At 51.5% G+C, this 52891-nt stretch overlaps 2 protein-coding genes across 2 annotated transcripts; both read right to left on the bottom strand.

Moving 5' to 3' along the window:
* Positions 1-14210: 14210 nt before the first annotated feature.
* Positions 14211-26722, bottom strand: LOC128077179 (aryl hydrocarbon receptor-like). Its single transcript, XM_052675964.1, has 11 exons — positions 26611-26722; positions 26248-26429; positions 21692-21798; positions 19467-19556; positions 18901-19024; positions 18537-18667; positions 17687-17889; positions 17459-17568; positions 17014-17155; positions 15232-16837; positions 14211-14459 (listed from the first exon to the last, which is right to left on the bottom strand). Exons 1-11 carry the CDS (start codon positions 26649-26651, stop codon positions 14310-14312), a joined length of 2886 nt encoding a protein of 961 aa, XP_052531924.1. The 5' UTR covers positions 26652-26722; the 3' UTR covers positions 14211-14309.
* A 665-nt stretch (positions 26723-27387) lies between these two features.
* On the bottom strand, positions 27388-50665 carry LOC128077050 (circadian locomoter output cycles protein kaput-like). Its single transcript, XM_052675689.1, is given in 11 exon segments — positions 27388-28118; positions 28121-29622; positions 29771-29912; positions 30215-30324; positions 30428-30630; positions 30787-30911; positions 31099-31177; positions 32711-32800; positions 35430-35548; positions 46627-46814; positions 50550-50665. Coding segments are annotated over 11 exon segments (2631 nt in total). The 5' UTR covers positions 50591-50665; the 3' UTR covers positions 27388-28086.
* Positions 50666-52891: the final 2226 nt, after the last annotated feature.

The raw sequence follows: 52891 nt of genomic DNA, 5'->3' as shown, positions 1-52891 counted from the left end.
AGTGCGCTGCACCTGAGCTGTGCAAAAGCAATACGTGGCAGCCCCGAGCCCAACCCCCAGGCTGCCATTGTGCATGGGGCTTTTGAGGCTGCAGGAGGCAGTGGGCCTGGATGGTGCTTGGGAAACCTTGAAAACTTCAGCTGATTCGAGTGACTGGGGCAGGCTGAAGCCCACCATCACCCTTTGGCTGCCTTCCTCCCTCCCCATGCTGCCAGTAGGTCACCGTCCCCCCCGCACGGCCCTCCTCGCACCATCCTGGCTGCCACCGGGGAAGTTTCCCACCATAAAATGTCCTCCTGCTGCGCTTTCAAGTTGGAGAGCCGCAGAGGACAGATAATGAGGCTCATCTTTTCCCAAGCAAACAAGCGCTGCCCACCAGGGGGGAAGCTGCCAGGGAGGCAGCTCTTTCAAAAGCCAACCAAATGGAAACCAGCAGTGCTTCCATGGTGGTGGTGCCCCAGCCCAAAGGGCCTCCTGCCCCGCAGGCTTCAGGCTCCAGCAAAGTTTTGGCATTTCTTCTCTCCACACGGCTCCTCCAGGGCCCTGCTGTCCCCTCGCACCCCGTGCCTCTGGGTGGCCTCCGCATGGGCACCCCAGTGCCATCGTCTGGACGGAGGGGCTGTGCTGGATCCCGGCGCACCGCTCTCAGCAGCTCTGCGGCTGGGATAGCACAGCAGCCAACAAGTGTCACCCTGGCAACCCTGCGGGATGACGAGGCTGTTTCCCCCTCCTTTCAGTGGAGAAGGGGGGTTTGGAAATGCCGATGTCTCCAGCAGAGCTCCGACACGCTTGGCCTGCCTCCGCCTCCTCCTCCTGCGCGGCGGCTGTGAGCGGCAGCGTGTCCCAGGCTGCCAATGTCCCCAGCAGCCATGGCCCGTGTGCTGGCGCCTGCAGACCCCGTGAACCGTGGCTGCCAGCACTGCTGAGAGCCGGCTGCTTGAGCAGCGCTGCTGTGCAACGCAGCTTGTGTGGTGGAAGCAGGCGGGTGTCCTGGTCCTGGTGCCGCCAGGCTCCTCCTGGGGGGCTGTGTTTGGAGGCTGGGGAGCAGCAGGGGCTGTCGGGCAGTGAGGAGCAAGGAGGCAAAGCGCGATATTTGGCAAGCGGCCTTGCAGGAAAACAAAGGCTGAAGCAATGCAAAGAGAGCAGAATACCACGAGTAGCAGGATGTCCTGCCTGTGCCCGCCTGCAGCCCTTTCCTGTGCTGTTTGCTGGGGTTCAATCCCCGGTGCTGGGTTGCGGCCTGAGGATGAGGCAGCTTGGGAACATCCACCACGGCGAACCCTGCTGGAGGCTTTGCATTCTTCCCATGGGAAGAAGCAGGGGTCATAAACTCCCCCATAGGAACCCCGGGGTCTGTACCTGTGTGGGATGTAGGGAGGGTTTCCTGGCTTGTTCTCCATGGGGCAGTCTGAGCAGCGAGCATCCAGTAACACACAAGGTATCAGCATCTCACCCCTGTCTGCAAAAGGCATTCCCACTTCCAGAGCTGAAACACACAGAGCCATGAAGGTGGGCGTTTGGGTAGGACCCAAGGAGCTGAGACAGGGAGTGGGGATAATTGGAAACCCAGATATCCCAGCAAAGAGGATATCTGGCAAACGCGAGAGCTTGGCCGAGCATGTTACCCTTCCATGTGCATGGGGGTGAGCTGATCCTGGGGAGAGGGAGCATCAGGAGCCCACCCACACCCTTCCTGTTGGTGCAGAGAGGCAGGATAGTGCCGATGGCTGTGGCTCAGCAGGGCTGTGAAAGCCATGCGATCAGCATGGCTCACATTGAGAAGGGCTCAGGCTAGATAGAAGGAGGTGGGTGAAGGGGCAAGGACCCCAGGGGTGGAGATCTCCATGCAGTGTCAGAAGGGCCCAGCCACGTGTCCCCCCTGCTCCCTGCTGTGGGGTGGTGCCCGCTGCACCCCGTGTGGCTGCCTCCAGGCATGGGCACCCAGTGTGTGTCCCACAGCCTCACCCCTTCCTTTCAGCTCCTCCGTGAGTCATCCACTCAACGGGGAAACCAATACTTGTGCACACATCAGCTGAAGCACACAGAAAAGCATTTCATGGGAACTGGGCCGAGGCAGATGCTTCTTGCATGCCTCATCCATGTGGCTCGCCCTTAGGTCTCTTCGCCTCTCAGCTGGGTGTGGGAAATGGCACTTGTCTGCCTTCCTGCCGTGCCTGTGTGATGCCCGGGGGAGCTGGGGAGGGCAGATTTTCACAGCTGTGCAAAGCCCTGGTGCAAAGACATCCTAGAACAACATGTGGGTCTGGTCCCCAGTCTTAAAGAGGTGCCTTGCAGCTGCGGGCAGCCCACAGAGTAACCCCTATGAGGATTTGGGGCATGGAGCTGTTGGATGGGAAAGAGCATACTGGAAGGGGCTCAGGTGAGGGGCGAGAGAGCAGGAAGGGCCACATGCCCCCAGAGTTGGTGGGTGAGGGGATGCAGAGATGTCAGCACCACGTGCCGTGACACCGTCGTCAGATGAAGGCTGGGAGCAGACCCAAGTAGGTATTTTTGTCCCTGTAGTGCATCCCTGGAGCTTGCTGCTGGGATGGGATGTGGAGGTGGGTAGGACCTGCAGGTCTGGCAAGCAAGAAGGGAAATGCATGGCCAGGCAGTCAATGAACAGGTCTCTTCTACCTCAAAAACCACAACCCAGCATCAGACCTGCTACCCTTTCCCAGCCCTTCCGGAGACCTCTTTAAAAGCAGTTTATTTTTAACACAAGAGCATGTTCCTCCCGCTTCCTGCATTGACGGACAGGTGCTTGATTGAGCAGGGGGAGAGCCTTGAACGTGGGGCCATACAAGATGAGATTGGCAGGAGGGAGCAGGCTCTGGCACGGCGACAGCACTGAGCCCGTGCTGCAGTTTGGGAGATGCCCATGAGCAGCACTGTTGGCTTGCTGGACTTGATGCTAACAAGCTGCTGTTAGCACAGTGGCATGCGGTGGGAGGACATATGGGTCACAGTGCACAGCAGTGCCTGGCAGAGCAGCCAGCAGAGAGCTGGAGGCAGTGCATGGTGTGCACAGCCCCTGTGCTGGGAGCAGAGCCACAGCTACGTTTTCCTTCTGTGCAGGCAACAGCAAGAGCAGACAGCGCTACAACCCGGGGTCCCGGCAGTGCTGCTGTCTTGGTGCCTTTCCAGAATATATGTGGCATCTCCCCCGAAACAATCAAATAAGCCTCAGAAAAAAAGAAAAAAAATTGAAATCCCTGCTCCAGCAAGACTCAAAATAGGAGCTGTTTCCTCCCTGGGAAGAGGAAATGCCTCACTCCCCACGGAGCATCTCGTGATGGCTGGTGCTGTGGGACCATCCTGGCCACACTCCTACTGACCATCAGCATTTCCCATCCCTTTCTGGCCCAGCGGGTGCTGCTGGAGGTGCTCCTCCAGCCTGCCCACAACCATGTTGCTCTCCCTCTTTTTCCCAGTTTGCTTTCCCTTTGATGAACCTTCTGCTCTCCAGTACCAACCCTGGCTCTGTGCTCCCTGTTCTTTCCCAGCTGCTGCGTGAGGTCTTCACGGCCCTATTTGCTCTTTGGTACACGTTGCGCTGTGGCTCTGAGTGCAGCATTTCCCTTCAGCCCCTTGGCAGCGCGGAGGCCTCTGGCTTTGTGGACCACAGTGTTGGGAAATCTGGGATGGGCCTCTTTCTTTTTTCTTTTTTTGACACATATTCTTACACAGTCTCTCGCCTTGCTATTGAATAGCCGCGTGATGGATTTCTTCTGCCTGCTCTTCCTTACCACAAAATTAAAACCAAGTGGTTTCCCAGCTGTCCCAGAGCTGTGTCCCATGTGCTGTGTGGGAGCTGGTTTGGGAGGGCATCTTCCCCCTGGCCATTCCCAGACCGCTTCTGGATGAATGACAGCGTTTATTGCATTAAAAGGTTTTATCCTTACCTTCTGTGTCCTGCGCATCCCAAAAGGTGCCAAGGAGCCAGGACACACAGCTTACACTTTGTCACTCACTACCCTACATGGAGTGGTACCTCTGGCTTCTCTGCTGGGGTCCGAGCATTCCCCTGGCAGCAGGCAAGGGCAGTGAGCATCAGGGCATCCTACTGCAGTTGCTGATGGCATGCAAACAACTGCCACAGGGCACCGCTTCCCCAAAGGGCCTGAAGTGCTGCCTGAACTGCTGCCCACCCCCAGAGAAGAAAAGACAGCCCCTTTTCTCCCAGCACTTGCGAGCTGCCTCTGGCTCGTCTTCACTTGCTCAGCAAACACCCCTGAACAGGTCAGCACTTTCTTTACAACAAAACTATGTCAAGAATTTCTCCTGAGGCAGCCGGACCCTTTCCAAAGAGAGTGAGCTGCCAAATTTTGCTTCCCCCACCACCCCCCACAACCCTCCTTCCCTCAGCAGAGAAACAAGGTGCAGGCTTGGCCTCTGAAGGCTCACTGTGCCCTTGTGGCCCCCAGAAGGGGCTCCTCTGCCCTCTCTCAAGTCGTGTCTGCCACTCCTGGCTGGTGGGCTGTGGGTCTCTCCAATGTGCAGACTAAATGGGGGTGGGGGATTCCTGGTCCTGTAATTGGTTTTCCCTGGAGCTGCTTGAGTTTGAAGAGGCCTCTCAAAACTCCATCTCCTGGCTTCTCATGCTCAGACAAGATGTTATGCTTTCCAATAAAAGCCCATTCCTAGCCCTTGCTGCATGGAGAGGCAGTTGCACAGGTGTCCTAACAGGCACACGTTTCGCTCTGGGTTCTCTAGAGTTTTTAGAACCTTGTCATAGTCCTCTCTGAAGTATGGTAAGCACCAAACGGTGGCCACGCTCTGCAGAATACCTCCCTCCACCTGCTGACAGCCATCCACCCTGGCTCCATGCTGTGGAGAACAGCCAAGTCTGGCAAGCTGCAGGAGCGTGCCCTCCGGGCACAAACAAACATCCCCTGCGTGGCAAAACCAGCTGTAGCTGAAACTGCTTTTCTCAGTACCTGCAACTTCCTCCCCTGTAGGAGCATGCTGCTGGCTGCAGGAATGAGGCTGCTTATCCACATTGTGTTCTGGGTTCGTGGCTTCTCTGTCCCAACACCTCGTCCCTCGTGAGAGCACAGCCAGCCCTGCCTGGCCCCCAACCCCTGAAGTTGGCTTTTTGGCACATCACCCCAGCAACACAGCTGACAATCATCTGCATCATTCCTCTGGTGATGATTCATCGTAGGAAAGTTGGGTTTCTTCTCCTGCCCATCTGCTGTGAAGGCAAAAGAGCATCTTAATGGGATGTGGCCCTTTGAAAGGGGCTCTTGAAAGCCCACCATCCTTTCAAGGCTTGGTGACTCAAATGCACTTGTGATTTCACTGAAGCCAAGACACCAAGTGTTGGAGCTGCTGCGGGCTCTGATGGAGTGAGTGTCTCTGTAAACGTGGCATCAGGTCCTTCCTGAGCCTGGAGATTGACCGTGTCAAACAGCCACAAACTCATGGGATAGTTGTGGGTCATCAGCCACGATCACAAGTGGGAATGGACAGCATCACCACGCAGCTCCCTCAAGCCCATCATGATAAGTAGCTCCATCCAAAGCTTCTGGCACAGAGGGTGGCCCAGGCCCCCTGCTCAAACTTTGGGCTGTTTGAACTGTTGGACTCCTGAGCACACTAATGGGTCTCGATGGCCGTGCACAGCATTGCTGGGGATCACCCCATCCGTGGGCAGTGTGCTCCTTCAGCTCAGCCCGGGCCACGCTGTGGCCTGATCTCTGATGAAGGTGTCCTTACGGATGTGACCCTGGATGGTGGCCAGCTGGCCACACATTTGTTGGGCAGAGGTGTGATGGATGCTGTGGCCTAGGTCACCTTCAGTGGCATTATTTCTGCAGTAGCAAGCTGAAGGGAGCTGAAGAAGAGGCCAGGAACCAAGGATACATTCTGCAATGAGATGTGTGTGAAAGCAGCTGACAGCCAGTCAGCCCTTCTCCAATGGGGTCTCATTTGCTGATGGAATATCAGGTGGTTTCGTTGTTCCAGTTTGTGCCCGTTGCTCCTTGTCCTTTTGCTGGGCACTACAGAAAACAGCCTGGCTCCATCCACTTGACTCCCTCCCTTTAGGTATTTGTAAGTGTTGATAAGATCCCTCCTCAGTCTTCTCCAGGATGCACAGCACCAGCTCCCACAGCCTGTCCTCATGCAGGTGCTCCAAACCCCGACCATCTTTGTGGCCCACCGCTGGATTCTCTCCAGCTGTTCCCTGTCTGCCTTGAACTGGGGAGCCCAGACCTGGACACAGCCTTCTAAATGTGGCCTCACCAGGGCACAGCAGAGAGGAGGATCACCTCCCTTGACCTGCTGGCCATGCTCTCTGTAAAGCACCCCGTGGCACCATTGGCCTTCCTACCAGCAAGGGCACGCTGCTGGTTCATGGCCAACCTGTTGTCCACCAGGACACCCAGGTTGCTCTCTGCAGAGCTCCTCTCCAGCAGGACAGCCCCTAACCTGTACAGATGCAAGCAGTTATTCCTCCACAGGTGCATGACCTTACTCTTGCTCTACACTAAACCTCATCAGGTTCCTCTCCACTCAACTCTCCAACTTGTTCAGGTCTCGTTGAATGGTAGCACAGCCTTCAGGTGTGTCAGCCTCTCCTCCCAGCTTCTTATCATCTGCAAACTTGCTGAGGGTGGGTTCTCTTCCTTCATCCAGGTCATTGATGAAGACACTGAGCAAGACTGAATCCAACACCAACCCCTGGGGAGCACCACTAGTTGCAGGCCTCCATCTAGACTCTGTGTCATTGATCACAATCCTCTGAGCTCTTCCAGTCTGCCAATTTTCCATTCATCCCATTGTCCACTCATCTTCCCACACTTACTAAGCTTACCTATGAGTATATTATGGGAGACAATGTCAAAAGACTTCCTGAAGTCAAGGTATACAACATCCATTCCTCTCTTCCCATCTACTTAGCCAGTCATGACATGGTAGATGGTGAGCAGAGGGTGGGTCTCTGCATGATTTCCCCTTGGTGAATCTGTGTTGAATCCTGGTAATCTTCTCCTTTACCTCCAAGCTCTAGGGTTCCTGAGGACCAGTCTTATCAGTAAAACAAAGAAGGCATTCAGTAACTCAGCATTCTCAGTGTCCTACTTACCAGGGCACCCAACCCATTCAGCACCTTAACCCCCTTTTTATATTGTTTAGCCCAGAACTGCACATAATAGTCAAAGCGAGACTAAATACAGTGGGAGAATCAGACACAGACCATGTGCTGATGCAGATGCACCCCAAGATACAGTTCATCTTCGTGGTTACCAGGGCACGCAGCTCCAAGCTGCTGTCACCAGCCCCCCAGGCTCCTCCTGCACAGCTGCTCCCCAGCCACTCGTTTCCCAGCTGTGCCTGTGTCCAGCATCGCCCCAGCCCTGCTGCTCCAGTCCCTGCTTCTGGTGCTGTTGCACAGTCTTGGCTTGCCATCGTGTGGCAGAGACACACACTGGCTCCTGGCAGGGGAAAGCAGCCCTGCGAGGAGCATGTCAGCCAAGGATGGGCAAAACTGTGACAGCACACAAGGAAGGAAGCGTGGTAGGTGTTCCTGCAGTGGGGTACAGAGCTGCTCCCAGCCGGCAAGGTGGGCACAGAGCTGCATCGAGTTTGCTCAGAGGGGAACGGGACTGACCCGAGGCTGCGTGTGGGGGCACAGGGCTGGTGTGGGTCTGCTCTGCGTCTGCTGGGACGGTGATGGAGCAGACCTGAGGACACTCGGAGTGGCTTTGGGATGGAGCCACTGGAGGGGGTAACTGGGCTCGAGGCTGTCTTACAGGCACTCACTGGCATTCTGTGTCTGCCGTGTCTCTGCCAGGCTCCTCAGCTGCATCTTTCTCAGGGACTTGGCAGCAACTATGGATGTTACTAGAGTGGCCTGCAGAACAGCAGAGATTGCAAGTGGTATCCACTGCACAGAGACAAGGCGTGTGTCCACCATACCTTGGCAAGACTCAGGTCCTTTGCCTGCACATGGTTGGAAGCAGCTGGAAAATGGAAAGTCAGTGGATTCAATGCATGGGGCAGAGCTGTGGGTCAAGGACCACCTCACATAGCTGGTGCTGCAGGGGCAGCAGGACAGAGGGTCCCCAGAGCTGGAGCCAGGGCTGAAAGGCAGCTGAAAGCTCTGCAGCCCTTGCGGAGCCAATTCTCGAGGCAGCCAGGGCATCTGCCAAGGAGACCCCAGCAGGATGCTTGGCTCCCTGTCCTGCACAGTGGCTGCTGCTCCCAGAGGACCAGGCTCTAGAACCCATCAGCTTGCATGCAGGGCCAACCCAGTGCCCTGGCCATGGCCACAGATCTGTCCCTGTGACTTCACTCCATCCAGGCTGACAGTGCCAGGGGATGCACTATCTCCTGCAGCCCCTGCAGGGCAAGCACAGGAGAGGCATAAGCAGCCTATTTCCCATATGAGGCCCCCGACTAATAGCTCCCATGCCTCATGGAACACCATGTTTTTTTTGCAGATCTGTCAAAACATTCAAGGCTCTTCCAGAGTAACAGCAGGAAGGGCATGGCTACTTTCTAACAGATTGCTAGATAGGGCTCATGGGTTTGGTGAGATTTTAAGACCTAGCCAGGTGTCTGGCATCTAGCTCTGGAGGTTTGACTATGACCCCTGGAAGATGGCTGCTTTGTGACCTGAAAGAGCCCAGAGACAAAGCATTTCATTCAGCTCACAGGGAAAAGAAAGGATCTAGAAGACATCAAGAGAAAAGTGTTACAAATAAGAATGCTCTCTGCTAACCAAGTAAGAAAAAGAGACTGCGAGTGTCCATCTGGCTCTGCTTGGGATGCATCAACCTTCTTTTTCACAGAATGGATGAGGTTGGAAAGACCAGAGGCTGTCTGGTCTAACCCTCTGCTTGAGCAGGCCCACCCAAAGCAGGGTGACCAGGACTATGTTCCAGATATTTGCAATGCAATAAATGTGTTTTGACAGATATTTGCCGTGTTCATTTTACTGGTAGGCTGCAGCTCTACTACAGCTTCATCTCTCTTTACCAAGCTGTGTGGCTTTCTCTGCCTTCCCACTGAACTCTGCAAAGCTGGGCTCTACCACCAGAAGGCAGAAGCTGAACCTCATGCTTGTCTTGCATCATTTTGGCCCGCTTCATCATCTCTAAGAACATCTTGGACCGCAGAGGAGCTGGTAATAAGGAAGCTGGCCAGCATGTCCTCCTGGTTGTGGTGCTTGGGCTAGAACTGAGCCAGAAGCATTGCACAGAGAGGTATGTAGTGTGGGTACAAAGAAGAGACTCCTCACAGCATCCCCATGTACCTGGCCAGACGAGGAACTTGATAGCTGGAGGCGTCCTGCACCGTATGATTGCACTCTGGGACTGAGCTGCAGCCTCTATGGGGCTGTCAGCTGTGTGGTCTCTGTGTGGTACAGCAACATCCCCTTTTCTAAACCTCCTGGCCAGCCTCTGTGTGCTCACCAGGGCAGGTGAGAGATTGAGAATAACCTCCTTTGACCTGCTGGCCGTGCTCTTTTTAACGTGCCCCAGGGTACCAGTGGGCTTCTCGTGGGATAGTATGAGCCTCAGCAGGTTGTGCTGCTTTACTCCCTCACCACCACCACCCTTTTTGTTTCACCACTATTGAATGCCCAGCAGCAACCAGTGCCTTCTCCATGCTTGCTCTTGCAGTTAGTGCTGGATTCATCTGTTGCTGAGTTTAAACTGCCCTGACCAAACGCAACCAGGAATGGCAGCAGAGCCATTATTCCACATTACTGGAGGTTCCACCTTCTGGCAGGCCTATATATCCCATTAAATTCCAAAATCTGGGCTTTTGACGCTCAGGTGGAGTGGGCTATGAGGTCCAGTTGGACTTCTGACCTAGATTTCCAGTTCTCAGACCACGCTGTGGAAAATTCTAAGCACAGATGTAAAAGTGAGATTAAATAAATAAGAATTACATCGACAGGTATGCCACCAAGGAAAGGTCTCTATCAAGGAAGAACAACTTCTTTTGCTGGTATTTGTGTCCAAAGGATTTGTAAAGCTATATTTAAACAGGAAAATCTCAGCTGCTGTGTATTTCTGGGTAGGTATAGACAAAGATAATAAATACATTATATATACACACAGACACTGCAGGATGAACTACTGCATGCTAAAACCATATGGTCTTCTCTCCTTAGAATAGCATAAATGTGTATCTTTATTCATAAATACATAAATGCATTTGCAGTGCATTTGATCAGCTCAAGCAGTCCCAGGCTGAGCAGCAGCATTCCTGGCACACATACACGCGCAGCTCCTGGGCTCTGCAGCCCAGAGAACCAGCATCTCCAAGAGGAAGAGCAGAGCCAAGGGGATCCCCAGCACCCATGGATGGGTGCCATCACCACACTTCGGTCAGCAAGTCTCCGTGTGCGTGTCAGGATTCCCCAAACCACAGCATCCTGGCATTCTGCAGCCTTGTTCCTGCACTTCCTCTGCCAGAGAGGAGACGGACGGCCTGGAAGCCAGGCAGGATGCAGCCACCTCCTCTGTGTTTTGCCCTTTTGCAAATTGAGCTGCTCTATGGCCTCTGCTCTGCTTAATTGATCCAATGTCCATCTCCAGCAGAAATAAAATAAAACAAAATCGTTCTCCTGTCTCGTTCATAATTTGCTTCAAAGAAAATGCGCTTCTGCCTGAGTGAATGCCCTTCAGGGATACTTTAAATTGTCACGATGCATAAGGCTTTCCCTGAAATCTGCATTTTTACAGTGCTGAGCTTCCACCATAGCCCCTGGAGCCACGCTTAATGTATTTCAAGGGATGTAAAGACTTGCCTAAGCAACTTGGCTAGAAAAACTGAGATTGCTTTGATCTAATTTCTTTCCATCTTTTCTCTCAGAAAAAAAAAAACACAAAAAACCCACAACATAACAGGCGAGTGTTGTTTTTTTCATTCTGGAAACAAAGAAGAAAGGCAAATGCCAGCAAGAACTTCTTGACCCAGCTCTGAGAACCCACTAAATCAAACCCAAAAACTCCAACTGCAGCAGGACGAGAGGTGTAAAGATCCAAGTCCCTGTGGGATCAGAGCCGCTGCAGCTGATTCAAACTGGTCTTGATGCTTAAGGAACACACTGAGAAAACAGCAAGGTTGATCCCACCATCAAACCATGCTTCAAGAAAGTAGCTAGGGTGCTCAGTGGGTGCAATCTGCAAACATGAAGCCCCACTAGAGGTCTGTAATTAACTCCAGACCTAATGGCAGAACAGAATACTGCCAATGGAGCAGCCATCACTGCTGATGCATGCAGAAGATCTCAGACCTGAGCACCTTTCCTATGGATTTGCAGGACATGAGCCAAAAGCAAGCAGAAAGTCACCAAATGCCCTTCAGCTGCATTGCTTTAGTGATGCTAGACTGCCTCCACAGGTGCACAGCCAGCACCTACAATGATTGCCCCTTTCTTTTCCCAGCTGGCCTTGCCTGGCTTTCTTTCCCCCTTTCTTCAAAGCCGCTTTCACTGCAGAATTCTCCAGGGAAAAAGTGCTGAGCTCAGCCTGCTGCCCTCCTCCTCCTCTCTGTGGGTGCTGCTGGAGAGCCCCAGAGGCTGCCCAGTCCCACCACACCAGGCTCCCTTTTCTGCCAGCACTGGCAAGAACAGCATCCAGTTCTGCTGCTGGTGAGCATGCAGGCTCCTTGGGAGAACAAGTCCCAAATTAACTGCAAGTAAACACCTGAAGGACAGCATCTAATCTATGAGCCTCATGGTCAGATTGGTAAACTCTCTCCTGCCACTGGAGAAGGAGGAAAAGCCTCTTTTTGCAGAGGTTCCTATTCATGTCCTAAAACGTTTCAGTGAGGGGTAAACTCAGGGTGGTGTTTTGTCTGTAGCTTGATTTCTGAAATCCATCAAGAAAATTCAAGCACATCTCAGTCTGAAATAATTAATCGGGGGATCTGAAAACATTTCCTATAGAAACGTTTCTCATTAGCTGGCAGATTATTTTGGTGGCACACACAGTTATCGTAAAGAGCATGAAAACTTTCAGCCCATCCAAATTAGACTTTCCGATGTTCAGAAATAATAAAAGAAGTAATACAAATAATAAGGCAGCAGGGAGGACACGGGCCAGGCGTGATGAATGGTGCATTCCCACGCCAGCCTTCCTCTCTATTTCATGTGCAAACCGTAAGAAAGCCTTCTGCTCTACTGCCCACAGCCCCATGTATAGTGGATGTGCACATAGATGGTGTGGGCAAACACCAAGATCACTTTTATAGGAGTGTTTACCTTACTGCCCAGTGCTTTGGGGCCCTGGGAGATGCCTGCTCCCAGCATCCATGGTGCCACCATGGGATATGGGAATATCACTGAGGGATAGGGGAATATCACCGTGGGACCAGGGCCTGCATGTGGCAGTGGGCTCCTGTTGCTGCATTTGCTGTGCCATGAGGAGAAAGAGGCAGAGGGAAAATCTCCTTTGCTTTCCTCCTCTCCTGCTTGCACGAAGTTAGAAGTGTTAAGCTGGACTTTCAGCAGACCTTCAGTCCCGCAGTACCGATGGAGCAGGGCCAGCTGAACACTTGAGGAGATCTGGAGCCATAGGTCACTAAGGCTATTTTCCCCTTCTCCAGACAGAGCCAGACCCACAGGCATCCTCATCAGCTTTGCAGGGTGAAAGCACCCCACCAAGCAAAGCTCACCCACCTGATGCTCCTTTCTACAGCTCAAGGCAGGCCGTAGATGCTCAGATATCAGACAGCATCTTCTCCTTTGGCACAGCTCCAGCTGGGGTCCCAGGGCTGGCCTGGTGCATTGCAAATAGGTGTTATAAGGCCAAGGAGACAAGCAGCAGCTGGTGTGAGGCTGGGAATGAATTATGGATGTGCCAGCCTCCCTGGAGAGCTTGTGGTGGGGAGCAGAGGGGCTGCAGGGCACCTCCTGCTGCTGAGATGATGGCTTTTGCTTAGCAGACCTTGCAGAAACACCTCGTGGGACAACATCCAGCAGTGCACAGCTTGATGGCATGGCCAAGTCACAGGCCATGGTCCTACGCATTGCAAGTCCAAAACCACATGCTCACCCTTCTCCATTGAGTTTTGAAGTCCACTTCAAAATTGTTTCTGACTTTAATACTTCTTGAGACAGGCACACAACCAGCAAGAGAGACGCCAAGGGCTGAAATCCAAAACCATTTATTGAAAGAAAAATATTGACAGTTAACACAGAACCAAAGCTGGACACGTAGGAAGAGGGATGATGTTTTGTCAGGTTTCTTACAGGGTCGTCATATTTCTGATCTTACACATAGTCTGTTTGTCCCATTCCACAGACCATTCCTTCAGTGCTTTGTGAAACAAAGAGATTTTTTTTCTCTCCCCTGGAGTGGCATAAAAATATACCTGTCAACTCATGCTCTGTACATACTATAGGCTGCGTTTCTACTCAGTGGGAAAATATCACCATACCATATGTAAAATTAAGAATCATTCCACTATTTTATTTATCTTACTGAAGACTTTTTTGTGTGTGTGTGTGCACTAAATCTGAAGTCTCCTTAGATTAGACAGCTCCACTATTTACCTGTGATCTTTTTAGGCACAGATACAAGTTACGGCTTATCTGCCATCCTGCTCCCAATACTTGAGCAGGAGCAGGCAGAGAGGGTCAGACCCAGCCAGCCTGATGCTGTCAGGGAGAACTGAACCATGGTGGCCAGGTGAGAGCCACAGAAGCAGCCTGGATTTCTAGAGGCCCAGCAGAAATGCACTTGGTTCATGGCAGAACTGCAAAGGCTGGTGTGGAGGAGAGCACACTCCCTGAGGATTTGCCACATGAACACCACTTCTTCCTGGTCACTGTTGGAGAGCAAATTTTTCTCTTTCTAAAGCAACAGCTAGGCTCTGAATGCCACTTAAAGCCAGAACATTTCAAATTTGACTCTCATTAAGGTACATAGACAACACGGGCAGAGTTCACAGTGGGGAAATAGGAGCAAGGAGGTTGGAATGAGAGACAGCATGGGAGCAAGGTGCTCCAAAGTCGGAGGTACTCCAAATGTCCAAAGTGACACAGCTCTCAGATGATGCAAGATAAGGATAATGCTACACAGGCCAGCTGATCTTCCTCACCGTGCCCTGGAGAAAACTGCCATGCCATGGCTGTCACTTCCTTGTCCAAACCAGGGACCAGCATGTGCAGCCTCTGCCAAGGCAGGATGGTGAAAGTTGAAAAACCACAGAAATCAGCCAAGCCAAATCACCAGGAGCAAAGACAGGACGCACATGGCAGGGGGAAGGTCTGTTGTCTGCAGCTGGAGGGAAGCTCCTTTCCCAGTGAATAATCCCACTTTGCCCACTCTGATCTTGTTCTCCTAGAGATAGAAGTCACCACTGAAAGTGTGGGGGTGATCCGGCAGCACTTCTGCGTGGGGATGCAGCTTGCAGGGGGGAGCAGGGCTGCCCTTTGGCACATCTGTAGGGAGTCCCGTGTGAGAGCCAGGCAAAACACAGCTGCTGTCAGGCTAGGAGAAGAGAGAGGAAAGAGAGTGGTGAAGTATTCTGTAGTGTTTTACTGACACTGACGGACTGGGTGCCCAGAGGATGCTGCTGGGAGGGGACGATCCTGCATTGCTTCCCCTGGAGGTGCAGGGGCTCAGCAGAATCCCTGTACTTGTTGCACACCTTTCCCCAGCTCACCTCTCACTGGCCCTCCAATTCATTGACAAGGTTGAAAGCAGTGCAAGTCCATCCATACTCCCCAGTGGACACCAATTTTCACCCACTGACTTCATAATCAACCTTTGCAGAGCTGACCGTGTATTGCAGCCCCACAGTTCACTCATGAACCGTATCTGTAAATTACAGGCTCCCGCTCTGCATTTGGAACAGGGCAGTGGTCATGACACTGGTCATGGCACCAAACCTGCTGGAATTTGAGAAGCATTTAGACAACACTGTCTGTACTGTAAAATAGCAGATCTTCATCTCATATGGACCACCCATCAAAGCTTAACATCGCATGGCTGGAATATGCCATAGAAAGGACAAGGCATACGGAAACCATACCATACCCCAGACAGCCAAGGTCTAAAGGGAAAAATCCACATTCTGACCTTCCGTTCTGCAATGCTTGGTGCAAAGAAAAGCCCCTGAAGTCCTTCTTTCTGACCGCAAAGTGGCAGAGCAAGGTGATTCCTGCCTACCAAAAAGGCAGTGCATGCCTTCCTGTGCTAAGACCCCCCAGGAAATCCCAGCACAGAAAATATGAGCTCAAGTGCAAAGAGAAACCTTCACCTTGTGGCTGTTCTCCTGGCTCAGTATGGAGGTGAACAATCCATAGGAGTTTGCTGGAGCCTCCAGCACACCGCCAGTGCTTCCAAAGTGCTCTGCAGATGAGCTCAGGAAAGGGTACATGCAGGGAATAGAGCTTGGATGCGTCTCAGGAATAAGCTGGTATGAGGAAGATGGGAAAAGCCCGGAGTAGGGAACCATCTCCTCCTGGGACCTCTCACTGTCTACAGCGTCCATGCTGCATAATCCATTCAGACTGGAGCCTAGTGCTGGCACGGCAGGCCCAGGCACTGGACCCACGTAGTCCTGACGCTGGCAGATCAAGTCTTGGCTGATGCCATAGAAATCAGGCTGAGCTGAGGATGTCAGGAGAGGGGAGACGTAGTCCTGCCAGGGGCTGCTGCTGCTGCTGGTGGGGAGGAAGCGTGGAGCAGAGGGATGATGGTGGGCACACAGCCTGTTCATCAGCAAGCGCCGGCCGGCTTTGTGTTTCGGCTGGCTTGGTGCTGCCCCACGCCCTCGGCCCGGGCCAGGCAGGGAAAAAGTCTGGAGAACATCCTCTGGGGTGGGATGCACAGCTGGGAAGTCACCGTCCAGCTGCTGAGCCTGCGGCGGGGCTCCCAGGTGTGAGCTGGGAGCTACGGTCCACGGAGCGACCTGAGAGAGATGCAGGAAGCGGAGCAGGTCCTCCTCCCCAGCGCCTCTGCTCTGCAGGCCTGCAGGCAGCTCGGCCTCCGTCGGCTTCAATGGCAGCGGGGACTGCTGTGCCAGCGCATCATAGAGAGGATGCTCCCATAGCAGAGCAGCAGCTTGGCCTGCGACAGTGCCAGGCTGCTGTGTTTGCTGGGATGGGTACTGCAAGTCCTTGGCCTCTGCGTGGGCCTGGTATGCAGCAGAGCATCCCAGTGGGCTCGAGGTCGTGCCTGGCGGGGGACGAGCCTGTAGGTCTTCCTTGTGCTTGTTCCCCGGCGTGGTGTGGATGCAGGAGAGGATCTCGTTGTTGGTGAGGAAGTCACTCAGGGACAGAGTGTGATCGGGGTCTGTATTGACCATCACCATTTTCTCATCCAGGAGCAGGAGCTCCAGGTCTTCAGCGTTCAGCCCCAGGCTCTCCAGTGCACTGAAGAGCTCGTTGTTGGAGCAGCTCTCGTCGCTGTTAATTGTCAAGGAGTTCAAGGTGGCCAAGAGAGGGTCCTCCTGCTGCAAATGCACCCACTCCTCTTTGAGGCTGTCCTTCCTTGAGGAAACTGGAGCGGTGCTTGTGCTCCAGGCCCGTCCTGCACCCAGTGAGGAAGTGTCCTCGAGGTGGGCCAAGAAACTGCTGTTGAAGGTGTGGCTGGGTGAAGGAGCTGGCTGGGGGGCATATGCTGCCTTGTCCTGCTGCAGTACAGCACTCAGCAGAGAACCAGGGGCAATGCTGTCCTTCTGGGAGCATCCTCCATTGCTGTGTGAGGTCTTCTTGGACTTGCTGATTTTCCCTTTGCTCTGAAAAGCATCACAGAAGCCCGGGAGAGGGAAAGCACTTTGGTATAAGAGTGCTTCTCCTGTAGCAAAGGTGAAGGGAAGATGCATGGATCGTTTCCGAAGGTGCTCTCCTCCTTCTTCATCTCTGCAGGGGAGGAAGAGGAGACTGCTGTTTGCACGTGTACAAGCACCTGCTGTAAACTGCTTCTGCAATGCAGAATTGCAATTTGTGTCATCCCAGGCCCCTTTACTACAACCAGCCCATGCGCACCGATGCATGCACACACACAGGTGTGCTTATGTACAAACAAATGCACTCACACAAGGGGTCTCTGTGTGACGATGATGTACTCAGGCTTGCTGTTCTTGTAGACAAGCCGTGCATTGGCCTGCACCCACTTCCAGTGCTTGTCCTTTGTCAGCAGGCGGAAGACAGTCAGGCCACTCTCCCCTGTCTTCATCACTGCCGGGAGGAAACACAGATGCTGGTGCCCATCAGCACATCACCTGAGGCAGGACTGCCTCAAGCAATGCTGCTGTTGCCAGCAGGGATAAGCAGGTAGAGTCACAACAGAAGGATGCCCTGGCTGGCTCCATGAGCAGGGAACATGCCTCCCTAGCTAGATGCACCTCCCTACTTGTTACCAAGAGCACTGCAGCAAGGCATAAAGCAAAGCGTCTTATGGACAAAGAGCTACCTGGCTCAAAACAGCTACCAAGGGAGCTTTGGCCTCAGAGGTGAGCATAAAGGGAAAAGGACTCTTACTTCTGATGTGGTTCTCGGCACAGTAGAGCATGTCAGCAGCATGGACGAACTGGTAGCCGGTGCCACACATCCGCAGCTCTGCCTCGGTGTAGCCCAAAACAATCTTCCCCCTGCAGGAGAATGCACCCAGCTCAGTGGCAGGTCCAGGTGGGACATCACCCGGGCTCAGCACGAACCAGCACAGTGGAGGCACACAGCATCACCCCACAGATCAGCTCTGCCACCTACTTGGCATCACATGCCAAGGGAGTGAAGTCCAGTTTGTGCTTTGTCCTGAAGATCATGTTCTTGGTTCTGATCTCCAGGATGGATGGGGGCTGCAGAGGGGTGGAGATAGCAAAAAGAGCCAGCTGCGGGGGCAGCGCAGACCCATCTTCAGACCTTTTGTTCTGCCCGTGAAGGAATCTCAGCCTGCCTTGAAGGTTTAAAGCCTAGAAAGAGAAGATAAGGCCAGTGTCACACACATTGCTGAGTGGAGGGAAAGAGAGGGAGGAGAGCTCCATGGGAAACAAGCCATCTTGCTGCAGAATTGATGCAAAGAACCAAGCCCCAGGAGAAAGAGGCTGCCCAGCAGGAGCGGTGAACCTCCATACAAAGGAGATACACACCCATTCTGTATGGGTCTGACACTGCCCAGGCCAGGGTAACACCACAGGTCCAGGAGTATTGCTCCTTGTGTCCTCCTTGTTCCCTGATGGGTGCAGAGGGAAGCTTAAAAGAAGGCTGTGCTGGTCTCCCCACAGCAGCAGCTCATCACTGATAACCCAGATGCTGCAATTGCATCAACGCATCACATCATGCATAGGCTGCTCTTTGTTCGACGTGAGCTACACCTCAACCCCACCGAGAAGCATTGCTTATTAGTGACGGATAATCAGAACATCTGTTCAAGGTTCAGTGCCACTGAGAGGACAGGAATAAAATCCACAGGAAGAGGTGCAGGCCAAACACAAACACACACAAAAAAAGCAGAAAAATCCCCTTCTTGAGGCAGGCAGAAAAGAGTTTCAACCCTTTCAATGTCAACTTTCACGCTCCATCATCCCTTAGCATGAGCCTGCTACAGACCTGCACTCACCAGGAAGCCAGAGGAATTATCCAGGAGGCAGCGAAACCTGCACACAAAGCTCCTTTCCAGAAAGGAAGAGTTTTCCAAAGGCAGTTGATCAGGCTTGTAGGCAACAGCAGGAAAGCTGAGACTCTTCCTCCCTGTAGGAGAGAGGGGTTGAGGAAGCAGTAAAGGTTGGTGGTCCCAGTCCTCAGCAAAGGGTGGTGTTCCCCAGCAAGGGCAGCATCGTGGACCACAGCTTCTGTGGAACATATCGGCAGAAGCTATGCTTTGTGTTTTGGATGAATCTGTGGCCACAAGGATGCAAACTGGGAGCATCTGGGAGCTGTTTCCCCAGTGCCTGTGGGGAATGGAGCATCTCGTGCCTACGTACCTTCAGGAGAGGGCTCACCCTCAGCACTTTGGGGTGGGTTGAAGGCCCAGTGGAGGTTGCGCCTGAATTCCTGGTGGTCCTCAGTGTGGATCAGCTTGAAGATGCTCTGGTGCATAACATCTGTCTAGAGAAAAAAACATCTGAGTGAGCTACATGGCCTGCCCCAGCCCCTGCTGTTGGCCATATCCCACCACGTCTCCCTGTGCTCAGGCCTCTAGCTGAATGGGGTTGGACACTCCCCATCAGAGTTGATGTTGGACTGGTTTAGGGCACAAAAAGCACAGCACTTTTTAGACGCTTCAATCCCTCTGCTTTGAGCTCGGTACAGCAGGGGCACTTCACATCTCAAATTCCCAAGCCACTGAACCCATAGGGAGGGCGAAAGGCTTCCCCTATTGTAGGTCTCATTCCTGCTCCCTTTGGGATTTTTGAGCCTGCAGAAAGAAGGGATGGTAGCAGGGCCAGGACACCCAGCAGCACAGACTTCTTCTTGCCTTCTTCCCTGTATGTGAAACCCCACATGGCCCTGCAAACCCATCACTGCAATTCAGGGGTGTCCCACGAACCTGATGAAATCCCAGGTAGTCCTGGATGGTGTGTGAGGAATAGAAGATCAGCCCTTCCGATGTCACCACCAGCACAAAGCCATTGAGTGCCTAGGAGAGAGAGCAGGTCAGCAGCTGAGCTCTACCCACATCACCCTGTCCTAGCAGCTCAGATTCAGATTCAGACATTTATGCACATCCTATGCAAAGAGCAAGCACAAATCTCACAAGGACTTGCAGAATGAAACCAGATACATTAAGGACCCCATCCATTCTGGAATCCTGGTGGAAAAGTGCCTTTCTGACAACAGGGGATCAAACTGGCATTTCACATTGGCCGCATTAAATTTGACCTGTGTCTGCCTCTGTGGCTCTGCCTGCATAGTTCCCATCCTTCCTACAGACCAGGGAGGATCCTGGCAGCTGGGGGAATGAAGACAGGGGATGTGCAGTGAGGAACAAACACGCTGCATATCCCAGCGTGCTGGCAGTGCCTGCTGCTTTCACACCCCTCCCACGTCCCCCAGGGGCCAAGGACCCACATGGGCTCTGCCCACTCTGCTTACATGGAATCACCCCGCGGCAGTACTGCGTGACAGCAGCAGGACCAAACTTTGGCGTTGTTAATGCCAAAGTTAATTTGTATTTTTAAATATTTATTTATTTATGCATACTCTACAGTTCAGTGGCCCTTCTGTCCACTCCACTAGCTGCAGGACTGCAAAACCAACATCTAAGGGAACACTGCTTTCCCAGGCCGAGCTGCTCAGAGCCTCTGTTCTCCCCAAGAAGGGCTCTTTCCTACCAGCTTAATACATTTGGGTGGTAATTTGGGTGTTCTCTCTGAGACAGCAGCCTCAGGGCTGGCAGGAGGAGGGACCAGGGCCAGTGTCCCTTGCCCCTGGAGATCTGTGAGGATCACAAGGTGCAGAGGAGTTGCCTCACAGGTTTGACCGCGCAGTTGCTGTCCTGGACGGCTTTAGCATCCAGAAGTCAGAGCGCCCTCACAGAGCTCTCAGGAGCTGATACCATCACCCAGCCACCTGTCCCTAAGGACACCAGGTCCTCCTCGATCCCAAAACCTGGCTGCAGGCAGGGCAGCCAGCCCTGTCCCACTTCCCCCACTTGGCCATCCACAGACATCAGGATCAATTAGAGTCTAGCGCGTTGTCTCAGCCAAGTCTGGCTATTGTTGCTGCCAATTCCCATTTCATTGTCCAGGTCCGTGTTTCTCCCCCCTCTCCTTCCCTTTATCCCAGGCACAAATGCTCTCTCTATTTACTGGGTTGACCTCAGTGTGTGGGAATCTGCTGCAGAGGTTAATTAGTGCTGCCAAACACTTTTTAACCCTTTGAGCAGCCCCGGAGGCATGGCCTCCTCCATGTGCTGGTGAGCACAGTCTGGCAGCATTCTGTCCTTGTTCAATGATGCTGGAGAGAGGCAGACTGGAGGCAATATGCACCTGCATGGCTGCACACCCGAGGATGCTGCACCCAGTCCTCAGTCCTAAAGCCCAGCCGCATCCCTCAGCCCTGGATGAGACTAAAATGGAGCTGTTCACACCCTGCTTGGTGCCTCTACAAAGGCAGCATCCAACCTGAGGAAGAGCCTGATGAGCAGGGCATCAACCCTTCTGAGCGCAGCTCTGTGCTTTGACAGCGGAAAGCCCTCGAGGTTTTCATGATTAACCAGCTTGGCTTTAGCATTTCTCTCCCCAGACACCAAGGTCCTGGCTCCGCAGCAATCAGGCAGGACAGTAATTATAATTACTGCTGAGTGAGCTTCTGGGTAGGTGCCAGATGACAGCCAGGCTGGGAACCAGGTAGAGAGGAACAGGGGGACTGTGTCCTCGTGGGACCTCGTGGTGCTGGAGCGTGACTCTTTATGCACCCCATGCATAAAGGCATGTGAGTATCCTCATCTGAGTGTAAGGGCCACAGCGACTTGCTCCAGGAAAAGAAAAGGAGAGGCAACACTCCCTTTCTGCCCCAGGGATCCAAAGAGTTATAAACTCTGCTCAAACACAACCACTGTGAGTGAAATTACTGCAGTAAGTCCTGTAACCACTGTACTGACCAACAACCACACCAATGGGACAGCAGACGGGCGTCCTCCCTTCATCACAGCATTCACCAAAATGTTTTGCAACTGAGAACACAACAGCCTGTTCTTTGGGCAAATCTCAAAGGAAAGAGGACCCAAGGAAAAAGTTCTTGAAGGCATCTGCCATGGAGAGGACCACTGACCTGCAGGAGCAGCTCGCCCTCCGGTACTGCTGACATGCCCAGAGCTGGGCTGCTCTCATGGTCTCCATCCCTCTCTGCTCCTTCAGCACCGTGGTTCTTCAGAGCAACTGCAGCAAGGCACAGTGAAAGGACATCAGTGCTGCAGTAACACCTCCAAGTCATCACCACAAGCAGCCAGAACAAAGACGTTTCCCCTGCCTTTCCAGAACTCCAGAATTCCTCTTTTATCCTCTTTTTCTCCTTTTCATTTCCATACCTTTAACAAACCCAAAGCAAAGAGCAGTTAAAGCCAAAGATCATTAAAAGAAGTAGGTATAATTGCTGGAACAGCTGCCCAGAAAGGCTGTGATGCCCCGTCCATCCCTGGAGGTATTCAAGGCCACATTGGATGGCGCCCTGGGCAGCCTGGGCTGCTATGAAATGTGGAGGTTGGTGGCCCTGCCTGTGGCAGGGGTGTTGGAGCTTCATCATCCTTGAGGTCCCTTCCAACCCTGGCCATTCTGTGATTCTGTGATCTGTGGAGTAACCATGAGATCCTGCACTCCATCCTGCAAAAAAATCCACATGTTTAGTGAGCTCTTCAGTTGGAAGTGTTCCCTCGTCATTTAGTAATGGCCACAGAGGTCCTTTGTCCCAGGGGGTTCAATGCCTCTGTCCACCCCTTGCAAGGAGCCCTTAGAGCCGTGCTATGCAGCCTGAACAAGCTGGGCATTGCAGGCACAGCAGAAACTCCCAGCAAGGAGAATGGATCGACTCTTCTCGTCTCTGTGAATAAAATGCAGGGGCTATAAATTATTGAAGGTCTCCTCTCCTCCTCTGGCAGCTTCCAGATGGCTACGCTGGAGGTGCAAGACAAATATAAACCTGGTGGAGAACAGAGTCAAGGGTTGCTGAGGTCTGGTTTAATGGTTTTGTGTTTGCCAGCAGAAAGAAAACTTGCAAGTAATGGTCTTGAATCACAAACACTGCCTAAATATAGACTTCACTAATGGCATCTGGGCTGCTCCTAGCTATGGGGCCAGAGGACACATCAGTTAAAATCAGATGGTACATTTTCCTCTGTACCAACACCTGCCACTGAACCCAGCCACCACCCTGCATTCCCCATGAGGGTTTTCCTGACCTTCCAGACCATCCCCAGAGCCCTAGAGATGTTCTGCTCTTGGCCAGGACATCAGCCTCACTGCACATCAGCCTCCCGAGGAAGGTGAGGAGAGATTGCCACCTGAAAGCAGTGGTCCTTGGGCACAGGAGGGAGGGCTGGGGGTCCTCCTGCATGCTCAGCCTGGGGAAATGATTCACGGGAGGCCAAAGGACACCTCACTGGTGAACTCCTGAACCTGCAGGGGCTTTGCAGACCTGAGAAATCTCTGCACCAGCAAGCTGGTATTAACATTTTTGAGAGGATATATCCCAGCCCCCTTCCCTTTCTTCCATGCAGGCAAAACCTTCGAGTGGGAACAAGATTTTGCATCGGTCACAGCTTAAAAACAAGAAGACTCAGACCGAAACCCAGCCCTGGGGTTGATACAGGAGAAGCAGAGGAGAACTCAACCACCTCATGGCTCTTCAGGAGCAGCAACAGTTCATGCCCAGCCTCCTGGCTGGCATCACTTAAGGCAAAAAGCCACACTTATTCTTAATGGATACAACAGTTTTACTTATAATACCTACCACAGATCCCCGTTGGCACAAATTTCATTAAATAGATTAATTATTTATCCCTTTTCTGAATGGTGCAGAGGCAGCAAGTTCTGTAACCAGGCGTGGTGAATAATGAATGTCCTGCTAAAAGATCTAATTGCACATCTAAAAGCAAGGAAGGCCTCATCTACACATCCCTGTTGCACCACTGAAGGCACACTGGTCTCAAAGGAAGAGCACGTGCACAGGTTTAAACAAGGACAAAGAGGACAGTGGTGTGTCAGGCTGTCACTTCTTTTTGCAGCTCTTCTAACCCTTGTAATGCTTATAAATCACAGTCCTTCAAGTAATGACAATCCTTCACACTCAAACAGTGGCAGGACAAGGGGCAATGGTTTTAAACCAAAAGAGGGCAGGTTTGGAGTGGATATATAAGAAATTCTTTACTCAGAGCGCTGGCACAGGCTGTCCAGAGGAGCTGTGGATGCCATATCCCTGACAGTGCTCAAGGCCAGGTGGGGTGGGATTTGGGGTCCCTTCTGACCCATCCTATTGTATGGCTGGGCTTTGGGGTCCCTTCTGACCCATCCCACTCTATGGTTCTCTAAGCTCCAGGAAACAAGGAAGCACCATTTCAGGCTTGGGAACACGGCCCGCAGCTGAAGTGCTGGAAGACTGCTCATGCTGGTTGATCTTAGGCATTGCAACAGAGGGTAAAGACTCCCTCCATCCTGATTGTAACACGCAGAGAGAAAGCTGCGCTTCCTGCTGTTTGGAAATAGCTTTGCAGACCCTCTCAGTGCCCCCTCCATGACAAACCTCTTGTCCCAGGGGTTGACGCGAGCCACCTGCCTGCACCCAGGGCTTGGCTCCTCAGGAGCTGGGCCCATGGGGAGGGATTAGGGGAGCCAGGCACCACCAGCTAAGCTGACACATCATGTGCTGCCCCTCGGGTGTCCCCGAGGTGAAGCTGGGGTCTGGCACGTGATGGTGGCAGCCAACTGCAGCTCCGTCCCACCCTCCTGGGCCTGGCCAGCGGTGCTGGGTTTAGTGCAGTACCACCTGGATGGGATGTGGGATGAAGCAGGGCTGGGCTGGATGGCTTTCCTCAAAGGGTCTGCATGTCTGGAAACACCATGCGAGTTCACAAAGCCCCAGGTGTGATTCCTGGCAACAGGACATGGATCTGAAGGGATGAGCGCAGCGTGATGGTGACCATCTATGTATAGATCAAGATACTCAAATAAAATTAAAAGTAATTGATTTTCAAATAGGTTGGGATAAACAACAGCCTGGAGACGACAGCATTCCTGGCTTGCAGTGAATTATTTAAGAAGGGGGCTGGAGAAATGGCAGCTGGCAGAAACCTGCTGGTGCACTGATTGATCCACTTGTGGGACAGGCTGCCTGCTATCAGTAAACCAAACAATAGAAGTCGAGGAGGGAATAGGCTGTGTATTTTGAAGAGGAGCACTGCAGAAGCTGCTCTAAGGTGAGCTTCATCTCACACGGCTTCTTAGAGTGGCATCACTCTGCATTCACATCAAAAGGGACTGAAGACACTCTGAAATCACCCAATTTTGTAGGCTGCTTTTCTCAGAGCTCCTGTTAGATAAACTGCTTAAATCAGGAGTTTTATTTATTTGTTTTTTAAGCAGCAGGAGAGCTTCAGCTGGATCCACAGGCACTATGTGCATCCCAAAGGATGGGGGTTTCCCCTCTCACACCTGAATTGCTGTGACCTGGCTTAAAGCAGGGCAGCCGGTCCTACAGCTTCAGGCACACGGGTGGCTTGGCTGCTGGGAAGATGAAATCAAACAGCATGGAATGACCAAGGCAAATAAAGAGAGAAGCTCAAAGCAGGGGATTTCCCAGTTTCTCACTCTGCTCACCAAGGTACCCATCTTACCAACGCCATCAGGATGTTGGGCTGCAGGCAGGGAGCTGGGATGGCTGCTCATGGCCCCAGGGTCAGCCCCTGCTTCCCTTCCCCAGCACAGCGCCCCATCACACCGCACAGGAGGCCAACTCCACACACCCCAACCTCTGCCGCCGTGCTTCACGACAAGAGCAGCCATTTCAGAACTGTTCTAAGGAAGAACCGACCACCCTTTCGGTCTATAAATCCTACAAGCCTTTAAATGATTCATGTTTCAGGAGAGCAGTGAGCCTGCACTGCACCACACACCGTTACTCCTGAGAGAGCAGCGGTGCTCCCACAGCCCCCAGCATCACCACGATGGCTCTGAGGCTCCACGCTGGGCTCTGTGGAGGTGGATGTGGGCAGTGTGGAGCAGCGTGGGCTGCCCCAGCATGGCTCCTTAGCAGGGCAAAGCAGCACGGAGGCTGTGGGCGATACGGTCAAACAAACAAATCGACCCGGAGCTGCCAAGCAAACAACTGCTCTCTCAGGCCATTAATTTTTCATTCCATCCGCCTGCCAGTTCCACCGTGCTCGAAAGAGAATGGGAAAAAAAAAGAAAAAGGAAAAAAAAAAAGACTTCCCATTCATTCAGTGATTTGGAGTTGGAAAAATATCCTTTGTGAGGTCACCGATAGCTGCTGCTGTTTGGCCAGCATAGTGCAGGGCTGCCCGAACACTCCTCCTATGGGCTATTAACTACAGCGGCAGAACGCAGGAAGGTATTTAGTGTGGTGTGTTTTAAAAGGCTCCCAAATAAACTCTAACCACACCGCGGTAATTATCCACTGTCAAACACCGAGCATTTCTCAGGTCCGTTACAACGGGAAAAGCCGCTCTCACGGTGCCTCCTCTCAGCCGTGCCCTCCAGCCCAAGCGTCAGTTTTCTACTTCAGTGCAACCCACAGACAGAACCAACTTCATCTCCGCACATCGCCCTGATTACGCCGCGCCCGAAGCCCGCTTCGCCCCGAGCCGCAGCGGCACTCACCGCGGAAGAAGCTCTTAGCGCGGAGAAAAGCGGCGCTGAGCCGCAGGATGGACAGCTTGTCCAGACCGGCCGCCACCTCCTCGGGAAAGGGCAGCAGCGCGGCCAGCCGCTCCAGCTCCCGGTTCAGCCGCTCCCGGTGCCGCTTGGAAGGGTTGGAGCGCCCGGTGTCTGCAGCGTGCAGCCTGCGGGGCGCAGCCACGCGTTACCGCGGAGCCGGCGAGGAACCGGCACCGTCCATCCCCCGTCCCGAACCCAGCCCCGCTCTCATCCCTGATCCCAATCCCGCTCCCAGCCCCGCTCCTATCTCTCACCCTGATCCCGCTCCCGGTCCCGTTCCCATCGCTGACCCCGCTCCGCACTTACGCTCGGGCCGCCGGCTTCCTCCGCTTGCGCCCCGCGTACATGGCTCAGCGAGAGCCGGCGGCAGCCGCAGGAGAGGAGCGGGGCAGCGCGGAGCAGCCCGGAGAGACCCCCGCAGGAGCGGCTCCGCCTCCGGCTGGGAAGGAGGGAGGGACGCGGGGACGCTGCGGGTGGGGAGGAGGTGGGCACCGGGACCTGGCGGCAGCGTGGGTACGGCGTGTGTGCGTGGAACGAAGCTGGGAGCTGGGCTCGGTCAGTCTGGGGAAGGCTGCGGGCAGAGCAAGCCGTGGCTCTTCTGTACCGGCAAGGGCTATGGGAAAGCTGGGTTCAGATCGGACAGAAGGAAGAAATTCTTTACTACGAGGTAGGTGAGGCCGTGGCAGAGGCTGCCCTGAGAAGCTGTGGATGCCCCTTCCCTGGTAGCGCTCAGGGCCAGGCGGGATGGGGCTTTGGGCAGTCTGTTGGGCTGGGTGGATTTTGGGGTCCCTGCCAACCCAAACCAGTCTGCAGTTCTGTATAGAAAACGCAGGGGATGGGCCAGGACCCTCCTCCTCCAGCCTTAACCCAGGGAAAAACTGAGCAGCTTCCGCAAGTACTTGCTCAGCTGAGAGGGAAATGGAGAGATGCTGTTCGAGGTCACAGGTCACAGAGTGGCCCGGGTTGGAAGGGACTCCAAGGTCCTCCAACCCCCCCACCACAGGCAGGGCCACCAACCTGCCCATTTAATACCAGACCAGGTTGCCCAGAGCCCCATCAAACAAACTGTCACACCACTTTTTAATACAAACCACATTTTAATACACAACAAAGTGCAGTGAGTGAGTTGCAGTCCATCTTTTCTTCCGCCCTGATGCTGGTGAATGACATACAAAGAAATCACAGAGTGGAAAATGAGACACTGACACAAAAACAATCCACGGATGCACAGACATAACGCACACAGTCGACATGCAAGCAATGGAGCAGCAGGGGTCTGCTGCAGCCCCCAGTGGCAGAGCACTGCAAGGTTTGAGGCTGGTCAGTGTGTCAGGCTCACATCAGGTGCTTCTCCAGGCTGCTGCAGAAGGGTCCAGCATCGCTCTGCTGCCTGCACCCTACAGCTCAGCATCATCCCACCCAGTGCTGATGACTTGCCAAGGCCACAGGGCATCCTGCAGCATCCCTGCCTGGATCTGGTTTATTAAGGATAGATGGAGGGCTGATGGAGCTCTGTCTCAGAAACAAATTTTAAAGCCACAGAATCGGTCCTAAGCACAGAGGCAGGCAGCAAGCGCTGCCTCCCTTGATGCCTTTCTCATTGCTTTGGCAAAAACACACCATCCTCCACCTGATGGCATGGGTAAAAGTAGGGAGAAAACCAGGGGAAGGAGCCATCCCTGTGGTCTGAAGCACCTCTTTCCCTCCCTGGGTTCACTCACTGTGCACACAGCTGCAGTTACCTCACCCCACTGTCTCTCCAAAGATGCCCCCCACTGGCCCTCAGGTCCTGCAGTCCCCACCACACACCTTCACTGGACATTGCATGCACAGAGGGGCTGCCTGCCTGCCAAGGAGGACAGTGGAAAGACAGCAGCTGGCTCACAGGAGGATGTCCTCACTCCCACCTCTGCAAAGTGAGATGCTGAGCAACTCAAACTCAATCCTGTCAGTGTTCCAGGGTGGTTTGTGCAAGGTAAAGCACTTGTAGGTATTTTAATGGCATCCCCAAGAAAGGAGTTCCCGTGCCTGAAGACACCCTGCCTCGTTCTGTACTCACAGTGACGCAGCATGATGTTGTCTGTCTGATGTGTGCCAGGGCCCTCACTGACCCCTAGCACGAGTCCCTGAGGCTGGGGCCATGCGTCCCTGCTGAGCACCTGCTTCCCATTGCAATGGGACTCTCTGGGGAAGCTCCCCCAGCTCTGGGAGCTGCTGGTCAGTGCAGTCTGTGATTCCAAGGACGCTCCTGTTGTTCCCAGCTGTTTTGGAGCTGCCATCCAAGCATCCAGTGGGCAATCTCCTGGGGAAGTGCTCTGGCCCAAAGTGCTGCCCAGGTTTGCCCATACTGGGACATCATCATGCCGTTGGGACACTAGAGTGCTGGAGTCCAAGGGAGGTGGGCAGCTCAAGCCCATCAGAGTGCACTCAGACTGGCTCTGGCAATCAGGAATGATGGTGTCTATGGGAATAGAGGAGGGAAGTCCTACTTGAAACTCCAGTCCTGAGTTGACCAACTGATCCTCTGCACAGGGCTTGGTGCTGGAGCCCAAGGCATCCAGAAGCATCCTCTCCTCCAGACTGGCTGGGTCAATCAGGGTCTGCTGTTCTTCTGGAGCAGAGCTGCCCTCTGACATAACGGAGTCCAGAGAGGGCACAACATTCTGGCCTTGTGCACCAGCTGCTTGGGGCTGCTGTGGGGCTTCTGGATTAAATCCCCAGTGCTGGAATTGAGCCACATAACACCCTTCCTCACTGCAGTGCATGAACTCTGTGCTCTTTCCATCACGCTCCCTGAACAGCATCTGCTCCATGTAAGAGGGCAACTCACTGCTCAGCATCTCACCAAAGTCCTCAGGTGGCAGGTCCTCCACGAACAAGCTAAGCAGAGCGTCCTCCCACTGCTGTAGCTCTGTACTGTCCATGCTGAGGCTCTGGGATACGTTTCCATCCACCTCACTCTTCTCAAAGAGGGTTTCAATATCCACCAGGAAGGAACTGCTGTCCTTGTCATGACCAGCTTTTCCATCTTGGCTTGGTCCCTCAAGCTCAGCATCGAGATCTCGCAAGGTGAACTGAGGGACATCAGCATGGGAGAGAGAGATGGATGCATCCTGTTCCATCGTGGTCCCCAGAATAGAGTTGGGATCTACAGCATGCTGCTTTGTATGGGTGTCTGTCTTTGTCTGAAATTCCTCCTTAGCCTGAAAGGAGCCTAGGAAATTGGACTTTTTCCTATATATGATCGCTTCCCCTGTGGCAAAGCTGAAAGGCAGCTGAAGGCTTCGCTTTCGCAAACACTCCTCCCCTTCTTCATTTCTTCAGAGTGGAGGAAAAAGAGAGGGAAACACAATGAGTATATTCTGCAGGCCAGGCAGGACCAGCCTCCAAGCAGCAAGATGGGAGCTCGCAGACTTGTCCAAGACCCTGGGCGAGGGGACGCAGCTGGAAACCCAGCCATACTCACGACAGGACTCGCTGCTGGGCGACGATGCAGTCAGGCTCACCCCCTTTGTACACCAGCCAGGCATTGGACTGCAACCACACCCAGGTGCCCCTCTTGCTCAGCACCCGGAAGACTGATATCTCACTCTTCCCTGTCTTTATCACTGGGGCAGGGAGAAAAGAGAGGTGGCACAGAGACTCAGCTGGGCACCGCAGGGGCGTGGGCAAGTTGTGCCTAGGCACAGAAGCAAAAACTGCAGCCGGCACACCGTGCTGCATGTCAGGGTGTCCCTGCACAGGATGGCACTTTACCAGCTTCCTGTGCGGGTATCAAGCAGGACACCTCATCACAGCTCCTGCAGACCTCAGGAACACAAGGGAGCAAGGCCAGGGCTGCACAGCTGCCAGCCCACAGACTTGCCACGGCCCCAGTGTCCCTCCCTAGGTTGCTCCCCTCAGCACTCACCTCTCACATGGCTCTCTGCACAGTATATCATGTCGGCTGCGTGCAAAAACTGGTACCCAGACCCTGTACTGCACAGCTCCTCCTCTGTGTAGCCCAGGATGACCTCTCCCCTGAGGGCAGAGCACAAGGCATGGGCACCCTGTGGCACTCTGGCTTTCTGTTCTGCACTTGTGGCCACGGGTTTTGTCATGATGAAGGTGGGAGATGCCATACCAGGAATCACAGGCAATGGGAGTAAAGTCCAGCTTGTGCTTTGACTGGAAGAACAGCGCCTTGCTCTGAAGCTCCAGGATGGAGAAAGGCTGAAGGGGAGTCACGATGGCAAAGAGAGCGAGTGGAAGAGGCCCCAGGGACGTGTCTGATGCCCTCTTCTGCTGCCCAAGAAGAAGTTTCAAGCGTCCTTGGAAATTCAAGGTCTTGCAAAGGATGAGAAAACAAGGCAGGCAAGGTGAGGAAATAGGAGCTGGAAACCAGACTGCCCCAGTTCACGTCTGCATGGGACACGAGTGAACACAGGCATGCAGGGATGTGTCCAGGGGCGATGCCAGTGCTTAGAGGCATCCTGGCATTACCAGAAATCCCAAGGAGTTAGCCAGCAAGCAGCGCAGGCGGCAGGTGAAGTTCCTCTCCATGCAGCCAGAGCGCTCAGGGCACTGGTGATTGGGGCTTCCTGCAACGCTGCATCCATCAGGAACGGCTGGAAAAAACAAGTGGAAAATGAAGCCACACCTTACAGATCTGCTAGGACACTGCAGAGCTGGAGGAAACCACACAGCTGCTGGTCACAAGTGGTTCCCATGGATGGACGGCAGGTCCTGAGGTGGGGGTTGGACCTCTCTGGGGGTGACTAAGGCTGAGCCCACACTTCCCAGCCCAGCACTCACCGCTGTGCAGCTGGCAGTCGAAAGCAGCTCGGTCATCCTTGTGGATCAGCTCGTAGATGCTCTGGTAGATGAGATCTGACTGGAATGAGACAACGTGGAGAGCAGGTAGCACCTAACAGGTACTGACCCCTGGCTTTTCTTTGCGGGTGGTAAAAGTACAGTTATTGAGGATAAAGAAATGGGAAGAAAGGGTTTTGAGCACAGCACGGAGATGTACCAGATAAACCTCCACTAGGAATGGCAGGGATCGAACAGGCTCTGTCATAGATTGTGCTGCCGACCCACAGCCCACACACAGACTTTCCATTCCATCCTAAAGCAATGGCACGTTTTCCAACTGATGAGGCAGCAGAGAGAGGTTTAAGTTTAGAGAACAACAGAAGAGTGGTGAGGTCTGAAAAATACTTTTGTAAACAGAGCAAAACCTACAACTTCCTATTGTGTGAAAAAACATGTGCCAGAGCATGCCACAGGTACCAAAGGTGTGCCAAGAAGGCGGAGTGAGCCTGGGCAGCTGCACTATTAGTTGTCCCAGGTGCAAGTACAACCAGTGGGTATATGCTGGAAGAAACTGTACAGATATTAGTGACCTGAAACACACTGCTACCAGGAGAAATCCCCTTGGAAGGTATCAACCGTTACCACACGCATGCTTGGTGCAACCTGGAGGTGTTTCTGCCTCAATTCTTTTCATCATGTTAGAAATACCCATCCTTGTCCTGAACAGAAACTATCATTTGACTAAGCCTGTGGGAGTGTTCTGGTGCAAACCATCTTCCTAGGAAACACCAGCAAGTCCTCACACCTTCTACCTCCCAACACACACCCCTTCTTCTATAGCCATGTCTTGGAGCAGCCTTTCTCAGCCTGGTCCTGCAAAGTCGTGGCCCTGCTGAGCACACAGGCAGCTCAAGCCATCCTCTGCCATGTCCCTGTCCTCAGAAATGTGCCAAAACAGAACTTCCTGCTTAGCCAGACGTACAGGAGAAGAAGACCACCCCTGCCTCAGACAGCTGGTTTGACTTGGCCCACCTGCACACGAGGATCCTCCTACAGTGAGCTGGGAAAGGGTGCAAAGAGAACAAAGAGAGGAAAACATCAGTCTGCTGTTGAACCAAGAATCAGCACTGCCCACCTCACAGCTTTGTCTACAAAAACTGAGTTTGGTAGCCTCATCGTGTTCCTGTTGACTCGGTCCTTTGAGCTTTAGAGGAATCAGAAATAATGGGGTGAATGGGGAAATAGACCTTCTTTTTCTATGGCACCTCACATAAACCTCCAGGCACTGATGATGCTCACCACCGTGATAACCCCTCCCACCCTCTCAGTGAAGGTGGACGACACCACGGGATGAAAAGTTTACACCCCTCTCACAAAGAGGAAAGGATGTAATGCCTACCATTGCTCAGTTTGCATCTGTGGCTACTAAGCTCACAAGCACATTTGCTGGCTTTCACAAGCCCTGAAGAACACAACTCATTTGAAAATATCCATCAGAAGTGACCAAATTCTGGGCAGGGAGAGAAAAAGCACTGACATTGGCTGGCCAGCATCTCCTTCCCAGGCCTGTGCTGCATCCATGTGTGCACACTCAGGAGAAAATAGCACCCACCTGATGAAAGCCCAGATAGTTCTGCACGGTAGGGGAGACGTAGAAGATGTAGCCGTCTTCAGACACAGTGATGACAAACCCATTAAGTGCCTGAAAGTATAAATTGAGCCCAGAGTTACTCTCCTTAGCTTCAGTTTAGCAGCTGGCTGGCTGGACTATCTTAAAGTGTTGGTGTTATTTGGTGGGGAGGTCTCACAGTCAGCATGAGCAATGATCAGAGATAGCCTAGATGTTTTGGTAAACCACTGTATTTTGTAAAACATCACCTGTGTTCACATACAGGCAGGGCAAATACTGTATTAAAAGGCATCAGCTAAGGAGTACACGAAGTAAAGACCAAATTCAGCCGCTGTTATTGTTCAAATATCATAAAGCATCTGGAAATAGCAGCCACTCTGTACTTTGAAAGTCCAGAGGTGACAATATCTGGAAAACCAAAGCCCAGATGAGGCCCTGGCAACTGTATTTGCAATGTCTGACATGACATCCCCCATGCCCTGGACATGCAAACTGATGTGTCTTCGAGGAGCTAACGCCATCCCATCTAATCAGCCTCTGGTTACTCAGGACAACAGTCCCTTCCCGTTTGATTTTAGTCTTGTTTCTGACTAATGTCTCAGGAGTCTCCATACTTTCAAAGGCCTCCGAACACATCCTGGCATTGAAGTGCCACTGTGAGACACCAATCTGCAAAAATTCCTCTGTTCCGGCCTATGTTGCAGATGACAGAAAACAAGGCTTCACATGCAAGAAATGAAAACAAAAATCAACTCCGTAAAACATCTTTGTGCTCACACCAACTGCCAGCTTCACTTTTTGCCTTCCACTCTACAATTGCATGTACATGGCCTGCAGTTAAATACATACCAACCAGTAGCTATTTGCTTAAAAACAGCCTTTGTAGTCATTTGTGTCACATCCTTGGAGGTCAGGAAAACAAATCACAGAACCACACACAGTTTATGAACCTCTATGAAGAATGTTGAGGCTCAAAAGTTCTTTCCCCCAGCCTTGCAATCCTGACATGAGTGCAACCTTCAGAGAGCTGGCAGGATTCCTGTGCGCTCAGGTAACTCCCTCTACCCCAATTTGCAATTCAGGGCAACTTCAAGTTGCTACAGTGGTAGAAGCATGATTTCTTAGTATGACAACAAACAAAGCAGACCACAGGTTGACCAGCTGCTAACACCAGAAGCTAGCAGGGATGAACAACTCGTGGTCCACCCTGCAGCTCATCCTAGGTGCACTGTGATGGATGGGATGCTCCAGAACAAAGAGAACCAGCTGGTCAATGGAATAAAAAGACAGAAAAATAAAAATCATTTTAATTATCTTGGATTATTTTAAAACCTGTTGGTTTAAGCATTTTGCTTGATACACATCAAGCTTGATGCACATCCAGCAGGCAGGGAGACTGGTGCTTTCCCTTCATGTGCTGCAGCCCCCACCAATGAGCCCTGAGTCAAAGCTTTTGGCAAATTATAACATGTGAATAAAATACTTTTTAAGGAAAAAAAATGGGCAGCTCAGCTGTAGGGATCTTGGTCCTATTAACATCCCACATGCTATCCAGATGCCTTCAATCATCCACAGCTGCCAATGCTCTGATAGCTCAGCAAATTGCCAGCCATCATGTGGCCTGGCTCAAACTCCTGGAGAGCACTTGGGAGAAGCCTCATAGAGAGAGTTGGGCAATTGCTGGCTCCCTTCTGGCTATTGTGTTATTCCTCCAATTCATCTGTGACTATCATACTTGCAGACATCTGAGATGAAGAATCATAGAGACATTAACATTGGAAAAGACCACTAAGATCATCAAGCCCAATCACCAAAGATGGGAGAAGAGAATTCAAGATGCAAAAAGCACAGGCACAGGATGCCATGGTATCAGGATTAAAGCCACAAAGATCGAATGCCTTCTGCAGGCCTGCCCTGCATCCACAAGGAGCATCATATATTTTCGCTTGAGATGCCTAAGTGTTTATTCAGCAAACAGCCTTTCTAAGGAACTTTTCTGAGCCATTTCCTTCTGGCTTGCATTCACAGATTGCAGTCTGAGCTAGCAGCATTCCTGCCAGGTGAATCCCTCTCTCTTTGTTCTCTGACACTTGGTGAGGGCTGTTTCACTTGACATACACTGGCCTTTTCATAAGGCAAACTTGCACTGTCCATTGATTTTGTCCACAATAGCTTCCCAGATCCATCTTTCTTCATTTTGCTCTCAACTTTCAGACTGAGCCTGGGTTTCTTCCATTCCAGACAGGGAGTACGTGTAGGGAAACCAATTCCTAGTGGACACGGTACTACACAGCTATCTCCTGTCTTCTCTTGGCATCCACTGGAGCATTAGGAACACACCACCCTGGAAATTCATTGGGATCATTCCCTACACTGCTGTATGTGATGCCTCTGCACCCTTCTGGACAGAATGGACGAGCTTGCATATTGGTACCTGCCACACTGTAAGCTAAGCCATAGCAAACTGAATGAGAGAAAATGAGCCAGGCAGTGCCTCCAGTGCCCTTCCTGAGGTGCTCAGTGCCTGCTCAGGATGCAAAGATCACAGTGAAGCACCTCCTGGCAAAAAAGGGTCTCCTCTTGCTCTACAGCTGGGACCACGCATCCCACTGCTGCTGGTGCAGTCTGATGGGCAGGGCCCAGACACTGTGTCTGGCAGGAGCTAACGGACAACCCCATCGACCAAACCAGGGCACGGTACCTGGAGCAGCAGGTCCCCCTCTGGAAATGGCTCCCTGTTGATCTGCAGATGTGTCTGTCCATTCCATGCTGAGGCTCTGGGCTGATCCAGCATGCAGCTGCCAACATCCGTACCTACAGCTGCAAGTAAGGCAGCAAGAAATCAGTGTAGATAGGCAAACCGGGAGCCTCTTCCTCCTCCCCTCCATCTCAGTTTTGCTTGTGAATGGGTGCATCATGCGTGTGCAGGCAGCTCAGAGGAAAGAGAAGGAAGTTCAGAATGGGTGGGAACTGGAGCAGAGCCCCTTTACAAAGGCATCCTCACTTGCTCAGCACTTCCTCTAAGATGGTGTCTTCCCTGCTCAGTCCCATTTCTGGGAAATCTCGCTTCTGCCAAGGTCTGAGTCAGGAACAACAGAGGGGAGTAGAGTGTGACAGGTTGGGAAATGCAATCACCACAGTAAGAAATCTTTAGCTCAGGGCCTGGTAGAGCTGGAGCTCACCACTGTGGGCCAAGTGCTACCCCATTCTTAGCTTCAAGCTGCCCCAGTGCTGTGAGAACTGCAGCGGAGAAAGGCCCTCCTGCCCTCGGCACTGATGAACCTGTGGCTGTGAGCTCCCCATGCTGATTTACAGGCTGCTTCAAGCTTCCTTGATCAAAGCCTTCAAGGCAACACCCACAGGTGCAGCTGATACTGGAGGAAAAGTAGGAAATGAGGAAAAACCCTAAACCACCCTAGGTCTGACCACACGTTTAATCCATCCCATGGCAACAGATTACCTCAGGACCACTTCAGACCCCTTCAGGCCTTGGGTAATGATGGATGATGCACAAGCAGCAGCCAGGTCCCCTGTCATCCCTGTATCGCATGCTCAGTCTCTCAAGGGCATGGCATGGTCTCCTCAACCCCAGCATCCCCTGGGTGAGTCAGGTCAGCCCATTCCCCAGATCAGCATTTCCCCATGTGTAAGCTCACATTTTTTCCTGCAGGGGAAAACCGTCCTGTGCAGACGCTTCCCAAACAAGCAAGAGGTTGATCAGCTTGGATGAGGGATGCGAGCCCTCTGGGAAGGGTTTAGAAAGAAAAGGTTCAACATCTAAAGGTGTTTCAAAAAACAGATGCAAGGCAGCCATGAGACAGAAGCCCTCACCAGGCAGTGGAGGATCACAATCCCATCTTGCAAAGGCTTTCAAAAAGTCAACGTCCTTACAAATCAGGACAAAAGCAAACCAAGAGGAGAGCTTCTCTCATGGTTGCCAAGTGATCCACAAGGAAAAATATCCAAAGCCCATTTTGTACCATTGGTATGACTTCAATTTGCACATGATGGGGTGGAATAGTTTCAAAGCAAAACTTTTTTTTTTTTAATTTGTTTTTCTTCTTTTGAAGTGCTGACTCCTCTCTGAAGCGTTGAACTAGGGCAGGAGAATTCAAAAAGAAACCAAGCTCTTCCAAAACAAAGCTCCCAAAGGGTGGAGAGGATGCACATGGTCCCCAGCTTTTTCCCAGCAGCATTCAGCATGGAGAGCTGCAGCAAGCCAGAGGGAGCAGCATCCAACACAAAACACCTGCTTGCTCATTTCACTGTTTCCAGCAAAATGATTTCACCCTCCCCTCCCCACTAGCAGCACAATATCCATCTTCTCAAGGGTTTTCTTGATTTCTCCTTGGTGATGCTCACTTCCCCCTACATTCTCAGTGGCAGAATGGTTCATTTCTGCACAGCTGTGCTGGAAAACTGCAGATTCTGCCTCCTATGGGGCGTTTAGGATGGCCTGGCTTGGGTAGAAGGCTTAGGGGTACAGAGAGCCAGTGGCAGGCCCCAGGAGCTGCTATTGAGCTGTCTATTTCCATCGGTCTGATACTTTTAGTGAGGTCTTGGAACTGCAGAGGAATTTGCTGCTGGGCTGAGGCTGTCCTCAGGAACCACAACCATTCCTCAGTGGTCTGCAGACTCTGGAGAGCTTCTGTAGGGGAAGAGCCTGCCCACCTCCAGGTGATGACCCCCTTAACATGTCGTAACTGACTACTTTGTTTCCCCAAGTTCTCCATAACTTTCCCCAAGCACCTGCAGTGACGAGCCTGGAACAAAGCATCCCTACGGCTTTTGCCCCTCCAGGATGATTTCCAAACTCATTCACGCTCAAACTGCCAAGAACCACAGGGGCTAAAAGTGATCCCACAAGAGATGGGAGATGAGAACAGCCACACAGAGGACTCCAGGCCTACACAACAATCAAGGGATACAGAGGCTATTTTCAATCATTTTAGTTTGGAAGGGAAACAAATCCTTTTAATCAAAGAGCAGAAAAACCACCCCATTTGCACCCATGAGAGAGAGGGAGCACTTGTGAAACATCTGCTCAAGGCACATTACCTCCTGGGGGATTTCACCAGCACATAAATCCACTCCCATCAGAGACAGCTGGCAGAATTGCTGCCCCACAAAAGGCAGTGCTCCCACTGCACGTGCTGGCTGGCTCTGCTCACTGATGACACAAGCTGATGGCTTCAAGCCCCCTGCCCTCCTGCAGCTGCGAGGCATTGCTGGGTGACAGAGCTGACAGGCAGTGCTGTGCGCTGGGTAAGTCACCCCCAGTTTAAGACACACATTATAGAATAACATTGAGACTCCCACAAGAAACAGTCGAGATCAAAAAGTTCATCCCATTAAAAGAAACCCCAAGCCTGCCTGAAAACCATTTAAAAGAAGTGGTTTTAGATCTTTGCTGTACTTCATTCCCTTGTATATCCCCCAAGCCCAGCATGGGAGCACAGAAGTCACCGCTGATTCTTTTTGCCCTTTCTTCCTTTCCTTTACTAGACACCCTGCTTCCATATCCACTGAAAAATGAGCATAAAATAAGCTTTTGTTAGTTTTTAAGGCTAATGCCAGAAAATCTCAGCACCCTGGTGAATCACATAGCAAGGATTTCCAGGAAAACCAGCAATTAATGCAAGACAGGAGATAGCATGACACACAAGTGATCTGCAGTTACTACACAAATCCCTGGCACTTGCTGAAGTAATTTAGGGACCATTCATGTCTTCATTGGGCTGGGAAAGAGGCTTTTGGTGTACAGTGTTAAAGAAGAGGGGAGGAAGTACAGCCAGACACAGCAGATCCTGGTGCCCATGAACTGCACATACATCCCCAACAGCACTTTGCTGGGTTGGTGATCCTTGCCTTCAACAGGAAGTTTCTAAGCTTTGCAGTGTGGAGAAAGAATGAGAAGAAGGAGCAAAGAGATCAAAACTCTTCACCTTTTGCCCATTGTATTATTGAGACAAATTATAGCAGTGTGACCACAGAAGCTGACACATCCCTTGCAAACTGGCATAGCTTTGTCAACGGGAAAAAAAATATTATCAGTAAAAGATCCTGGGGTCAGTCCTGGTCCCATAGGTTGAGTTACAACAGTCGGAGATGAGAGACTTCACCTGCAGCAGAAATTCCCCTTTGAACAGATTCTGGGGATGTTTGGTACCACAAAACTAGGAGCTCCCAGATCTTCCAGTAACACCATGCTGCTTGTAACTGTTTTCCTCTTGGACCCAATCCTAAACCCAACAAATTAGCACCAACTTTCTCCTCCATTGTTCAACCGTTGCACAGTGCCAAGCAGAGCAGGTACACATCATCCAAGGAAAACATCCTTCTGCAGGTAAATGCCAAACCCACAGATCAGAAACTGTTGCAAGAAGTCATCCAGTATTCCCCCAAACAGTGCATGAGTCCCTGAGGGAGCCCACGCCATCGCCTCCAACCTGCTGCTACGATCCTGCAGGACCTTGCCCACAGACTTGACTTCTTTCATTGAATTAGATACTTTAAGACTAGATGCCTGCAACTCTGCGTTATGGGAATAACAAGCAATAAGGAGGTGAATAGAAAAGCTGTTTTTATGCTGGCTGCAGTGGTGCCCCACAGCAGAGCATTACAAAGTCAGACAACAGCAGAGGTTAGAGAGACCTCCTGAGATCTCTTAGGCCAACCCTCTGCTCTAACAGAGTAAGTCCCCAGCACAGACAGGGGCCTGGCATCTATCCCTCCTAACTGCACAGTGCAGGGACAGTGAGTGTCCCATACTGCTGGTGGGAAATGTGGACATAGGAGAACACATCCTGCAACTCTTTGTCAGATTAATGGTGTTCCAGTGGGGCATCAGCTCCCTCTGATGACAGAACCATACTGCTCAGCTCATCCTCAAGGGATCACAGAATTGTAGGGTCTGGAAGGGACCTCCAGAGATCATTGAGTTCAGCTCCCCTGCAAAGCAAGCCCCCTACAGCAGGCTGCACAGTTGGGGGTTTTGAATATCTCCAGAGAAGGAAAATCCACAGCCCTCCCAGGCAGCCTGTTCCAGTGGATGCATTTTTGCACCAGCACCTACTGGTGCTCAATTGCTTGTCTGCAAAGGGCAGCTGACCTTCCCCAGGCTGACAGCGGGCTGTGTGTGGGCCAATGGGTCACTATTGGTTTTATGAGCTCCAGAGCGTGGTCTTGTACTGGGAGAGGGCTCTCTATTGCAGATGCTGCCACTTGCATGACCTTAACCTGGGACAGTGGTACAGCAGCACATACCCTGAGCATGCCCCCTCCACCTGGCAGAACATTTTAAGCTCTGGGTTCTGTTTTTGTTTTGTTTTTGCTGCTCTTGTCTTTAGCACAGCCAGAACTTTGCCACATCAGCAATTACTCCAAGATGTTTCTCCACAATCCTCAGCATCTGCTTCTTTTGTTATGCGAACTCTAGAAAACAAACCCCAGCACAGATCTCCAGCTAACTGGAGGCTTTCCAAGCCACTCAGCACTAGACAAATCCATCCAAGCTTTGAGGTCTCACTGTTTGCAGCAAGTGGGGGTCCCACCACATCAGGAGTCCAGGGCACCCAGCAGCACTGCAAACTCAGCGCCAAGCTTTCCTCCTTTGGCATACTCTCACAAAGATGAGGTCCATAGTCCTTCCATATTTATCCAGAACACTGTTGGATCCAAGTCCAAGGAGCAACCACTGCAAATTGCTGTTTGTGGACAGAAATGCAGTGAGGTTCATCTGTCTTTTACGGAAGTAACAAAAGTGACTTGAAGTGACTTTTTCTTTTGATGGTTTGACTGCTAAGAAGCCAGAATGGGCCAACTGTAGGGAGAAGTAAATGAAAAACTGGACAGTGGTTCACCTTGTTCTCACAGCACCTGAGAAGAGTTCCCAGACATAGAGCAGCATTGGCATCACAGAGCTGTTCAGAACAAAGCCATCCTCCAAACTGAAATGTGGGCTGTCATCAAGTTGTCTCCCAGAGGTAGAACACTAGTTGCTCCTACTGCTAAAACACATCTATGCTTGAAAACATGTCACGGCCTATGATGGTAAAGCACAGTCTAGCTTACTCATTGAAATAAATCCTAGTAGGCAGGTTTCAATAGCACCAGAGTTGTCCTTGCTATCCACCAGCACTCAAAGGCTGTATTCAAGGAACAAAGCTTGGAAGAGATCAAGCCCTGAACCTTGCCATGTTTTTCCCATATAACCTAGGGAAGGACTCAAGCTTTCCTACTTATAGCAGGCTCTAACAATGGGAGTCTCGTGGTGTTCAGAAGAAGAGTGAACACAGGACTCCTCCACTGTTACAGGTTCCTGCTTGCCCCAGATGCATGAAGCAAGCTGTTTGTTTACTTGCTGGCACTTGACATGCACCAACTGGGGACCACCAGAACTCAACACATACACCTCTCATATGCTGAGACTGAGATGGTGCTGCACCACACTATTCCTTGGAGAATGAGGAGATCAATCCAAGCCCATTGAATCCAAGCTGGGAGCTGGGCTAGGCTAGCCTGGGGAAGGCTGTAGGCAGAGCTCCCCATGGCTCTTATGCACCTACAGGAGTAAAACAGGCAAAGCAGATTCAAAGCTAAGTCAGTCCAAAGAGTTATTACCCTGCAATAACGTCTGATTTCCAAACAGCACCATACACCAGAACAAAGTTCAAGTAAAAAATCAAAACAAAATGACAACAACAAAAAACCCCACTGTTTCTTTCAACTTTCAAAAATGAAATCCTTGTGAGTTTCCAGCTGCAACTGTGCTGACCAGGATCCTAAGCAGAAATCATGATAACAGTGACCCTTCTCCAATCCAGTAGAGGACTCAGAAGCATCTACCCGTCTGCTGCCCATGCACTCACCTTGGCTGTCCTCTTGCTGTGCACGCTGATGACCTCTTCCTCATGTCCCAAGAAAGACAAGGATGAGCCAAAAGCAATGTTATGCAGGAATAATGCAGGGATATCTCAGGAGGGACATGCAAGCTTCATACCAGGTAAGAACAGAAAAGCCACGGCGATGCCAGAGGTTTGGAAAATCATTTCCCAGAAAGTCTAGTCATTTATTCCTTTTCTGCTTTGAGTTTGTTGATATGAATGGGCAGGAGGGGTTACCCTATCCCATGCTAAGCATGCTGGCTGGGTATGCAGAGCTCTGATGCAGAGCAAAACTCGCCTCTAGGTCACTGAGCCTGCATGCACCTGACATGCAAAGCATGCACCTGGCTTGCTCTGTCCAGCAGATAATGAAGTCTTGCACAAGTCATGATGCATACACTTACAGTGGGCACAAAAATCTGTACAACAAACCCAGCTCTAAATCCAACACATATAAGGGCATCTAGGCTTGTTCCCTCAAATGACAGCCTTGCTTGGAACAAGATATAACCTGGTGAGAACACCAGGAAATGGTCACTTCTTCCGTGAACTGTAGTCAACCCCCAAGAGGGCACAGATCAATCATTTACTAGACAGAAGCTGCAGAGCTTGTCAGAAAACATTAACCATCCTTGCCAAGCTTTCAGCCCATCTATACACGTCAGTACCATTTCTGTCAGGCTTAGAAGAGGTCTTACAAAACATTTCTGAAACTTTCTTCTCTGCTTGTTTATGGCACTTTGCAGGGCAGATGATTTATGGTGATTTGGGGCAGCGTCACAACTGCCACGTGCATTTTCATGAGTGTGCTGGTAAATGCACTAGATTTCCTGCTTCAAACGTCCAGGTAACAGCTCTCACTGGTTTAAGAATAGAACAACCTGCTCTGATAAAGAGCTTCTGTCAGACAAGCTTAGCCCATGAGCTGCAGTAGGACAGAGGCCAGGGATGTGACCTTACAAGGCACAGCTACTGGATGCCACTTGCATTCTGGTGTTGGACATGCAAACCTGTCACAGCCAAAGCATGTTTCTGAACACTCACACAAAGCCTGACCAGCTCAGTAGAAGCCAGCCTCCAGGAAGGCTTCCCTAGTAATTCAAGCAGGTGTTGTATGCTCTTCAGGTCAGCTTGCCCTTCTCCATCTGTGGAGCAAGGTACATGGATCCCTCCATCAACACTAAAAAGAAATCAGATGAAGGTCTGTCACCTCTGCAGGGTCTTCCTGAGAAAGTTTCCAAACCAAAAAAAAGCTGTATTGGGATGAAATATGAAGAAGAAATATGGCCAATGAATGCATGCAAGTAGGACGAGAGGATTGTTCCATCCATCTCTCACCAGTTTCTCCCTAAACATTTAAATTGAAAAGAAGAAGGTGAAGAAATACACCACCAGCACCAAAAAGCCAGACCCGAGAGCTCTGTAACGTATAAGACCTGGGATCTCAGGCAGTCCAAGACTATGCTTTCTATGGATGTCTGTTTATTGCAGTCACGAGTAGAGAAAGAGTGTAACTGATCTGGAATTACCTCAAGATCAGGTGGACCACACCCTGAGCAACTTGACCTATCTTGGACTAGATGACCTTTAAAGGTCCTTCCAACTCAAACAGCTTTATGGTTCTGTGAAAGGCTGCAGGTGAAATATGCAGGTGATATACAAAGCAGAAAGTAGCAAAGAGAGATTAGATAGTGAGCACGAGCCCATTCCTCGTATCTGTTCACACCTGCTTTCACATGCAAACTCCTGCTCCAAAGCGCTGAATATCTGCTGCTTTGGCTTCAGGTCTGTGCAGGGATCTCAGTCTCAGATGGACTTTCCGGTACGTTGCAAGAACCACCTCTAGCAGTGGGATTTTTACTTCTAACCTACAACACAGCCTGCGTGGGCACACAGCCAGGATTGCCAGCACCCGCCTCCCTGCCAAACCGGTTATAACCACGTACTTTGGCTCCACACAGAATACACAGACATTTCTCCTAGGAGAAGGGGCATGTGCCTGGACTCACTAAAAACATTTGGAAAGAAGAGCTCTATCAATATAACACAAATTAGAATGCCTGACTGGGTGCTGAAGGGGACAGCAAGGGATGGAGATGCTCGCCAAGGCGATGCCATGCTCTCCTGCTGCTTCTGCAGGAGGGAAGGCTGCATGAAATGGAACCCAGCAGCAAAGCTGAACCAGAGAGAGCAATAGGAATGATTTTGTTGTCTTCTCCCACAGCGCCTGAGATGATAAACCATAGGCAGGTTGCCATGACTCCTTGATGACACATGGCTTCAGCAGACAGGGCCAGAACTGACGCTGATCTCAGTGAATCAGTAGAATGATCTGAAGTCAAACAAGATTAGTTTCAAAGCAAACATGGGCAAAGCAAGGGAGGGGAAATAAATCAAGGGCACAGTGCCCAAATGGCAGTAATTGGGCTGGCAGAAGGGCTCTGCACTACAAGGATGAGTTTCAAGCTGAATGTGAATATACACGATGATGATTGCTTTTCTAAAGCAGCTCTCACCCTGGGAAAATGTATGCTGAGAGCACACAGTGGGATGCACTCCTGCTCAAAGACAGAGACCCAGCTGAAGTGTGCTTGGCAAGGGGTCCACTCATGGTGATGTGCATCCCTAGCTGGAAGGGCCCAGGGAGAGCCCCAGGGGACAGCTTACAGACTGGGCATGGGGCAAAAGCCAGGAGAGTTGAGTTTATTTGTCCTAGAGGAAAGATGACTTAGGAAGAGTTTTGGAGTGTAGAAGAATGCTGGTGGCTTTCTGACCTCAGTGTGCTCTGCCTTCATCTTCCCTGAAACAGCACAGTTGGGTCCATCACCTCTCCCACAGAGCACAAGGCACTGGTGAAGAACTATGTGCCTGTCCCTGTCCCCTCACCATGCCAAGCACGTCTCCCCCAGCTGCAGGATGAGCACTGCTCTGCAGTATTTACCTGCCCTTGTAAACAAGTTATGAAAGCAATCCCCAGTTGCCTTTCTGGCTTTATTTGTGTTGCAGTCTGAAGTTCACGTCCCACCAGCAGGGAGGTGACTCATGAACACGTGGAGACAAGCCTGCCTGACAGGCTCTGTATGGCTGTTTCACTTCCTACCTGCTGCAGAGCCCCATGGCACTGGTACAGAGGGACAGCTGTCCTCCTTTGAACATCAACCAAACAAGGCAGGTTGATGTTATGCCACCACCATCACCTTGCACAGCAGTAGCATTCCAGACCTACCTTGCCCTCACAGCATTAGGCTGCATGTCAGCAAGGACCTAACCACCCAGGGGGCTGAATCCTATTTCCCAGATTCGTTCCCCAAAAAGAAGACAGAGGAAGACATTTAGCAAGGCTTGCTGTATGTGCAGAATGGCTTCTGAGGAGCCCAACAGTATCGAAAGCACATACAATACTATACACACAAGTATTCCTCTGTGCATGTGCAGCCAGTGTGACATGCTCTCCTTGTGTGGCAAGGTGCCTCCTAATAAGTTCAGCCTCCTAAAAGCAGTTAACCTATGGGAAAGCAGTAAGGAAACACTGAGCACCCCATGATACCAGAAGAAAGGAAGTCATGCATGACAAGTACAAGGCAACCTTTGCTCCCCAAGGCTGAGTTCATCCACAGCAAAGGCAAAGTCTGCAGGAACAGCTGGGAGCCCTCAGCACAGGACTTTTAATCAGTAGTAACTATCTTAGATACACCAACTACCACTGAAAATCCAGAAGGCATAGCTGCTGTAGAGGAGCTGTGAGCAGGAGGAAGGGAGCTACACAGGGCTTCAGAGGGGCAAATGTAAGGAGACTGGTCTTCCAGGCATATCAGCTCAACATTCCACTCTGCAAAATCAGACAGGGGTCCCTCGTTATGAGCCATCATGCCCCATTTCACAGAAATGCTTGTTTCAGACCTAGAGGATCCACCACAACCAAACCTAGCTGTGCCAGGCAGGCAAACAGCACTGGGCCTCCAATGTACACATGAACTCCAGGAAGAACAGGAAAGAAATGAGCTAACAGTGAACATGTGCCTTAGGATCAACTTTGCTTAACCTTCCATCCACAGGGCATCAGGGTGACAAACAGAACAGCCCTGCATTGGATTTCCTACCTATGCTTGACCAGAAGAGATGCAGCAGCCCACAGATCCCTATAATGTAAAGAATTTTTTGAAAATTTTCACATGGATATCCCCTTTCCCCCATCCACATCCTGTGTAGGCTCCTGCAATGTCCTTCCTGGACATTCCTGGTGCCCAAGTTGTCCTTGCTTTCCCAAGGTTGTTTCTTTTCAGGGACGTGTAACTCCCTGAAGAGGTTTAGATCTGAATGTGAAGCAGTCAAAAATGAAGGGCATTCTTTCCAGAAAGGACAAAAAGTGTTTTCTCTGGAAGATTTGAGGGATTGATGTCCCGTGATCATATCTCCCAGCAACCACTGCCTACACATTTTAGGAGACGTGGCACTTTTCTCCCCAGTTTTCCAGATTATCTTTGGTCCACTGCTAAAGATGCAACATCGATGCAGTATTTAAAAGAGGATTATAAACAGGAGGGGAATCAACTTTTTACAAGGGTAGAGAGTGACAAGACAAGGGGAAATGGTTTTAAGCTCAAGGAGGGAAGATTTAGATTGAATGTCAGGAGGAAGCTCTTTACAGAGAGTGGTGAGGTGCTGGAACAGCTGCCCAGAGAGGCTGTGGATGCTCTGCCCCTGGAGGTGTTCAAGGCCAGGTTGGATGGGACCCTGGGCAACCAGGTCTAGTACCAGATCTGGAGGTTGCTGGCCCTGTCTGTGGCAGGGAGTTGGAACTCAGTGATCCTCGAGGTCCCTTCCAACTCAAGCCATTCTGTGATTCTAAGATTAATATTCAAGGGTTTGATATCACAATCATCATCCTGTCTTCAGGGGATACAACTCTCCACCCCAAAGCAATCATCACTTCAGGATGGGATGTGAACAGTGCAGCAGGGATTGAGCCCAGGTGCTTTCTCACTCCTCTCAACCCTGACACAAGGCACTTACCCATAAGATAATTCTTCACCTTCAGGTATCCTACCGTCAGTCGCAGGGTGGAGAGTTTATCAAACCCGGTGCATACATCTTCAGAGAAGGGCAGCAAGCCAGTCAGCTTGTTCAGTTCCTCATTGAGTCGATCTCGATGCCTCTTGGAGGGGTTGGACTTCACCCCTTCAGGAGATGGTGGTTTGGGGCTGGAAAAGGCAAAGCAGAGTTTGATTAAGTGTGTCCAACAGGCTCTTCCCAACCCCAGAGCTGATGTTACTGCAGCCATAACAGTAAAACACAGACAGATCAAGGTAAGGCCATGAGATAGTAAAAGCAAGCCCCAGCAAAGTCATGAGGCTGGGGACAACATGGCCATGCCAGCTGGACACCTCGTGCAGTCCCTGGTTGGTGTCCTCCAGTGGGAACATGGAGAACCTTAACATGTCAGCAGAATACTACAGCCTTGCTCCCATTACCAAGCCTTGGCAGGGAAAGGGACACTGAGTGGAGACCTACAAGCCATCAGAACTCTTGGGGGTCTCACAAGAGCATCTTTTGGTCCAGTTAGACTCTTCCACCCTTGCTCCTTCCTCTAACTCCTCATCCTGCACCCATTCCACATGGCAGGCCCCTTCCCTGTCACACTTCACATGCTCACATAAGCTCCTCAGGATGGCAAGTGCTAGCTGAGCTCCTCAGGGGATTCTACCAGCAGTCCTGCCCAGGGCCTGATCAGCACATGGCCAGACACTGGCAGTGAGCAGACAAACAGATAGTAAGAATGAAAAGTAAGAAGGTCCAAGAAGATGTTTTTGAATTTTTCTTAGTTTATTCTAAGTTGTCCTCCTGCAATCACATTTATCATCTTACGCAGAAGGAAGCTCCACAACCAGGCTTCTTTTCTTAACTCATGAAGAAGAGTCTGAATGCTCAGTCTGAATCCATTCCTTTACTTCTTAACTGATGCTACAAACGGAAAGCACACATGAAAATCAAAAGTAATACTTGGATGAAGAGATACCACATCAGGTGGTTTAGGGCACAGCACTTAGAAAACAGCCTTTCCAAGCTTATGATCTCTAATCCTTTCATATGAGCACTTCCAAACTAAACATCTGATGCCAGACTTAGGTTCTGGGACAAACTCTGGGCTTGCAGGTTCTGTGAGAGCAGCTCTTGTCTGTCACAAGCTGGCTTGGAGAGCCAATCAGCTGCAGTTTTACACACTCACCACCACTGAAGTCTCAGCCACAGTGGTTAGAGGTTAGCTAATGACTTACATGAATCTGGGATGTCACCTTGTCTCTTTTGGTTTCCAATTTTTTAGCTTGAAGAAAAACAGTTTGGATTTCATGAGGGACCCACACCCCACTCTGTATTTGGTTGAATTGCATCTCCTAACATGCAATCTGTGTTGTTTTGATGTAATTTGTGTAACCACAAACTCTACCTCCACAAAGCAGCTTCAGATAACAGGATCTACCAGTATTTAGAAGCAATTTAAGCTCTCCCCTCTAATACTGCTCTCAAATCCCATCTGGCAGGACTGCTCACATGTGTGACAACAGAGGAAATGAGTACTAAATGAAACGCAACGAGGTTGAATTTTCATTACGGAGAGCTACTGATGGCTCTAAACATGGATGGAAAATTTCTCCAGAAAACCTCAGCCGGGCTGTTTTGTAAGATGAGAATCAGGATGGACAGACCTCGCTTCTAGAGAGATTAGGTGTAACTCATCACCAAACTTATTTACACAAGCCAAGCAGAACACTGGCACTGATGCTTTGATGTACTCTGTTAGCCACTGGCTTAACAAGCCCTTCTGAAACTGCAGTCATCAGGGAAGAAAAATGAAATAGCTTTCAATTAGAGAGTCAAGGAAAAAAACAAGCAATTCTGTAAGTAATTCTGACTTTCCTCAGGTATCTTTAAGGAAAAAGATTTTTTTTTTTCTTTAAAGATATCTGAGGAGAGTCATATATATAGTATACACACTTGCTACACAGGCACGCTCCACAGAAAGAAAAAGGGAGCCAAGCAGGCAGTGCTGCTCTTTATGGAAGGGGAAATATACAGAGACATAGCAGGGTCTCCTGCTATGGAGGAGCACTGATGGCACTTGCATAAGTGGGGTGTATGGCCAGCATACACCAAAGCACTGCAGGGAAAGGGCAAGAGGGCTGCAGAATTGCACTGGCCCATTCATGTAGGCCAGCGCCATACCCTGCATCACTGGATCTCCAAACCATCCTCATGGATGCCAGAGAGAAACATCTTCTGGGTGCTCTTCACTCTCTGTGCAGTTATGAAGCTTTAAAATGAAGCCAGCAGGAAAACTGACAGCCACCATCACACACACATACCCTGGGAAAGGCACAGACATGAACACAACCCTGTTATTAGCCACCAGAGAATCTGCACAGGTGAGCACCAGTGGGGAAACCATGCATCCCCTGAAGGCAGAAACTTTGTCTGCTAACGTGTTTGACTTTCTGTCCTTAACAGTTCTGCCTGTAACCTGCTGGCTAATCCTTCTGGCAAGAGAGTGGGAGCATCTACAGAGACTGTGAGAGCCCCAGCAACTGGAGCTGCAGGGCTGCCAGGATGCTGGGGGTGACCAGGACTTTGCAAGGGACAAACTCACACATGTACGGAACATACCCAGGCAGTGCTGGGAGAGGCGGTGATGGATTGATGGTTGGCCTAGATGATCTCAGAGGTCTTTTCCATCCTTCCTGATTCTATTATATCTCATCTCCTCTCTTCTTTTCCTCCTGCTATCCGCTCTGTGCCTATCACCACTACTAAAGGAGACGTCAGGGTGTTTGAGCCGTGGGGTAGGGTGAGGGACGTGCCAGGATATGTGAGGGACAAGACCAGGCAATGCCCGGGTGATGACTCAGTCAACTCCAAAAGAGCCCAGAACAGTGCCTGTGCCATTCAGTCACAGAAGGGTCCTGCTGTCACCATTTTGGTTTGGTTGGTGTCTGGTGTCTCAACCAGTTCTGGACTGGAGCCAACTACAGCCCTTCCCTGGGTTTGGGCTGGACAGGTGCCTGTGTGCTGCCAAACCTGCTGAGATTCCCTGTCCCTAGGACAGGCTCCATGCACACCTCCCAGGCATTGTGTGGGGTCTCGAGGACAACACACTGAGAACTGGCAGCTCTATGCCTGCACAAGCAGTGAGAAAATGTCTTGAAAGGGTCTGCATCCCACAAGCAATACTTGCTTTCAGTCTCCCAGTGCAGAAACGGTGCCAGAGTCCACAATGAAGCTGCTGAGAAAAAAAGCTACAGCCCCTGCATTGGCCAGGGGGAGCAAGGACACGTGGAACACACGGCTGTGAGCAGGATAAAGGCTGCAGTGCTGCCTCTCCAGCTGCCCTTTGGATGAGGAACCCTGCCGAAGTGTGGCACTTCTGCAGGCTGTCAGGAACTGAGGGTGCCCAGCACCACATCCAGGAGGATTGTGAAGAAACACTCCTTCCTCCATCGCAGGCTCGAGCTTAGCTCATCCCTCCTTCCTGCAGACCTCAGAAGCAGGCACCTGAGCCTCCCGTGTGCCTGCCGATCTCAGGCCGGGGCGACTGCAGCAAGTTGGGAGGAGTAGGGCACAAAAGTTGGGAAACAGCGTCGGACCGTGACGGAGCCCCGCGTCTGAGTTTCTGAGGGCTGGGGAACTTCGGTCGATAGGGACCGCCGCACAATCAGCCCGCACCTGCAGCCAAGCACCGCCGAGCATCCCCAGCTGCCTCCAGAAACAGCTCGGGCTGGCTGCCGTTTTACTTCGCCCAGCAGCTCAGCCTCCAGCAGCCAGCACCAGCAGCAAATAACGCTAAGCAGGACGCAGAGCAGCCCTGCCCGCTTCCCCGGGCTCGCCCCGCAGCAAGCTCCCGCCCGCCCCTCAGCCCCGCGGGCAGAGTCCCCCTCCGCACCAACCTCCTGGGCACCGGCTTCTTTCTCTTCCTCCCGGCGTACATCTCGCCGGCAGCACCAAGCACCGCCGACGGCGCCCGAAGGAGGAGTTTAAATGGGAGTGAAGCGGGGCGGCCCCGGTCCCAAGCCGCCCCTGCGTGGCTCTGCCCAGCCCAGGTGCCCGGGCAGCCCGCAAGGCTTTCCCTGCTTCTTGACCGCCGTGTCCCTCCTGCGACCACCCCACTCCCTTAGCAGCTGGTGGAGAGGGGTTGTAGTCATAAAGGCATAGAACCATACAGTCACAGAATTGTTAAAGTTGGAAAAGACCTTCTAGACCGTTAGGTCCAACAGTCAGCCCATCCCACCGTGGCAGCACATGCCCACCATGCCCACCATGACAGCGGGAGGCACTTCAAAGTCACACTTCAGAGTGTTTCAGTGTGGAGGTGACATGCAGCCACTGGCAGAGATGAAAGCCTGAGTGGAAAGTTACCCTGAGCAGCACGTGCTATTCGATTGCTCTGTCCTGGGAGGCCCTTTTGACTCTCCCCATCCTCCTGCCTTCCTCTCCAGGACAAGGAACTCCTGCAGTCACTAAATGCCATCACCAAACAGCGAGTGTGACTTGCAGGCAATGTGGGAACAGCTCTCCTACTCTCATGCATGTACAGAGGAATGCAGGATGGCAGTTGGTTACATCCCTGGTCAAATTAAGGTGATATGACGCTCAGGATTCATACAGAGAGAAAATAAAATAGAATTTTAACAGGGGATTTCTACAAAGCAGTTATGCTGTATGCGTTGGCTCTCCCATAATTATAGGAATGTTATAGGAAATTCAAGTAAGCTTTGCGATACTTAACAACTTCAAGAGAAAGAGAAGAAAGGAAAAGAAAGAAAGAGAAATGAAAGGAGGTAGATAGATCACCAGTCCTGGTCTCAGCCCCTATGAGTAGTACCAGAACAAAAGGGGAAGGGATGCTCTCCCCAGCCCCTGTTTGAATTGTAGTTGGCTCCAGCCCAGGAGTGGTTGAGACACCAGACACCAACCAAACCAAAATGGTGATATTTCTTTGCCAAGTGCTGAGTGTTGTTTTGTTTTCTGTTATGCAATCTTTCAAAAACTAGGCAACAGGTATTAGCTAAACCACAGCAGCAAAGATGGGGAAGGCAGTGTGGGCCACAGATTATAAAATAATTAGGAAGTCTGTCTACCACCACTCCAGCAAGCCCCTAGAGTCATTCGAGTTGGAAGGGACCTTTAAAGGTCATTTGGTCCAACTCCCCTGCAAAGAACAGGGAAATTTACAGCTAGATCAAGTTGTTCAGAGCCCTGTCCAGCCTGACCGTGGATGTCTCCAGGGATGGGACATCCGCCAGCTTTCTGGGCAACTTCTCCCTTACATCCAATCTAAATCTCTTCCCTTTTCAGTTTGAAACCATCTCCTCTTGTTCCATTACAACAGACCCTGTTAAAGAGTCTGTCCCCTTATTTCTCATCCCCTTTAGATACTGAAAGGCTGCCATCCAGTCTCCCAGGAGCCTTCTCTTTTGCAGGTTGAAAAGTTATCAGCAGGTGATTCCAGAGCTGTCCAGGGCTGAATGTCCTACCCCGAGTCAAGTGCCTTGATCTGTACTGACATGAAGTAACACCATTTTGCTAACAGCTGTTTTCTCCCTGTTCAGCTACTTTGGATTGCCCTGTGCATCTGTTGTACACAAAGAGGCTTTCAAATGCCAGCCAAATGCACACAGATTGCATGAGCAGGAACTTGGACAGCAGTGTAGATATCAAAAGAGGTGGCTGCCTAGGCAGAAGACACTAATCTCTCTGCTATAAAACTGTTCCCATTGGACAATCAGCTCACCTGGAGATCTACTGCTTGCTTAGAAGAGGTTGTTGTGGACTTCCCTGGGTCCAGGACTTCATCAATGGCCAGCTGTGAAACTCAACAGTGTGGCTCTGTTGAAGCAATGAGAAGAAATGAATCTTTGTGGATTTGTACCATTCTCTCTGTCCCACAGACACTAGGCTGAGAATGGGTGATGTGTGAGAGATGCTGGCTGTTGTGCTGTACTAGAAAGATACACTACTCTTGATCTCAAGTTGAGAACTTCCCACAGCCCCAAAGAGAGGTCTCTTCTGAAGTGCTTTAGGTCACCATCAGGCTATGTCAGGGTGTCGCAGAGCCACGGCAGGGACACAGCATGGGCACATGGAGTCAGTAAGATGCTGGGTGGGGATCTGGGGTGGGAACCAATGCTGAAGAATTGACATCGATGGAGTGCAGACTAAAAAACAGCCCAAGTGATGTCCTGCAACCGTATATTGCACCAGAAGGGAGACATGCAAGGCGGCTGGCAGA

The sequence above is a fragment of the Tympanuchus pallidicinctus genome, unplaced genomic scaffold (genome assembly GCF_026119805.1).
Source record: "Tympanuchus pallidicinctus isolate F22 unplaced genomic scaffold, pur_lepc_1.0 scaffold15, whole genome shotgun sequence".
NCBI lineage: Eukaryota > Metazoa > Chordata > Aves > Galliformes > Phasianidae > Tympanuchus > Tympanuchus pallidicinctus.
This window is presented reverse-complemented; position numbering and strand designations above follow the sequence as displayed.

Bases quoted from the DNA above. Each gene is read 5' to 3' on its own strand.
- LOC128077179 (XM_052675964.1), bottom strand. From the start codon at position 26,651: ATGTACGCGGGGCGCAAGCGGAGGAAGCCGGCGGCCCGAGC. The intron at 26,430-26,610 runs GTAAGTGCGGAG...TGCGCCCCGCAG, and splicing joins AGGAAGCCGGCGGCCCGAGC to GCTGCACGCTGCAGACACCG. The intron at 17,156-17,458 runs GTAAGAGTCCTT...TCCTCCCGGCAG, and splicing joins TGCCGAGAACCACATCAGAA to TGATGAAGACAGGGGAGAGT.